At 41.7% G+C, this 60,948-nt stretch overlaps 2 protein-coding genes and 1 long non-coding RNA gene across 3 annotated transcripts; 2 read left to right on the top strand and 1 right to left on the bottom strand.

Annotated features, from left to right (window-relative positions):
• Nucleotides 1–201: 201 nt before the first annotated feature.
• On the bottom strand, nt 202–50,575 carry LOC306986507 (retinoic acid receptor beta-like; the record flags this gene model as incomplete). Its single annotated transcript, XM_079589816.1, has 8 exons — nt 202–1,279; nt 1,962–2,120; nt 3,137–3,341; nt 16,909–17,085; nt 44,266–44,426; nt 47,304–47,352; nt 47,488–47,784; nt 50,492–50,575. 8 exons carry the CDS (start codon nt 50,573–50,575, stop codon nt 1,062–1,064), a joined length of 1,350 nt encoding a protein of 449 aa, XP_079445942.1. The 3' UTR covers nt 202–1,061.
• Nucleotides 24,523–26,465, top strand: LOC306987072. The gene is made up of 3 exons (XR_013795084.1): nt 24,523–24,654; nt 25,849–25,985; nt 26,305–26,465. It is a non-coding gene; the product is annotated as an uncharacterized lncRNA (long non-coding RNA).
• On the top strand, nt 27,360–28,671 carry LOC306986915 (uncharacterized protein; the record flags this gene model as incomplete). The annotated part of the gene is made up of 5 exons (XM_079590728.1): nt 27,360–27,472; nt 27,625–27,802; nt 27,904–28,031; nt 28,351–28,521; nt 28,585–28,671. Exons 1-5 carry the CDS (start codon nt 27,407–27,409, stop codon nt 28,669–28,671), a joined length of 630 nt encoding a protein of 209 aa, XP_079446854.1. The 5' UTR covers nt 27,360–27,406.
• Nucleotides 50,576–60,948: the final 10,373 nt, after the last annotated feature.

The raw sequence follows: 60,948 nt of genomic DNA, 5'->3' as shown, positions 1-60,948 counted from the left end.
AGAGCAATAAACAAACAAAAACAAACCCATTTACTTGAAGAATATAGAACTGGAAGTTCAAAAATGCTAAGTTGTTTTCCGGTTTACGACTCATTACTGCAGCACTCGACTGACATAAAATCAAGTTTGCTTTACTTTTGTGTTAGGAGCAAAACAAAAAAACACTTTATGACATCCAAAGACTTCGAATATTGTGCATGAGATGTTTGAACTGCTTTTGTGAAACTTTAATGGTGTGCTATACACGATATTCAAATTTTTTGAGTTTCACCTGTATATACATACAATATCTTCTCATGTGTGTAAAGATAGTCATATGGTTTTAGAACAACATGAGGGTGAGTATGACTGTTTGTTCTGGTTGAATTAAAATTTGTAATTTGTCTTAGTAGAAATAGTTAAACTGGTAAATGACTGGTTAAACTGGTAAATGACTGGTTAAAGTCAATTACTAAAGATTTCTTCCATATGAAGGTCTCAAATCATGATAAGAGTGCACTAGTGTATATGGGTTCACCACACCTTACAAGTGAACACAGAGCTTTAAAATTCAGAATTGAAACAGCTTTAAATATACTGTACAAACCAATATAACATATTTGAGTTCCCTAATGTCTGTAAGCAAAAACATTCTATATAGGCTAAGTGTAATTTAAAGGTTTTCCGCTCAATCTATCGCATTATCATGTTAGACATTGTAAAAAGCACCAACAAATGTTACAATATGTACAATAAATGGATCAGCCTGAAATGAGAGGACAGAGTAAAAATCACTTAATAAAGGTAACAGCTTATCATGCACATGAAGAAATCCATACAGGAGACCTGAGGTGGGCATCTGGGACACACACATGCACACTGCAGCGTGTGTGTTATTCAGTCCTATGACATTGATGTTATTTGGACTTGATTCTTCAGTCGTGTTTTTGATAATACTCCAGCCATCATCAGTTCTTAAAGCAGAAAACGAGCAGAAATTTACCAGAAATCCAACACACTGGAGAGGTCGGCCTCCAGTCTACCGGCACTGTCCAAAGGAATGTCTTACAGCCGCCTTAGTTCTAGGGCTCCTCGTTGGAGGAAGTGGCCCCAGAATCGTCTGTGGGTTCCGGAAAGGGGGCCGAGGGTTTGGTCTTCGTGGAACTGCTGTTGTTCTTGTCTGTGTTGCTCCGCTCTGAGTTCTGACCGTCCTGACCCTCGGAGTTCTCCAGCATCTCCTGGATGAGGGGAGGCATTGATCCAGGGATCTCCATCTTCAGAGAGATCACACGCTCAGCGCCTACATGAAACAGTCACTGTGAGCTCCAATCATACAGCTGTGGCACCTCATTTGCCTCTTTTTTCTAATTAAAATATATATTTTTTACTTGTTTTTAAAGATATATGAAAAATGTGTTGCTTCACTGAATGTTCAATCTAACTAACACACAAATTTGTGCGTATGCATGCTTGAATACACGCTCGTCCATTGTTCTTAGCACAAAGGGAAAAAAAAAGCCATATTTGCTATAAATTTTCAAAATTGATACTAATGAGTGTAACAGGGTAAGCACAATTTTTTATTTTTAATAAAATAAATTATAGTAATTTATTGCAAGGCACTCCAAAACACACATGTAAATGAGTTCCAAACTTACTATATGTATGTTAACGTTACTATACTGTATGTTAAGGTTAGTAACAAACAACTATTTACAAGACTGTCACCACATATGTTGATGATTGGGGGGTCAAATATTAAGAATCAGCCATTTACCCAAATTTTTATCAACCATTTACCCATATTTTGCAAAACCTTGCCCCGTATGCTGGTCCCCCAACATCTAAGCCAGTTATGGCACGTAAGAGTGTGAGCTGGGAAAATATGATGTCTTAAAAGTTCAGAAGTCACAAAATTCTTACGTTTTCTCCTTGTATGACCACAGTGTTGACCTATATGAAGAATCAGAATTCATGCTGACCTTTAGCACTGATACTGCGCAGGTCTGTGATCTTCATGAGGGTCTTGGGGAACATGTGTGGTTTACTGGGTCTTCGCTTTCTCACATAGATTTTAAGAGCCTCCAGCAGGGGTTCCTGGAGCTCGTCCACTTTTGAAGGCTCTTCCAAATCCTGGCGATCTAGAGAGACAGCAGAGGCATTATAAATTAATAAGATATCACAAACAATCCTTCCCTCAGAGTGTTGTTGAACAGAATATGAACCCTCTAAATGTGCCATGCCGTCCATGAAGGAACTCCCATGACCACTGGAGGGCAGTGTTATCACTCTCACTGAAGTTACTGGCTGTGTTCACAGCTTACTGTAGCTACACAGCATACTGTATATTGGCCACTAGTTTTTAAACCTTTAAAATAGTATGTATACAGTATATCAATATACAATATTGCACACAGCGTGCTTAGCACATTTTGCAGAATGTAGTAGGACATCTGGGTATTCTGAACTACAATGACAGTGAAAATTAAAACTCTTTCTGTTGCGTCTACATTAAAATGTATCAATAAAGCCCAAGACCATTGCAGAAAACCATAAAAATGACTTTGTGCATTTTAAATGTCAATTGTGTTTTTCACTCAAACTAGCTGACAGAGTGCTTCTAGTGCAGGGGTTCGACAACCTATGGCACGTTTGCCAACATTGGCCCGGGATAGGCACACATCTACATTCATTCCTCATAGTCACTGTTTTTTTATGGAGCTACACATACTATTGGCGTTTAAGAATTCAATTGTACAAGTCAACAGAAGTGTGCAGCTCTGACAAATTATGTATTCAACCACTGAGCGGTATGACCGAAAAAAGCAGAAAAAAAGCATTAAAAGCAAAACACAAAAATTAAGTCAGTTTTGTAACAGTCGCACTGTGTGATTTAGTGAATAACAGCACTATCAGTTCTATAAACATTCCACAAATCACAATGACTTTGATGTGCAACATTCATACACACATACAACGGGGTCCCATAGTTTCACATTAGAAATCGTTATTCAATGTCTGAAAACAATGTCTGAAAACAAACTAAATTCAAGGATTTTTGCATAATGGGTACAGTGATTATCTATCAAAATTAAAAATGCCATTTCATGACAAGGTTGCCGATCTCTTTTCTAGTGTGTGTGAAAGTGACGCCCACCTCCAGAAATGAGGCAGATGGCGGACAATAGTCCTGTCTCAGTGTCGTCCATCTCGATGGGCAGAAGTTGGTTCGCGAAGGTGAACACCAGGTCTGTTAGCGGCCCAAAGCCAGCATTGTGCATCTGTGTGCGGTTCAGTGTGAGACCATCAGAAAACGTCATTGTGTCCTGGCCAGGGGTGTAACGTGTGCAGATACGCAGTATCTAGAGAGAAAGCATTACATTACTGTAACAAAAGACCAATTAAATTCAGAATGCTCCATTTATAGGTCAGCTTCACTTCTCTGTATGACATGACTGCCAAATGATTCGGAGGAAACTGGCCCGTGATGAGCATCACCTTTCTGAGACACTGAAAGTTGGACACCCACACATATATAGACATGAGTATAAAAAGCAGAAGTGTATGTAATGAAAAGCAATGGCTTCTGGAAATAGAAATGACAAATGACAGTAGGCTGGGTGAAATGGGTGGAAAATTGTGGAATTTTTAGGTTAAATGGAAATACACAATATATACAGTGCCGTGCAGAAGTCTTAGTATTTTCACACACAGACAAAAAAAAAAAGTTTTTAAGCCAGTTATTCATATCTTTTGCTGTAATGAGTCAGTAGGAAATATCAGTTTACATTTCCAAACTTTCCTTTTGCCATTTTTGTTTAGTGAAAATACTAACGTGGCCAAGACTTTTGCACAGTACTTGCATATCTCTGTATTTTATGTAGTGGGCTAAATGTTTTGTTAATTTTTCACCACACCATGGGTAAATGAAGTTTAATACTTTTAAGTCTTCGCTGCTGGGCTTGAAGCAGCAACACAAAGTTGAACATTCTTTTGCAGTTTTTGGTACTGTTAGAAATGTGGGAAGAGTATGCTTCCACTTTTAATATAAAGCACTTTGTATAGCTATTAAATATTCTGAAAGTAAAGAATGTCTTGTGTTTAGCTCACTCAGTGTTAAAAGCCAAGTTAAGATCAAAGTCTCTTAACATTTAAAGTATATCGATATAAATGGTTTTGTCCCATCCTATCTCACGAGAACATACTGTATATATCTCAATTGAAAACATGTACACTACAAAATGAAAAACCGCTCAGCCCTAATAAGATCTCTTAAATGTCTCAGTTATTCTTCTGAGATACCAAGAAAAATAAAAGGAGAGCAAATTGAGATTTGTGTGTGTGTGTGTGTGTGTGTGTGTGTGTGTGTGTGTGTGTGTGTGTGTGTGTGTGTGTGTGTGAGAGTGTGATAGTACATACTGTGGCTTGCTGACAGTGATTGGCGTCACTGTCAGAGATGAAACAGAATAAAACATGACTGCTACTGACAGCAGGCTGCTCTCTCTCTACACACACACACACACACACACACACACACACACACACACACACACACACACACACACACACACACACACACACACACACACACACACACACACATCAGAGATTTATTTTACATCTTGTGAAAAGGGCATTTTACCACCCCTTTAACTGAAATGCACACACGCTGAAAATGTCCTTTTTTCCCACACATTCGACAATCTAGATTCTTCGCAGGGCATTGGTATTTTGCACGGGAGGGAGATTTACCATATTTTGGACACGAAATGCTTCCAGCCTTTGTTTTGTTTGCTTTAATCATTGCACAATATCATCCGCCTCGTCACCCATGCAATAGACGAGTGTATTCCCCTGACTTCATTCCGTAGACTAATACAGATTACTTGCTTGAAGAAATCATTAAAATCATCGGATCCATCTGGGCCATTCCTGCATTCCTTGGAGAAATCGAAGGGCTCTGGCGGCTGAATGGGCAACGATTAATCGCATCCAAAATAAAAGTTTGTGTTTAAATAATATATGTATGTATACTGTGTATAATTATTTTGTATATATAAATACACACATATGCATATATATATATATATATATATATATATATATATATATATTTAAGAACTATTTGCATGCATATATTTATACATAATTTATATTATATATAAATATAAATATTTCTTAAATATATACATGCATGTGTGTGTATTTATATATACAAAATAATTATACACAGTATACATACATATATTATTTAAACACAAACTTTTATTTTGGATGCGATTAATCGCGATTAATCATTGCCCATCGCTAGGATGAGACAACATTTACCGGATCCTGTCTGTGTATGTACTCATCTTGTGCCTACTTATCCATAGCTAACACTTTTCCTTCGGTTACCACGAGGTTAGTGAAGCACGGAAACTTTTGCACTTATAGTTTAGAAACATCTTCTGCTGGCAGCCGCTATTATAACAAAATATTTTTGACCCTTTTCCTATTTAGCACCAAAACTTTGGAACAGTCTTCCTAACGTTGTCCGGGAAGCAGACACACTCTGTCAGTTCAAAGCTAGACTAAAAACACATCTCTTTGGCCTAGCACATAACACATTATAAACTTCTATAATTCAATGTTAGGCTGCATAGTTTAGAACAGCCGGGACCGGGAACACTTCCCATGAATCCTGATGTACTTGGTACATCATAAGAAGGATGGCGCCTACGCTAATACTAGTCTCTCTGTTTATCCCGAGGTTTACAGCAGTCCGCCGGATCCAGGCTGTATCCAGATCTGATGAAGGACCAGCACCAGTGATGCGCGGGTTGATCCAAAATGTGCGGGTGCCTGCGGTCACCCGCGGTTACGAGTCATCCAAAAATACTTTTAATGATATTCGGGTCGCGGTCGGTCGGGTCGTTTGAAATAAAGATGCCAATTAAACCTTTGTAATTTATATAGTACTAGACACAATTTTATATGAAATACATAGGCCTACACTTTATTGGCTGAATAACTGGCGCGAAGATGGCGCACGTCGCACAAGCTCAGTCTGCAGGTAGAAATGGATGCAGCAAGAGAAAAGGTGAAGACTGGGGAGTGGAAGCTCCGCAAATACACAAATAGAAAGAGCAAAGTATGGGAGACATTTGCCGAAGGCTTTGTCATGTGTACTTCTTGCGATGCGATTTACACATTTGATAGCCACAAAACTGGCACGACCAACATGGCGTGTCACAAGTGCGGCTGCGGGAAGCCATCACAGCCGAATAGAGCAGCGTCAGGCCAACCCAGGCCACAAACTATAGATGCCTTTATGCGCCCTGACCACACGAAAATTCCTCTTCAAGTGAAGAGTAAATTTGTGGATTATTGCGTGGACTTTTGTTGCACAGACCTGCGCCCCTTTGATATTGTTTCGGGGGAAGGTTTTACGAAAGTGGCCCAGGCTCTCATGAACATTGGAGCACGTTATGGCTCAGTCGACGTAAATGGAGTGCTTCCTCATAGGCAGACAGTATGTGATCGAGCTAAAAAACAGGCCATGGTCGAGAAAGAAGCCTTATCCGAGGTTCTGAAGTCAGCGGTGAATGACATTGGAGGCGTTGCAATAACGACTGATATGTGGACTGATGATTTTAACAGAAGGTCCTACACTGTCGTGACGTGCCATTATATCACAGAGGATTGGAAGCTGGCAAGCCGTGTTATGTGCACAGTGAAATTTGATTGCACATTGCCCAAAACAGCAATCAACATCCACGAACCGATTAGTGAGCAGCTGTGTTCTTACGGGATCTCATTTGATCAAGTGGTGCTCGTGAGTGACCAGGGCTCTAACATTAAAGCTGCCCTAAAAAAATATCACTGGATACCATGTGCAGCCCATGTTCTGAACACAATTCTGAAACATACGTTCAGTGGATCTGACATTGAGGAGGTAACGGAGATGATTGACGCGTGCAAGGGCATTGTCAAATATCTTAAAAAATCCAGTGCAAGCACCGCTCTCCCACATGGCTTAGTCCAAGAGTGTGAGACTCGCTGGAATAGCAAAATTGACATGCTCAAATCTGTGAGCAAGCAATACAGGGAAATTAACGAGCTACTCGAAAGCAGAGGGCAGTCAGAGCGCATGGAAGGCATATATCAAAACACGCTCACAACCGTGATAGGTTTCTTGAAGCCTTTCAAGAAAGCATCTGAGGAGTTGCAGGGAGAGGACTACCCGACACTGCATTTAGTGATAATAATAATAATAATTTGTTACATTTATATAGCGCTTTATCTGAGACCTCAAAGCGCTTTACATAGAAGGGGGGGGAATCTCCTCAACCACCACCAATGTGCAGCATCCACTTGGATGATGCGACGGCAGCCATATTGCGCCAGAACGCTCACCACACACCAGCTTACTGGTGGAGAGGAGACAGTGATGAAGCCAATTAGTATATATAGGAGGATGATTAGGAGGCCATGATGGACAGAGGCCAAGGGGCAAATTTGGCCAGGATGCCGGGGTTACACCCCTACTCTTTTTCGAAGGACATCCTGGGATTTTTAACGACCACAGAGAGTCAGGACCTCGGTTTAACGTCTCATCCGAAGGACGGTGCTCTTTGTCAGTATAGTGTCCCCGTCACTACACTGGGGCATTAGGACCCATACAGACCACAGGGTGAGCGCCCCCTGCTGGTCTCACTAACACCTCTACCAGCAGCAACCTGGTTTTTCCCAGGAGGTCTCCCATCCAGGTACTAACCAGGCTCAGCCCCGCTTAGCTTCAGTGGGCAACCAGTCTTGGGCTACAGGGTGATATGGCTGCTGTGATGCTGTGGTTTTACAATCTGAGCGCACACTGCCAACCAGTCTTTGGAGACCCTGAGTACATCGCTTTGCTCCGTACGCACGCACTTGCTCTACTCCATCAAAAGTTAATCCTCACAGACACGCACAAAATCGCCCTCTTCCTCTGCCCCCGCTACAAAAGTCTCAAAATGATGACCGAAACTGAAAGGAAAAATCGTTGGCAACCTCATATACCGTGTGTCTTTTGAAGCCGTGGACTCTCCTGAGACTTCAAGCACTACAGCACCACGGACATCTGTGTCTACATCTAAGTGGCTGCGTAATTAATGATGAATGGGATATTTCAATTTAATGCTGGTAAATGACATTATTCATTATGTTTTACCTTCTTTTTACCTTCCATAGACGTCACTAACGAAAGTCAGAGAGAGAAAAGACCTAGAGTGGACTTCGCTGAATGGGCCGATATGCCGCTGATGTGGGTCTAACGAATGAATTGGAGCGGTACCGTGCTGCACACTTTACGCTGGATGACTGTGACGAGGACCGGTTGCTTGAATTTTGGGAGAGACAGGCACCCACCTTCCCGAGGCTTCGTGCATTGGCAAGGAGGATCCTCTGCGTTCCAGCATCAAGTGCAGCCAGTGAGCGCACATTCAGCACCGCAGGTCGTGTCATAGAGGCGAGCAGAAACCGTCTCAACCCAGGGACGGTTGATTCAATATTATTTCTACACAGCGCGAGGAAAGCTAAAAAATAAGTTGTCTAATCTTCTGTTTTAGGCCACCAACGGCACCTTATAGCCCCTTTAAGCCCAAGTTAGGCTTACTGTATCTGATTTAGGTTCCTGTGTTCGTTTTATGGATATATTTGTGTAGGCTAAACCATGCAGCACATTTTATTTTCTTATACAAATGCATATTTTGCGTTTATCTTGTATTAGGCTACTTTTTTTTTCTTTTTTTTTTTCCAACAAGTGGCACCTGTCAGGATACACACTCGGAGACCAGGTAAGTGAATCCAAACACAGTGTTTATTTACAAAAGGTGCAAGTGGAGTATTCAGGTGAAACAGTGGCAAAGTTGATGACGATCACTCGGTGCGTTGGAGGTGAGCAGGTGAGAATGTCAGCGACACAATTAGTTGTCACACAGTGGACAAATGTGATTAATTCAAAGTCTCCTTCACAGAAATGGGCAGATCGGATGGGCACCGGATCACATTGGAATACACGGAAGTCAGGAGATCACACAGAGAATCCTTTAGCGAATCTGGAAGAGTATTAACAGAGACACAGAGGTTAACAATCTTCAGATAGATATACTTCTCTTCGTGAACTTGGAACAGTCTGGTAACAACAAGGAGACAGGCAGGTAAGTGGTCTTTCCTATTCGAGGCTTGACGCTGGAGTGCTGTTGTGAGATGGGTTTTATAGTGTTGGATAATGAATGTGCTGATTTGGAACAGGTGCTTGTGATCAGTACTCAGGTGAGAGTGAACGCTGAGTGGTGGATGGGAACAAGCTTGATTGATCCCTGACATTACCCTCCCCTCCAGGGTCCGTGCCAACGGACCTAGGACCCCGATGTCGTGGGGGTCTGCCTCGGGGTCGAGGAGCCGGTCTTTGAGGGTGTTGCCTGTGAAACTCAGTCAGTAGATTAGGATCCAGAATATCATTACGAAGTACCCAACACCTTTCCTCTGGTCCGTAATCCTCCCAATCCACTAGGTATTCGAGGCGACCACCCCGACGTCGGGAGTCCAATATCTCCTTGACGGCATAGATGGGGTCAGCTTCGATGGACGGTAGTGAGGGGTTGTCGTCAGAGACCGAATCTGTGGAGGGAACAGGCACAGGTGCGTGGTATGATTTCAAGAGAGATACATGAAATGTGGGGTGTATCCGGTACTGGGCAGGGAGTTGGAGCTTGTAGGTGACTGGATTGATTTGTTCTTGTATCGGAAACGGCCCGATATATCTTTGGCTCAGTTTTCTACAGGGTTGACGCAGGCGAATATCTCGTGTTGAGAGCCATACCAGTTGACCAGGCTGGTAGTCTGGATTCTGTTGTCTGTGGATATCTGCGAACCGTCTTTGTCGATTCCTGGCTTGTTGAAGGTGTTGGTGGGCTTGGTTCCAAACCTCCTCACTTTGCTGAAACCATTGATTTACTGCAGGTACTTCAGAAGGTTCTCCTGACCATGGAAATAATGGGGGTTGGAAGCCTAGAATGCATTGGAATGGTGTGAGGTTAGTGGATACCTGACGAAGCGAATTTTGGGCATATTCTGCCCAGACCAGATATTTGCTCCATGTGCTTTGGTTGCTGTGGCAGAATGTACGTAAGAAACGACTGACTTCTTGGATCTTGCGTTCCGTCTGTCCATTTGTCTGTGGATGGTAACCGGATGTCAGACTCACGGTTACATTCAGGAGTGCGAAGAAAGCTCTCCAGACCCTAGAGATGAACTGTGGTCCTCTGTCAGACACGATGTCCTCCGGGATCCCAAAGTTTCGGAATACGTGTTCGAAGAGTAATTCTGCAGTGTGAAAGGCTGTGGGGAGGCCTTTGAGGGGAATTAGTTTGCAGGCTTTAGAGAATCTATCGATGGTAACGAGGATACACGTATTCCCTTCAGAGGGTGGTAGATCGGTGACGAAGTCTACTCCAAGGTGTGACCAGGGGCGTTGTGGAATGGGTAGTGGTAGCAGTTTTCCTGAGGGTAAATGTCGAGGAACCTTGGTCATGGCGCAGAGTTGGCAACCTTGGATGAACTCTTTAACCTTTTGGTGCATATTTGGCCACCAATACTTCTGCTGAATCGCTGCGCATGTCTTGGTAGTCCCTGGATGGCCAGTCCCTACTGAGGAATGAGCAGAGGAGATTAGAGCCGTGCGGAAGGCTTCGGGAACATACGTCTTCCCCGGAGGACATTCAGGCGGAATAGGTTGGTGTTGTGATGCTTCCTGGAGCTGGTCGTCTAGGTTCCATTGGATGGGATTGACGAATATCTTGGTAGGAAGAATGGTTTCAGGTTTGTCAGTGATTTCTTCTGGGGAATGGAGACATGACAGAGCATCCGCTCTAGTGTTCTTTGACCCGGGACGATAAGAAATCGTAAAATGGAAGCGGGTAAAAAACAAGGCCCATCTGGCCTGACGGGGATTTAGTCTCTTTGCTTCCTTCAGATACTGCAAGTTCTTATGGTCTGTTAACACTACGAATGGGTGTCTGGCCCCCTCCAACCAATGTCTCCACTCTTCAAGTGCAAGTTTGACTGCTAAAAGCTCTCGATTCCCAATGTCGTAATTGCTCTCTGCAGAGGACAATTTCTTCGAAAAGAAAGCACAAGGCATGGGTTTGGTTGAGGTTTCTTGATGTTGTGAGAGAATGGCTCCGACTCCTGTAGTGGACGCATCGACTTCTAGAATGAATCTTCTATCGGGGTTTGGATGACAAAGCAACGGGGCAGTTGTAAAGGCTGTCTTCAAGGCTTGGAATGATTCTTGGGCCTCTGGAGTCCAACTGAGGACCTTAGGTTTTCCTTTTAGGAGAGAGGTCAATGGAGCTGTCATCATACTATACTTATCAATGAATCGACGATAGAAGTTCGCAAAGCCAAGAAACCTCTGTAACTCCTTCACGGATTTGGGAACGGGCCATGTGGTGATTGCATTGATCTTACTATCATTCATTTCCACACCTCTCTTGCTCAGATGATATCCCAGGAAGTCGACAGACTCTTGATGAAAAGTGCACTTCTCCGCCTTGAGGAACAGTGAGAATTCCCGAAGTCGTTGGAGCACCAGGGAGACGTGGTGTTGATGTTCGGAGGGGCTCTTGGAAAAGATGAGTATGTCGTCGATATAGACTAATACGAAATGATTCAAGAAGTCTCGAAGTACCTCATCCATGAAACTCTGGAAGACAGAGGGAGCATTCACCAACCCATAAGGCATAACAAGATATTCGTAGTGCCCTGCTGGTGTTATGAACGCTGTTTTCCACTCATCACCTTCTCGAATTCTGATCAGGTTGTAGGCACTTCTCAAGTCCAGTTTGGTGAACATGGTAGCCTCTCTGAGTTGTTCTAGAGCGGAGGGTACAAGCGGGAGTGGATAGCTGAACTTAACCGTGATCTTATTTAAGGCTCGGTAATCTATACAGGGCCTTAACCCTCCATCTTTCTTAGGGACAAAAAAGAAACTGGCAGCTGCAGGAGAGGTAGAAGGTCGAATGTACCCCTGTTGTAGGGCCTCCTGGACATATTTCTGCATGGCCTCTTGCTCTGGAATGGATAAAGAGTATATTCGGCCTTTGGGAACAGATTCACCCGGCATTAACTCAATGGCACAGTCCCAGGGTCTATGTGGAGGTAGTTTGGAGGCCTCCACAGGGCTAAATACGTCGGCAAAGGAAGAATAACAGGGAGGTGTGGTCACTGAGAGTTTCTCATTGGGACTTTCAATGGAGGTAGAATTCACCTGGACTGGTTTAGAGAATTCGTCTACGATTTGAGGATCGTCACGGAAGCATGTGAAGAAGCACTTATTGCCCCAGCGGATGATTTTACCCGTTTCCCAGTCGATCTCAGGTTGATGCCGAATCAGCCACGGACGACCCAGAATAATGTCTGTCTGACAATTCTCAAGAATAAAAGGATAAAAACATTCTCTGTGGTTTTCCTCGACACACAATGTAACAGGTTTGATCTGGTAATTAACATACCCCTTATTGATGATCTCTCCAGTTACGGCGTGGATGGAGTATGGTTTCGGAGTGTTGATCCTCTTGAGCTTGAGTCTGGAAGATAATTCACCCGAGATGAAGTCTCCTGCAGATCCAGAATCAATAATGGCAGAGACTGAGACGTTAAAACTGGGAGACATTAATGTCACTGAGATCGTGAGAGGGGAAGACACGGAGTGGCTCTTTAAAAGTGAACTCACCATTAAGCGCGGAGGACGAGACGGACATGATCGTAGAATATGGCCTGGATTTCCACAATATAAACATAGCTTGAGTTCGTAGCGACGTCTTCTCTCCGCTTGGGATAATCTGCTGGTTTCTACTTGCATTCTTTCCACCCCGCGTGTTTCCACTTGTTCCGGGAAATTCAGATGGGGGGTGAAAACTTGGTTCGGAATGTCATGGTAACAATTTTGGGATCGTTGATCTACCCGTAGAGAGTGTTGCATGAATTTTTCTAACCCCATGTTGTCATCATAAATGGCCAGCTGAAGGCGGAGTTTGGGATTAAGTCCCTTTCGATACACTGAGATAAGTGCTTTCTCGTTCCACCCACTAGCTGAAGCAAGGGTTCTGAATTTCAATGAATACTCAGACATTGAATCTTTACCCTGTCGAAGTTGCAGGAGCTGATCGCTGACGGAGGAATCTCCTACTGGTCGGCCGAACACTTCTTTAAAATGTGTTATAAAATTCTGTAAAGATGCCGTAACTGGAGTTTCCTGGAACCAGATGGTTTCTGCCCATCTTAGAGCCGGCCCGGATAATTGTTGAATGATAAAAGATATTTTGGATCTTTCTGTGGGATATTGGTGTATTTGTTGTTCCAGAGCCAGCGAACATTGCAGCAGAAACCCATTGCAATCCTCCGCCCTGCCAGAGAAGGGCGCTGGTCTAGAGGCTGGGTTAGAAACGTACATCAGCGAAGGAGTGGATGATGCGGAAGCGCTGGAGTGGCTCGTTGTGTCCAGCGTTGGAGCGGTTTCTGGTTGTGTTGGATCCATGACGGTATTGGTCAAGCCTTCTGTCAGGATACACACTCGGAGACCAGGTAAGTGAATCCAAACACAGTGTTTATTTACAAAAGGTGCAAGTGGAGTATTCAGGTGAAACAGTGGCAAAGTTGATGACGATCACTCGGTGCGTTGGAGGTGAGCAGGTGAGAATGTCAGCGACACAATTAGTTGTCACACAGTGGACAAATGTGATTAATTCAAAGTCTCCTTCACAGAAATGGGCAGATCGGATGGGCACCGGATCACATTGGAATACACGGAAGTCAGGAGATCACACAGAGAATCCTTTAGCGAATCTGGAAGAGTATTAACAGAGACACAGAGGTTAACAATCTTCAGATAGATATACTTCTCTTCGTGAACTTGGAACAGTCTGTAACAACAAGGAGACAGGCAGGTAAGTGGTCTTTCCTATTCGAGGCTTGACGCTGGAGTGCTGTTGTGAGATGGGTTTTATAGTGTTGGATAATGAATGTGCTGATTTGGAACAGGTGCTTGTGATCAGTATTCAGGTGAGAGTGAACACTGAGTGGTGGATGGGAACAAGCTTGATTGATCCCTGACAGCACCCTTTAGCCTTCTTTTTTAGCCCAGCTTAAGTTTAATGTGTGTTTCAGTTTTACTTTCATGGGTATTTGTGAACATTTATTTATGGATATATTGTAGCCTCAGTCTTTGGCTTAGCCTACCTGTTTTTGTTCGTTTAAATGCGTTAATAAAGACTTTATTTACATATTCTATGCCTGCATTTTCTGCTTCTTAGAGCTTTAATTGGGCATAGCCTGCATGTGGCAAAATAGCCTAAGCCTACTAATACTAGTGAGAAATCCTTATTTAACATTTGAATGTTGAGCACGTTATTAACTTTTTGAATGTTGAGCGCGTTATTAACTTTTGAATAAATGGTGATGCGGGACAAATTTCCCGATTTCCCAACATGTTGAACTGAGCAATGCCATTGTACCGTTTTAATAGGGTACTTTTATACGCATATAGTTCAGTAATGTCAGTTTTATGAATTTTTAGGGGGCGGGATTTTTGTTAGGAAAGTCGGGGAGACGCACACTTCGATTAGACTAGATAAACACATGCAGCATCTTAATTGTTAAAAAAATGAAACGAAATAAACGAAATAAAGACAAAAGCCACACACCCCCGCACCCCTATGGCCCAATGACGCTACGATGAGCATTTACTACTTTTAAAAAATGCGGGTCAGGAAGCGGGTCGGGTACAATATTATTTTTATTTGTTTTGCGGTCCGAGTTGCGGGCGGGTTATTGAAAACGTCGGTCGGGTGCGGGTTGTTTATACATTGACCCGCGCATCACTGATCAGCACCTGGACACGACGACAACGCAGCCGTGAAGTGTCAACTAGTCTCTTCCCCTGTTAACGGCCTCCCTTTCCTTCACCTCTGTACAGATAAAACGTTGTTGGGATAATTCCGGTTCACGTGGCTACGGGGAAGCGATAAAACATTCTTTATTATACATTTTTCAAGGCTTGTACCTTGGAACTTACTTCATGGTTTGCGTTCTCGAGGCACCAGGCACTGGTTTGTGCAAATGAGCGGCCGGATCACATTAAGGGTTTTCTGTTAGAACGGTGTCGTGTTAGAACGGTGTCGTGTTAGCGGCCCCAAAGTTAATCATCGCTGTTACTTTAATTTCCTATTATCACTGTGTATATATATTGTTAAAAGTGCTATATAAATGAAGGCGACTTGACTGTTCCCTGATGATGTCGACCTGCTTTCAGATGGCTGAGTTTCGGCACATTTAGAATATTACTATTTTTTATTTTGGTGTGTTTAGTAGCCTAATTCTGAATGGATCCATATATTAGCTATATGCAGTCTATCAATGTGGCTGGTATAGTGGTCTTTTGGCATCTCCATGTGGTCCTGTTTGGTATGTCATCTTGACATATTATTTATATATATATATATATATAAAATCTCTAAACAAATGTAACATTTATTTTTTCCCTCAGTATTTTTTTTTTTATAAATTGAAAACTAAGTTCTGGAATGTTTTCCATGTTCCATTTTTTTTTCTTGAAAGTATATCACACAAAAAGGGCTGTCACTTTGAAAAGTGTGCTAGTGTATTTGAGCTTCTCTTCCTGTAATACTTTGAGTAATTCTGACTCTTTGACAAGAAATCGTTTTTCTCTGCTTTCAAACGAGACCAAGATTATGCATGTAGTCTAGTCAAGTCAAGTCAAGTCATCTTCATTTATATAGCGCTTTTAACAATGTAGATAGTTTCTAAACGGCTTTACAGTAGTAAATGGATAATTTAATGTAATAGAGATTGTTTTGTCTTTATAGAGGTTCTTAAATAAAGATATTTTCCAGCTAAAGTTAGTTTTGATTGATTCACTTCCGTCGCAACGATCATTAGTTATTAAATTAGAGGCCGCTAAGACGACACCGTTCTCTTTACACAGACTTTAAACGCAAACCTGTGAGAAACGCTGATGGCGCTCACATGCGTATTAAGAATTAATTCTATAGCTATGCGCATTTGAATATATGTGCGCACGCAGGTTTGTAATTCCCTACAAACCAAGCCTTAAACTAATTGTCTGGCCTTAAAATTTTTAAACAGAATTTTATCACTTTGGGGTAGATACGCGAAACCGAAGTTATCCTGAAAACGCTTTATCTGTAGAGTGGTAAAGGGATCCTCCATAGGGAGAGGCTAGTTGGCACTTCAGCACTGCGTTGTCATCGGGTCCAGGCGAAGGTCCTTCCTCAGATCTGGATTCGGCCTGGATCCGGCAGGCAGCGGGAAAACCTCAGGATAAACAAAGACACTAAAATTTGCGTAGATGCCATTCTTCTTATGATGTAACGAGTACATGAGGATTTATGGGAAGTGTTCCCAGTTCCGGCTGACCTAATCTATGCAGCCTAACATTGAATTATAGAAGCCTATAATGTATTATGTGAATGCTAGTTCAAAGAGATGTGTCTTTAATCTAGCTTTGAACTGACAGAGTGGACAATGGTAGGAAGACTGTAGACCAAAGGGTTCAAAAGCTGAAGCCATTTCGATGCATCTAATTCTAAATCTATTCTGTTTTGGTAACAGGGTTGAAAAATAGCAAAAATGAAACAGCTTGTATAATATTTAGTTATAAATAATATATTGTACCGGGATATATTCAAAGAGCTATTATAGTATTTAATATAATAAGTATTAAATACTCTATTATATATTATAATATACATATAGTATTTAATACTTATTGTATTTATAATACAGTTAAGTTGTATTTTGTGTCCTTGTATATAATTCAAAAGTGTTGTATAATCATGATAGTAAAGCATACACACATGCACATACCAATATGTCGAGGCAGGCAGCTTTGAGCAGTGTGATCTGATCGGCGATAGTGAGTCCAGTGAAACCAGGAACTCGTTTGGCAAACTCCACGATTTTAATAATGCACTTAGTGGCCAGTTCACTGAACTTATCCCAGAGTCCCAGATCCAAACGCACACGGTGGTCCGCACTTGAGTTCTGTAGATAACACACATAGGAATCGAGTTAAAACACAATATCTTGTCTACACATGCATCATAAAAAAAGAAAACATGTTTCTGGGTTGTGATTTTCAGTCATGGCACACAAAAACACTCCAACTGCTGGTACTGTTCGGCTATTTTTGGCTGAAATTTTGTACAGTATAAGATTTGTCCCATTTGCTATGTGAATGCACAAGAAATTGGGGACATATACAAACTTATACAAATACTTGTCACACTGTTCATGGTCAAAAGTGACTTCCACTTCCACTAACAGGTTAGAATAAAAATATTTGAAAGATTGATTTGGATATAGATAGATCCACCTTTCTACACATCGGTAACCTATACCGACGGCCAGAAGGCAGGAGGATAAAATATTTGTAAAGTGGGTTGTCTGAGTCGTTTAAGATTTTTTTTTGCCTTTCACAACGCGAATGTCGAGACACTATCCGATAAATTAGGGGTAGGGATACCAATAATTTGACTTGCTAAATAAGTTATCTTTAAGAATTTGTTCTTGTTGGTAACTGTTAGCATATGAAAAAAAACAAATGCCACCATAGGTAAGAACTGGCTCAATAATACTGCGATATAAAAGAAGAAGGAGGCGTGGCTGAACAGACAAGTGTCTAAATTTACGAATAGCTGTCAGTCTTTGTTGAGTGTGCTGGTTGAAGTTGAGATTTTGATCCAAAGTAATGCTGAGATATTTGAAATACTCTACCCTTTCAACTATCTCTCCGTTAATGGTAATGCTAGAAGCATGGATCTGTGTTTTTGGGGAGCTAAGGACCTTAGTCTTTGAAATATTGAGGTACAGAAAGTTATTCTCACACCACATACTAAAATGTGCTATAGAACGTTGATAGTCCAAAAAAAAAGAGTCATTGTCCTTATTAAGTAGAGCAAGAAATACTGTAATCATCAAGTCAAGTCACCTTTATTTATATAGTGCTTTTTACAATACAGATTGTATCATAGCAGCTTCACAGTGATAATATGAAAATAATACAACAACGTTTGTTTCTAGAAGAAAATTGCATCATCGTCCACCTTAAGTAAGGCAGATCAATAATATTGTTGAATAATAAATGTCCCCAACTAAGCAAGCCAAAATCCAAGGCCACCAGTAGCAAGGAATCAAAACTCATCAGGTGACAGAATGGAGAAAAAAAACCTTGGGAGAAACCAGGCTCAGTCGGGGGCCAGTTCTCTTCTGGTCAACGAGCGAACATTGTATGATTATGATTCAGGCAGCATTAAAAGCCAGATTGGATCAGAACATTTAGAGTATTTATCCATTTCCATCTGGTTGGAGGTCGGAGTCATCACGCCGGCTGGCACTTCAGGGATGCATCATGGATGAGTCCAGGTGCAGGTCCACCATCTGATCTGGATATGGCCGGGATCCCGTTGACTTCAGTAACAGGGAAGGGACTGGTTGACACTTCAGGACTGCGTTATCATCGTGTCCAGGCGCAGGTCCTTCATCAAATCTGGATACGGCCTGGATCCAGCAGACTGCGCTAAACCTCGGATAAACAGAGAGATTAATATTAGCGTAGACGCTATCCTTCTTATGATGTAACAAGTACATCAGGGAGTGTTCCCGGTTCCTGCTGACCTAAACTATGCAGCCTAAATTAAATTATAGAAGTCTATAATGTGTTATGTGTATGCAAAGAGATGTGTTTTTAGTATAGATTTGAACTGTCTGATGATTCCCGGACAATGGTAGGAAGACTGTTCCAAAGTTGTGGTGCTAATAGGAAAAGGATCTACCGCCAGCAGTTGATTTTGATATTCTAGGTATTATTAACTGGCCGGAATTTTGAGATTGCAATAGATGTAAAGGACAATAATGCGTTAAGAACTCGCTCAAGTACTGCGGAGCTAAACCATTTAGTGCTTTGTAAGTGATCAGCAATATTTTAAAATGTATACGTTGTTTAATAGGGAGCCAATTCAGTGCTGACAGAACGGGGCTAATATGGTCATACTTCCTGGTTCTGGTAAGAACTCGAGCTGCTGTTTTTTGGACCAGCTATAGTTTGTTTATTATGCGTGCAGGGCAACCACGCATAATAGCATTACAATCTAGCCTTGATGTCATGAACGCATGAACTAATTGTTCAGCATTTTTCATTGAGAGCATATGATGCAATTTAGATATATTTTTAAGATGAAAAAAATGCGTTTTTACAGATGCTAGACACGTGACATTCAAATGAAAGGTTGGTATCAAAGAGCACACCCAGGTTCCTAACCGACGACGAAGACTTAACAGAGCAGCCATCAAGTGTTAGACAGTTCCCTTTCAAGGGAACTCGAGCTGCGTCGAGACGCATTGGGAACACCCTGCGTGATTGCGTCGTGAAGCACGTGTAAAATCAGTCCAATGGAAAAAAGGGAGACGTCATAGGTGGGTGACGTCATCGAACAGGAAGCTATAAAGCACCCTTGAGATCAGACTGCGACAGCTTCTGTTGCCTTCAGCAAGCGGTATCTGTATCTCTGTCCTTGTCTATTTACTGTTGTCTGTCCCAGTATCTATCTATATATATATATATATTATGGCGAAACAAGAGTACAAGCATTGTGTTGTTCCCTGCCCACGTTTCATCATGGGTGGGGACTCGCATCAGCTTTGTGTTGCTTGTTTGGGAGTGGAGCATACCCAGTCGGTCCTTGAGGGGGCTAACTGTGAGCATTGCGAGAAGCTGTCCGTGAGGACACTCTGCTCTTGCTGGACGTTCTTCGAGGAGGACACGGGTCCCGCTGCTGTGTCTCACAGCGGCGACGCTCGTCTTGGGGATCGCAGATGGATCTAACGGCGGGGTTTGAGACGGGCCCCGCCCTATCTCTGCCTTCACCTGTTAGATCCAGTGCCTTATCGCAGGGAGAAGCACACGCTGCGGTTTCTTCTCCCTGTGAGGAACCAATGCTGTGGCTATCCAGTTCCGAGGAACCGGACGCTGCTAGTATTGATACAATTGAATATGAGAATTCGCCATATCATACACTTGGAGTAGATGAGGAGCTTATGGAGGTTTTATCTCGTGCTGTTGCTAAATTAAATATTGACTGGCCAGCAGAAGATCACGAAGAGTGCAATAAAAAGAGTTTATTAGATGAGAGATTTTTTGCCATCTAGAGCACTGCCTCCTCGCCGGGGTTTACCATTTTTTTACCGATCTCTACACTGAGGTGTCGAAATCGTGGAATGAACCAGTTTCATTTCGTGTTTTTAATTCCCAAACGTCAAACTATGTTATGGGGATTAAAGACGCGGGTTATATGGCAATGCCTCGGGCTGAAGAGACGCTTGCGAGCTATCTCTCTCCCGAGTCAGCGTCATCATTGAAAGCGTTACCCACCAAGTAGTGTTAATTTTGTCACCTATTTTTTATTAGGGCCCAAGCCCTGAAAGGGCGCAGAGCCCTATTGTTCTTCTAAGGATTTTTTGTTATTAGGGCCCAAGCCCTGAAAGGGCGCAGAGCCCTATTGTTCTTCTAAGGATTTTTTGTTCTTCTTCTTCTTCTTCTTTTTCTTCTTCTTCTTTATAATAAAATTTTTTTCAAGGTTTTTGCCACTTTTGGGGGCCTTAACGTGCTCAAAAACTCTTGAAACTTTGCACAGGGGTCAGAACCCATTAGAGCCGGACTGAAGCTGGTACCCGGGCGTGGCAGGTGGGCTCGACAGCGCCCCCTGGAACGGGGTCCGAAAACTTGGTCCATAAATCAAACACGCTTGCATGAAATAATATGAAACTCGGTACACTTATAGATCTCATCGGTTCATATATCCTTCACGCTCTGACTTTTTACCCCAGCCCAACAGGAAGTCGGCTATTTGGCGTAGTTTAAAAAACACATGCAATGGAATTTAAAATACTCCTCCTAGACGATTCAACCAATCGCCACGAAACTCGGTCAGCATGAAGTCAAGACATTGAGGATGATAAATTGCCAGGGGATTTTTGATATCTCGAACGGTTTGGCCGTGATGAGGAAACAAATTTATGGCGAACATTGGAAACAGGAAGTGTGTTATAACATCCTCATACATTAATTGATCTTGATGAAACTTCAGCAGCGTGTTCGTTGTAAGAAGCCGATCACATGGATGTGACTATTGTGAGTCAAAGTTATAGCGCCACCAACTGGCAGCAGGAAGTGTGTCACTTTCAAAATGCTTTGAATTCACCCTCTTTTTTTTTACCCCATTTGCTTCAAACTTCCTCTGTATAATGTAAACACACGACAGATGTAGACCTATGAAAGGATTATTGATATCTTTAATACTGTCGCCATGGCAACGCTTTAAACTTTTATATTCTTTTTGGATGCATTTGAGGCACTTAACATACTTCAAATTGCATGAAACTCAACATGCATATCACATTTATTGTCTAATAGACATGTGCGAAGTTTCAGAAACGGGCGTGGTAAGGAGCTCAGTAGCGCCACCTTTAGTCAAAAATGGGGTATTAGTTTTACCTACAGTAACCAAACTCGGTACGTATATTCTTCTCTTCGATCCGGACAACTTTCTAATTTACAGTCATTAGCTCCGACCAACAGGAAGTCAGATATTTTGGTTTGAATGTGTACTTTTTGGAGCATTTTCCCTCTGCCCCTCTGTGTGTGTGAGTGTGTGTGAGGAGGGGGGCTAGTTTAGTTTAACCCTTTCTCTGCTGTGTGCAAAATCTCTGGCACTTTTGAGGGCCTTAACGTGCTCGAAAACTCTTGAAATTTTGCACACAGGTCAGAACCCAAGGCCATCAGGGCCAGGCTGAAGCTGGTACCCGGCGTGGCAGGGGGGCTCGACAGCGCCCCCTGGAATGGGATTCGAACACTTGTCCGTATATCAAACACGCTTGCATGAATTAATATGAAACTCGGTACACATATAGATTTAATCGGGCCGAACAACTTTCCCTGGGTCAAGTTTTACGCCAGCCCAACAGGAAGTCGGCTATTACGGGTTGATTGGAGAACGCTTGCTCTCGCATTTGAAACACTTCTCCTAGAGAATTCATCCGATGACTACGAAACTCGGTCAGCATGAAGTCAAGACATGGAAGATGATAAATTGCCAGGGGATTTTTGATATCTCGAACGGTTTGGCCGTGGCGAGGAAACAAATTTATGATTAAAAAAGGATGCATAAAGTGTGTTATAACTTAGTTGTAGTTTTACCTACAGTTACAAAACTCAGCGTGTATATTGATCTTATCAAGCCGAACAACTTTCTAATTTATCATTAGCTCCGACCAACAGAAAGTCAGATATTGTGGTTTGAATGTGGATTGTGTCTCTCTCTGTCTCTCTGTGTGTGTGTGTGTGGTGTGTGTGTGTGTGTGTGTGTGTGTGTGTGTGTGTGTGTGTGTGTGTGTGTGTGTGTGTGCGTGTGTGTGTGTGTGTGTGTGTGTGTGTGTGATATTTTGGTTGGGTGACAGTTGTAGGTTACAGTTTGACAAGAGTTTATAGTTTAACAAAAGCACAATGTTGTGCTTTATTGCGAGTGTACACAAATATAGAGAAACACTTTGAATGATGTCCTGTGTGAACAAAATGACGGAGTATGTTTTTATGTCTCCATTCGATCGAGCCACACACACACACACACACACACACACACACACACACACACACACACACACACACACACACACACACACACACACACACACACACACACACACACACACCACACACACACACACACACACACACACAGCATTCCAATCTTGACATAGCAGCATGTTCATTATAGCCTTAATAAAATTTAATAATAAAATAGTCAACCTAACATAAAAAAATTACACTGCTCTGTTTAAATAGTCAGTTGTACAGTTCGTACCGTTCACAGTAAGCACCGCTCCACTGTGATGTTTCCAAGCATATATATATATATATATATATATATATATATATATATATATATAATATATATATATATATATATATATATATATATATATATATATATATATATATATATATATATTTTAGTCTTAGTCTTTTGCCAAATGTCCTTGTTAGTTTTAGTCATATTTAGTCATTCACATATCTTTTTTGTTAGTGAAGTTTTAGTCGACTAAAAGTCTAGTTTTAGTCAAAAGAGAACTTAAGGTATCTTAGTCACGTTTTAGTCAACTAAAAGTCTTTTCATTTTAGACAAAACGTTTTTGTCTTTTTTTTAAATAACACATTATTACTGAGATTATTTCTGATAAAAATTTCAGTAAAAAAGTGTTTCACATATCTCAAATATTGGATAAATGTCATAATTGACCGTTCGCAAAACCCCGCCCTCGAACGGTTCTCGTCCAATCCTAGCTCAGCAACTGTGACTAAGGAGAAGGACCTCCGTCAAACATTCCGATTTCAGCAAGATAGTGCAACGATGCGCCTATGGCAGTGAGGTCTGCACGGGCTTAAAACTTGCTGTATTTTATGATTGCTTGCAACTATTATAAAAAAATAGGCTAACGTTACATGTACAAACACCGTTTCACTACGGCACTGCGGCCCCCTCATCAGTCAGCAAACAAGAGGGAAAAAAAGAGAAAAGGCACGGACTTACTAATTACGAAACTTTGATGTGGTTGAACAGGTACACAGTCACAAATTCCTCTGGAACTCAAGCATTAAACTTTAAAACAAAGTTCGCGCAGTTGCACAACTATTTACACAAATATATCCTTCTCAGTAGTTTGAGTTATGAATGAAGAGAACAGAATCGAGAGTTAATGGTTCAGCGCGTCCTCTGATTGCAGTGTTGTGACTGAAATAGCGCGCGCGGGAGCACATGCGCAAAACAGTTTTGTAAAATGATATATGATCAAATAAAAATGATTGATAAATAATTTTACAAAACTGTTTAGTGCATGTGATCCCGTGCGCTATTATGTCTATACTTTCTGTCGTGCCCTGGAGGATATGTCTGATGCATTACTCTAAAACCAATCACTTAATGTATGGAGCTCAACCCAGCCATGGCTATGGTTCTCAATTGTTTGACGGGCGTAGTAACAATAACTAAGGGGCGTGGCTTTTGCGAACGGTCAATTACCTGACAAAATACACTTGTTGAATGATTTTTGTTGAATGCAACTGTTAATGTTTAGCCTAATTAATAGTTAATTATCAATATTTGCAATTTAATGTTAATTTGCTGCTAATAATAAAGACCCCCCCCCCCCCCCTGCATTTATTGCATCATATTCAGGGGTGACAGATTGATAAGCAGACATGCTATTTATGAGTGGATGTTAATTTTGATACTTTGCGGTAAAAGTGGCTCTCCTATTGACTTTGTCATTTCAGTGCGGCTCTCATGAAAAAAATTGTGAAGACTACTGCACTTGAGGTAAACTTAAACATACCAAAATTTAATTTCAAAGTGAACTATCCCTTTAACAGGACCTTCCACACCTTCAGTAAGCTTTGAAACAGATACAATGTCACCAAATTCAAGTGAGGACAGTGACCGGACTCCAAAACGATTCAGGAAGTATGTTGAAGAGGCTTCTCACAGCTTAGAGGCCAGAGATGTAAGTCCCAGTAGCCTTACACAGACATTTACTTATTTACTTATCATAACTATGGCTGTCACTTTCCGTTCGAAAATCGATTGCACAATCGATCGGGACCAACCAACACAAGTTTCAAAAACAAATTCTCCCGAGGCCGGAGAGCGTCCAGTTGAATGGAGCATATTGAAGCCTGCCCTTCAGTGATGTTTTTCATTGGTTATAGCAGTCCACTCTGCTTGTTGTTTTTAGAGAATGTTGCACTCCTGTTTGTCATTGTGCACGAAACTTCACGCCAATAAATCATCAGAAATATTTGCTGACTTGTGCATAGTGTCTCAAGCGCCCTCTGGATCCTAATGTCCGTCTTTAGACATGAAAGGTCGATTTTACAATCGATTCAATGAACACTTATGTCTCAAAAATCTAAACTGATTTTTTTCCACAAAAGTGACAGCCCTAATCATAACCTTGAGCTTTACATGCTAAAATGTTAATTCATATATTTTGTTGTTGTTGTAATTTATACATAATAGTAATTGACTTTAAAAGTTTAATCTCAGATCAATACATCTCTGATCAATATTTCATGTCTAATTATTTACTTAAACCGTGTAATAAGTGGAATAATGTACATCCACCCGGTTGTTATCGCAGATTATTACATGGCTTGGTTGAATTCCAATGTAGAATGCGGTCTGTTATTTCTTGATAACACACTGTTATTTCTTGATAACAGACCGCTGCGGAGTATAACAGACCGTTGCCATGAAAAACAGAACGTTGCTATGGACTCACAGGATTTTAACCGTAGACGGAGCGTACTATTTTCTTTAGCGGAAGCAATACAATCGTAAACTATCAATAAACTTCTTTTTTAAATCAATATTTTGTTTCAAAGTAATGATTTATTTGGTAGGTACCCATGTAATAAGCGGGATAATGTATAACGAGTCGGTAGTTATTGAGAATACAACCCCTTCAGGCTGCTCAAGATCCCTCCCCTTCGCGTTGGGCTCCCGATGCAGCCTGTCGGGGTTGTATTCTCAATAACAACCTCCTCGCTATACATTATCCCTTACATAAACCCCTTTAGGCTAATACAATAACCCTCCGCTTCACGTCTTGATCAGCCTGTCAGAGTTTATTCTGCTATAACAACTGGCTGGATGTATGTTATTCTTTACATAATTGGTTATTGTTCCTTTTTTATAGTTGATAAAAGAAATTCTACAGACAAGACCAGGTGGCGCAAATGTGCTCAAGGAGTTTGAAGATACAGGGACAATTAGCGATGACATGAGAAAACTGATGGTGAACATCTTGGTTGCACACATGATTGAGACAGAAGGGTAATTATCAAAATATAATAGTCTTGAGTTATTTAATTTGTTAGTGATTATGATAGTATATCAATTCTGAAGTATATTAGTTGGGTGCTACAAGTGTCACGATACCAAAATTTCAGTATCCAGTACCGATAACAGTGAAAATCCACGGTTCTCAATACCAATTTTGGTACCAAAGCTTAATTTAAATGTAAATATATTAAAGGGATACTCCACTTTAAAATGAAAATCCTGTCATCATATACTCACCCTCATATTGTTTAAAACATTTTTGAACAATTCTCATCAATGTAAAGTAACATTGAGTGTTTACATTTTTCAGGAGAGTCCCACATCGACTTACCAAACAGAAGTATGGTTTGGGAATTATCACCTTGTTTCCCTCACTGAGAGATCCCCAAGGAAGGACTGGATATGTAAGTCATTATGTGAGATCAGAACTTTCAATATTTTTGTGATAATTTAGAAATGTCTTAAAGTAGTTTATTTTTGTTGGAGGGTCACAAGTGGTTAGTTTACGTTTGAAAAATCGATTGCACAATCGATTAGACCAACCAACACAAGTTTCGAAAACAAAAATGAGGGAATTGATTTTAACGTCCTCCTTTCGGAGCGCGTCGAGCTCGGCACAATGCAAACACGCGTTACACAGCAACTGCACACATACGTAGCCTACTTCTGCATAATGTGTCTCTTTTTACAACAAAAATGTGAATTCTGACGGTTTTCAGAATTGAGATACAGATTTGGGCTACAGTTGCCTACGTAGGCAAAATTAGTTTGACATTTCTAATCATTGGCTAAACACAGCCATTTTGAAGCCTGCAGTAATGTTTTTCATAGATGTTATGGCAGTCCACTCTGCTTATTGTTTTTCAAGAATGTTGCACTCTTGTTTGTCATTGTGCACAAAACATTATGCCAATAAATCATCAGAAACATTGCTGACAAGCGCACTCTTTACGTTCGTCGATAATGCCTGTTAGTTGTCCATGGACTACCCCATATTAAGAGTTGAAAATGAAAGCGTCTTTAGACATGGAAAATAGATTTTTACAATCGATTCAATGAACACTTATGTCTCAAAAATTGTGAAGTCTCAAGTGACAGCCCTAGTTACAATTTTGAGTTTTAATTTGTGTCACTTCATCAGGAACATTTTTATGATGGCCAAAAAAACACTGGATTCTTGTCATGGCGCCTCAAGACAGTACAAAGGGGGACAAAACCTTCTGCAAATAAGGATGATCCAAAAAGAGAGGAGAACGGAGGCCTCTTGCTTGACAGACAGCTGTGTCACCATGAAGATCAGCTAGATAATGACCAAAGTGTACAGGCTATCTCCTTGATGAATCATACAAGTGACCGTGAGGTCATCATGCAGAAGATGAGGTTCACGTTTGAATACAGACAGCGCCTTATCCATGATTCAGAGAAATCCACCACCATTCTCTCAGTTTTTCCTCGAATTCCTGGATACTAAAGGATTGGTATGTATTTTGTCTATGCTTTTTTCAAACAAATTGAAATGCAAGTTTCAGAGAATTGTCAAATAGACTAAATTGTTGAATACACATTTATCATGTTGATATATTTATATTTTATGGTAATTTCTTTACATGTTTTCTGCCAAATGCTTCAGATTCATCAGGACTTCACACTCCAATTTGGGTCAGAAACTGCTTCCAGAATTTTTGAAAGATGGCCAACTGTATTCAAAGCAAAGGTTATCAGGCTAGCAGAAACCTTGACTTCCACTCCACTGCTGAAAAGATTACTGTCATCTGCCAAAGAGAACAGGGAGGAACAGGATTCCTCAGGTAGAGCTTTACAGAACTAACTTGCAATGGGTTTGCATTTAAAATCAGCTTATCTTAGTTATTGTAGTGTAGACATTTAACATATGTTTTGTGTTTTTCAGAATGGGACAGTGACCTATCATCCTTCCTTCTACTTCTCCATCTCTTGTCACCCCAGGCTTCAGGAAGAAAGAAAACCCACAAGATCAGCATTTCTCAGGCTGTTGACCACGTGGTGGTATTTCAAAAAGTAGGTAATTGGTGACAAAATACAAGGGTATTATACAAGGGAGTGTTATACTTTGATTTACTTCACTAAAGGGTTAGTTCACTCAAAATTAAAGTTCTGCAAGTAATTACTCACCCTCATGTTCTTCCAACCCCGTAAGTTCATCTGTCTCACTCCTTCATAGGCTTCTACGGGATTGCAACTCACTGAGTGTTCAAGGGTGTTCACTGATATGCTCACACAATAATCGCTGCAAAAGATACTTTCCATCAGGTCTTATCGTAGTTTTCTCTAGTTTTGATCAAATTTGTGTTTTTCTTTGTTTGTTTTCTTCATTCAGGCATGCCGGAGTATACAGGAACATCTTGAGGCAGAAGAGAATCGTCAACTATACATTCTTGCCGTAGGGAGTAGCAAGGAAGCCATCAGTCAGTTCTTCATTGTGGTTGATAAAAAGCTCATCCCCTGTCAAGAATCCTCCTCACTTGCAGCAATTGATGAACTTTTCAAGGTCCGTTTTGTTTTCAGCATCAGTTATGATCTTCCACTTAAAAATATGTACACTTTTCTCCAGACTGCAGTCTACAGAATTGATGTTGGCACCACAAGTGAGAGCCCAAGGGTAAAGGAGCTCAGAGCTAAGTTATTGAATGATGTTTAGATGCTACATCTCTAAAACGCTGCTTGCTACAACAGTACAATTAATTTGCCACTTTAAACTTGTACATGGTTTGTATCCTGGCAAGAAATTTGCGCTGGTTTGTGCTCAGGATGGTTGTTCCTGGCAATTTAAAAGTTATGCAGGGTTTAGAAAACATTTAATTAGATTTCATTGTAGTGATGTAGCATCAAGCAGTGAGAATGTATCACTACAAAATCAACAAGCTCCAAATCCCAGTGAAGCAGCATCACTTGTTGTGTCTAACACAGAGCAAAGTTAAGGTAATGATGCAATGTTCTTCTGTTTCAAGGGATTGTTCCAGGGAAATGTGTGCATCCATAATAGTCAGATTGCAGGGTAACGGTGTTGCAAACAGTGTTCTTATGTCAGTTGTTGAAAGTATGGAAGATTGTGTTACTGATTTCCATACAAGTTTAAGAGAAAACATTTTAAACTTTGTGCCTGTTGAAAGCACAAGTAGAAGTTCAGTTGAAGATGTTTTTAATAGTTTTCGTAATCCATTCTCCGATTTTAATACCGAAACAAAATGGAGAAAATATTTCAGCGAGAAATGGGGGGTTGTTGAACCTACTGAAATACATTTGGGCATCAGATACGATACAAGAAATAATAATATCTCTGGAATGTATGAACAGATTCCAGTTAATGACACTTTCATATATATCCCTCTTCTGAAGACTCTTGAATAAATTTTTAGGAATAATGAAGTCTGTAATTTTTTTCAAGAGAAACGGCAAAGTGACATGTTTCGAGATTTTTGTGACGGACAGTATTTTAAAAACCATTATTTGTACTCCATTCATAGCAATGCACTTCAGATCCAAATTTACTACGATGATTTTGAAACGGCAAACCCATTAGGATCTAAACATGGGATTCATAAACTTGGCTGTTTATATTTTGTGCTTCGTAACCTGCCAGCACAAATAAATTCTTCCTTAATGAACATACATCTAATTTTTTTGTTTCATTCTGAAGATGGAAAAAAGTATGGCATGGACAAAATACCTGGCCCATTGATTGATGATGTGAAAATACTTGAGCAGGAGGGAATGAAGGTGTCATTTTCTGAGGAGCCCATCTTTGGTACCATTGCGCAATTTACTGGTGATAACTTGGGTCTAAATGGTATTCTTGGTTACGTTGAATCTTTTTCTGTGAAACATTACTGCAGACTGTGCCTCACTGACAAGGTGTTAGCACACAAAGTATTTAGTGCGGATGATCCGCAAGTGATATTGCGTAACAGAAACCTAAATGAGGAACATTACAAGTATCTTGCTGACAACCCTAATGAAAACTCCTGTTATGGTGTTAAAATAAATTCTGTACTCAATACCTTGACTTACTTTAATGTATCAGAGAACTTTGTGCTGGATATTATGCATGATATCCTGGAATGAGTTGCACAGTATGAAGTGAAACTGCTTTTTGAATACATGAGTTGCAATCTAATTTCTGGCGATTCCATTTCTCAAAGATTGTATGCCTTTAACTATGGCTATTTAGACAAAAACAACCGCCCAACCGATTCTGTTGAGAGATTCCTTTCTCTCCTGAATGAGCACATGGCTGGTTGTGAGTCAAGGCCTGAACCCGAACGTACAAGAGAAGCCCAAGAGGAGGAAGGGCTTGTGTAGAAGCCATTTAAAGCCTGAGAAAGGTCCCACCTTTCAGGGTTGGCTCAACCAATAAGAAAAGGGGAATTTCTAAGCGGGAGATTCCTCTATTGGGAGGATTTATGGGTCTTTGTTTTAAGCGTGTTCATTTACATGTGGAGCTGGATTGGTTGCTGATGAAGAAACTCTGAAAGATTATTGTAATACTAATATGTTTCACAGCTATCGACATATCATGTACACAATCATTTCGATCTTCAACGTACCAATTTATAGAGACCAAACATGGTATAGGTGAGGTTACATTGACCGTTGGTTCTATTATAAAAATACATGGTATTAAAATTAAAATAATATAAATAAAAGACACTACACAAGACAGTAAATCATTCACACAATGTTCTGGGATGCATGTTCATTTATAGATCAGTTCATCTATGATTAATGCAGAAAAGTATTTTTAAAGGTCTGTTTCTGTCTTTCCTATGGCCTCTGCCTTGACCACATTTCTAACAGCAATAAAAACAACTTATCTGATCATAGTCATGGTAACCAAAATCCTTCTTGCCCTTGTTGGGGGGATGGGACCATAGATTCCAGAGTGAGTTTTAAAGATTGTTACATATAACAAATAATTGTGTCCGATTTGCCTCAGTCGTTACACACATGACAACATCCACATCACTCGTTGGCCAGATGTGTCTTGAACGTATTTCCATAACTTCGATTGGTCAAAATTAACGTGCAGGAAAATTCCAACAGAACTCCCAGAAGTAAACAAAGAGGAGGAAAATTCAGCAGACAACACACCGCTTTTTACTATGGAGAGACGACTGCGTGGGCTGATTGTATCCCTGGTCATAGTTTATTATATAGTTTGTCTACACCACTTTAGGCATTTGAGAATGAAGCGAGGATGCGGCTTGAAAATAATGTTTTAATGCACTGCACGTGGCGAAGGCGCATCGTGCATCGCAAGTCACTTCAGGAGGAGGCGTGCATCAATGTTGCTAAAAAGTGACAATGCAGAGTGCAGCTGACTACGGCAGCTGGCTTAGTCCAAAAATGCAGAGTTCTTTGGCAGTTGGGTCTGTTCGAGGTCGGACTACGTTCTCACCACACACAAACCGCTCCAGAGTTTGTTTGAAAGCGTACCGATACCTCCTCGTACGCTTGTTTGGTGTGATTGATGCATTCACACCTGCCCAAACGAACCGCACCAAGGGGGACAATGAACTCTAGTGCGTTTCAACCACACTAAATGAGGCAGGTGTGAAAGCACCCTCAGATCAGATGATGTTGGTCACTTTTAGTGATTATAAGCATCATGTAGTGTGGCATGATTTATTGATATGACCTGAAGTCCAATATCTGATTAAGTCATTAAATATTAGTTGTTAATTTCACAAGCCAATACTGCTGCAGAAATTCCTGCAGTGGTGTGATATTCTGAAATATTTTATGATGTCATTATACAGAAAATGTTTTGACAGGATCATATAGACTCAAACAGACTCAGAATCAGCTTATGAATCTCAACAATGGTGACAATGAAAAAAAATTCAGATCAACTCTGAACTCTGACCTGTTTTTTCAGTTTATTTAAATTAGAATATTTTACTTTAATTTTACGTTTTTTGTTTGGTAGCTGCCAGTCATTTCACCATTTTCTTACCATTTTTTTTTACAATGAAGTATTTGATCGTGATAATTCAGGAAATACCTGTATAATAACAGTGTTTTTTAGTTTATTTAATTTAGGATGTTTTACTTTAATGTTACAGGTTTTTTTTTGGACTGCCAGTCATTCGACCGTTGTAACATTTAACTGTTTTGTTATTGTTTAATTATAGATTATATTTGTAATTTTACATACGTTTTTATGTAATTTATGGCAAGGGTTTATGGGAAGTGTTCCTGGTTCCGGCAATGGTTGACAATGTTAGGAAGATTGTTCCAAAGTTTTGGTGCTAAATCGGAAAAGGATCTACCGCCAGCAGTCGATTTTGATATTCTAGGTATTATCAACTGGCTGGTTTTTTGAGATCGCAATAGATGTGAAGGACTATAATGCGTTAAGAGCTCGCTCAAGTACTGGGGAGCTAAACCATTTAGTGCTTTGAAAGTAATCAGCAATATTTTAAAATGTATACGATATTTAATAGGGAGCCAATGCAGAGTTGACAGAACCAGGCTAATATGGTCATACTTCCTGGTTCTGGAAAGAACTCTAGCTGCTGCATATACAGATCAACATAAGGAGAAAGGAACGGTGTTCTTTCATTCTGTATGAGCACTTAAACACAATTATTACAATTTTATTACTACTAATACAAGTATTACAGTAATGAGAATCGTGGTGAGAAATGTGTGTAATTTTCTTAATAGTCCTTTTTAGGCTTAAATTTCGAATAAAAAAACAATCAAAATGATGACCATATGCCATGATAAAATGGACCTAAACTAGTTAGATATCCCAAAAAGTTAATTAATGCTGGCCCCAGGTTGTTTCTGTCACTAGCCTTATTCATCAAAAAGAATGGTTTACTGTATTCCGCTCTAGAGTGAGAACTGAAACCTGCAGGCTATTTGACACTCTGCATGGATTCTGGGCAGGCAATCTATTGTCTCAGGCTCAGATCAGTAAATATGATATCTGCTTAAGAGAGAAGCATTAAATCACTCTAAGATTTGTGGCACATTTCACTGAGACCTCACCAATGATTGACAAACTAACCACAGAAAGACAAGCGGCCAGGCTTCAATATTAAACCTACTTGTCTTCTTTCTCCCCAGGGTAAAGACAATGCTGTTTGATTTCCCTTTCCAATCTCAGTCAATTACCACATGGTCATAATTCAATAGAGCCAAACAAAGAAGTGCCCAAGGAATATTAATTTCATTTAGCAACATTTATCTTAACAAATTAGACAACTAGGGACATTAGAAAAAAAGCTGCCAATGTTAGAAGAATGCAATGGCATCAATCACACAAACAGTGCAGGCAGCAAATATGAAAGTGGCTCAGAATAATGTAAAAGAGCACATCGTGCCTATGCAGCTAATATTCAGTAATTTTAAAGTCACCTCCTTGAACCGAAGGCCACATATCAAAGCTGTTTTATTTTATCTTTAAAGCTTCCAGTGTCATTTCTCATAACCATCACTGTCAATAAAGCATTATTCATTGTAGGGTAGAAGCGCAGCTATCTCTTTCACCCGCCTGTGAACTCCTCAATCACTGAAGGATGAGATTTGAATATTTTACAACATAATTGGAGCTTTAACCTAATCTGAAGCAGTGCTGCTTCTTTTCTGTTGCCTAATAAAAGCATGTCGGGAACCGTATGTAATAATGAGGAACTTCTTTCAGAAAAAATTGTGCCAAAAGAAATGACTTCACAAATAATTTCCCAAATCTTTAAAAGTGAAGATTTTGTATAAACAAATATGTATATGCAGCAGTACAGGGTCAGAAATGAATGGGGTAAGGGGGCAAAGTTCCAGGTAAGGTGCCAAATATGGCCCTGTACACTTCAACTAAATTTAGTTGAATTTAGTTGAACTCATGCGATTAAAGTGAAATGTGAAAACAAATGACAAGTGTAGATTGCGGCATTACATTTAGATCTGTGCTCATATTGGTAGCTCATATCTGACTACCACATAGTCAGAAGTATGTGGTAATTCTTTATTAATTACTAATGGGTTCCCTATATTTTCACTTTATAATACTGTTTCAGGTGATAAGTAGCTTAATTCCTGGATAATTTTTCGATAGTTCTTTAGTAATTACTAATGGGTTCCCTATATTTTCACTTTAGAATACTGTTTCAGGTTAGAAATAATTCCTGAAGAATTATCTAATAATTCTTTATTAATTACTAATAAGTTCCCTATATTTTCAGTTCCCCTCAGTCGTTGCCTCAAATACATGTATTTACTCAATGGCATTCTATGCTGAGGAAATCAGACACACACAGTACTTTATATAAGATATAAAAAACTAATCTGAGGTTAGTTTTGTATGACTGTTCATTAGTTACTTCTTAGTTATTTTTCTTGAACCTTAATTAGGTGATAATTAGTAGCAGTTCTTCAGGAGGTGAGAGAATTCATTAGATATTAATTAACTAACTGTTACTTAACACAATCCTAAAATTCTATTACATACTGATTAGTTAACACATCTTTCTTAGTAGTTAACAGTAGTAAAGAAGTAGTTAATAAAGAATTACCTACTAGTTCTTCAATAATTCCTTATTAGTTATGCAGTAAGATACAGTATGTGTACAGCACTTTGTTAAACACCTGTTGTTTGTAAAAAGTGCTATATAAATAAACTTTGACTTTGAATTAAAAACATTATTAAAGACAAGTAGCAGTCAGTAACAAAATTGTCACGATCCACACTCAAGGAGACAAGGGAAGATCCAATAATGCAGTGTTTAATAGGTAATCCGTAATCGTTATCCAGTCCAGGCAGGGTCAAAACCATAAGAGCAATCCAAACAAGAAACGAAACAAGAACAGACAAGAAAGCAGGACTCGGAAGTGGCGTGATAATAGACAAGGACTCCGTGACAAACATTGAAACAACAAGGGTATATATACACACACAGAACTAACAATGAAACAGGGAACAGCTGGGAACAATGACGGGAACAATGACGAGAACAGCTGAGTGCAATGAACAGATAAGTGCAGACAAGGATTGTGGGGAATGTAGTTAACAATGACAGACACCGTGGGGAACGAGGACCTCCAGTGTACACCCGGGGAAACACAACCAGACACCGTGACATAACCCTCCTCCTACGGAGCGGCTACCAGACGCTTCAAGACATAACAGACAACACAAGAGTCCAGGTAGAAGGTGAAATGGTGGAGGATCAGAGACGGGACGGGGGGCCAGGTCCATGGAGGGGAACAGGAACAAGGGTTGATGACTTAGCCGGCGACCCGGGCGAAACCGACAGTCCATCAAGCGGCCAGGGCGGAGACGTCAGTCCATTGGGCGGCCAGGGTGGAGCAGACAGTCCATCGGGCGGCCAGGGCGGAGCAGACAGTCCATCGGGCGGCCAGGGCGGAGACGACCCTTCGGGCGCCCAGAACAGAGCAGACAGTCCATCGGGCGCCCAGAACAGAGCAGACAGTCCATGGAGCGGCCAGAGCGGAGACGACCACGGCTCAGGAACTGGAACAGACACCAGACACCACCGGCTCAGGAACTGGAACAGACACCACCGGCTCAGGAACTGGAACAGACACCACCGGCTCAGGAACTGGAACAGACACCACCGGCTCAGGAACTGGAACAGACACCACCGGCTCAGGAACTGGAACAGACACCACCGGCTCAGGAACTGGAACAGACACCACCGGCTCAGGAACTGGAACAGACACCACCGGCTCAGGAACTGGAACAGACACCACCGGCTCAGGAACTGGAACAGACACCACCGGCTCAGGAACTGGAACAGACACCACCGGCTCAGGAACTGGAACAGACACCACCGGCTCAGGAACAGGAACGATGTGAACAGTCTCTGGGTCGGCAGACGTGACGTGAACAGTCTCTGGGTCGGCAGACGTGTGCTTCCTCCATGCATGCAGAACCGCCAACGCATAAAAAAGGAAGACAGCTCTCTTGGCCGTGGCAGGACTGATGGTGGGATCGTCCGGGGTGACCTCCAGGACGACAGCAGGCTGCACGGGCACGGCCTCCGGGACGACAGCGGGCTGCACGGGCACGGCCTCCGGGACGACAGCGGGCTGCACGGGCACGGCCTCCGGGACGACAGCGGGCTGCACGGGCACGGCCTCCGGGACGACAGCGGGCTGCACGGGCACGGCCTCCGGGACGACAGCGGGCTGCACGGGCACGGCCTCCGGGACGACAGCGAGCTGCACGGGCACGGCCTCCGGGACGACAGCGGGCTGCACGGGCACGGCCTCCGGGACGACAGCGGGCTGCACGAGTACGGCCTCCGGGACGACAGCGGGCTGCACAGGCACGGCCTCCGGGACGACAGCGGGCTGCACGGGCACGGCCTCCGGGACGACAGCGGGCTGCACGGGCACGGCCTCCGGGATGGCCTCTGGTTCATTGGGGAGGCAGGAAGTCTTCCTCCTCCTCCGCCGTTTCTTATGGCGAGGTGCAGGCTCCGGGCTGGACAGGACCAGCGGTGAGGTGAGCTCTGAGTTGGACATCCCCGGCCCAGGGTTGAAGAGAGACCGAGGCGGAGAGTGATGCCGGGACTCACCTCTAGCACCTCCTCCCCTGCGGCCTCCACGGGTCCCAGAAAACCTGGCCAGACGGGTTCCCTCAAACGATTGTCCGTGCCTGATGGAAGGGGGCTCGGGGGAATTGACCGCCATGGTCTCTTCAGTGATTCAAGCCCACAACGCAAAGCACTGAAAAATGTTCATACGAGGCAGAACCTCTCCAGCTTGCAAATTCCCCCCCTGCTGCCTCCTCTCCCTCTCGGTAAAACCCATACCGCTGGATCTATGCATGACGGATTCCTTCTGTCACGATCCACACTCAAGGAGACAAGGGAAGATCCAATAATGCAGTGTTTAATAGGTAATCCGTAATCGTTATCCAGTCCAGGCAGGGGTCAAAACCATAAGAGCAATCCAAACAAGAAACGAAACAAAACAAAACAAGAACAGACAAGAAAGCAGGACTCAGAAGTGGCGTGATAATAGACAAGGACTCCGTGACAAACATTGAAACAACCAGGGTATATAGACCCTTTTACAAGCCCACGTGATCAAATAGTTGCGCGCGCATTTTGGCAACGGAAGTGGTGTTGTTTCCCACTGGCTCTAATGTGTTAGCAACTCCAAAAGTTTATCAAAACGGTTTCCCCGCATCAAAATGTCTGGTTGTTGCGTTTACGGTTGCACTAATCAATATTCCACCAAGGGGCTTAAGTTTTATAGGATTCCGACAGGATCACGACCGTTTCAGAAGAACCGGCAGCGCCTGTGGCTGCTGGCGATTAAACGTGTTGATTGGAGCGAGGACTTGACACTCTGCTGATTCTCGCCATACTTCCGTTGCCAATATGCGTGCGCATACGTTGCTACGTCATCATTGTGTACAAACAGTAAAAGGGTCTATATACACACACAGAACTAACAATGAAACAGGGAACAGCTGGGAACAATGACGGGAACAATGACGAGAACAGCTGAGTGCAATGAACAGATAAGTGCAGACAAGGATTGTGGGGAATTAGTTAACAATGACAGACACCGTGGGGAACGAGGACCTCCAGTGTACACCCGGGGAAACACAACCAGACACCGTGACACAAAATAAGAACAAATAATCGAATTTCAAATAAATACAATAGAACAAAGGCAGTCTACAAATGAATTAAACAGTGTTTTTAGAGTTTTTTCGGGTAGATATAACAGGTACAGAAATTTTAATAAAGTAATCAATCGTGAAAAAATTGCATATTCATTACTGTATAAATTATATATAGATGTATATTTTTGTAAAGTTGAAAAGGGTAGCCTAGTTAGTCAAGAGCAGTGAGTAATTTATTTGACGTTTGTTTGTGAACATTAAAACACAGCAGCAGGTTTATTAAACTGCTACCCCTTTAAGACAGAACACACGGACCCCATTTGAACATGGCTACGTTCACTTGATATAACCGACTTTGTTTTCGAGGATACTCACCAAGACGGGCGTTTTTACATAATTTTGAGTGAATTCGTCTGTACAAGTGCAAGACGTGAAAGACAATTTAATTTAGTATTTGACCGCTGAGACACTGGTTTGGGTTTGACTTTGGATTTTTGCGTTCATGGAACCAAACGTCCAGTAATAATGTAGGAAACCACTTGATATACATAAATCAGGTAACAGTTTTTTTTTTTTTACTTTAGTTACATATACGATTTAGTTTTCATCCATATAACACGTGCTGAGTGTCAGCAATCAAGAGCATTCAACAGAATTGTGCGCGCGGATTCTCTCTCTCGTCAGTTAACGTTAATAATAATTTACATGGCTCGTTTTGATGTCTGTGGGATGAGCTCGACCCTCTCGCGCATCTGTTCCGTGGCACGCTTAATCCACGGCATGGTTTTCTCTTATCAGCTCGCGCACCACAGCTATCTGTTACTACACACGCTGCATGGTAGTAGGTAGGCCTATCGGTTGTTGGTATCGGAGCTTTTTTACGAGTGCGAGTACATGAGCTCGGTATCGATGCATCCCTGTTTTTAATAATTCAAGCACTTTTCAAGTACCTCTTAAAAAATATGGCTGTTTTCAAGGGTTTTCCAGGACTTAAATTTCAAAAAGTCAAATTTAAGTAGCCTACTTCAAGCACTTTAAGCACCTTGTACGAACCCTTGCACTCATTGACTTTGGCTACGTTTCGCGCTGCCAGTGTGGGAAACACATTCGTAGTGTATGGGAAACACAAAACAAATTCGCACGTGGAGTGACTGCTGAATTAATGGGATTGGCCAAAATCAACCCCTACCCTATTACCGATTGATTGAAGTAAGCTTACTGGTGTGTTTTACTGAAAGCGCCTCTCAGATCTTGGGAATTGTCAGACCACACGAACCTGAACCTGATTTTTTTTTTTTTTTTTTTTTTTTTTTTTTTTTTCGCAGACAGGTCTGTACGCCGGAGCGCTATCAGGCCTGTGTGTATGAGAGCCCTGTAATGGACTGGCCATCTGTCCAGGGTGCTTTCCCCTCTGGCCTAAAGAAACTGGGATAGGCTCCAGCACTATGACCCTAGAAGGCTGTATAAGGAAATAGATAGACTGAATAGGTATGTACTGTACAGACAATTTTTTTTATAGTGGACTTTATGGAATTGATCTCCTCTATATCAGCTGTGAATAAAGGTTTACAGCATAGGAGCTAAACATTTTTTTTTAACCTTTATTTTACCAGGAAAAAGCACATTGAGATTAAGAATCTCTTTTACAAGAGCGTCCTGGCCAAGACTGACAGACACAACACGTTTGAGTTTAACATCCAACAACATATACATACACAAACAAATTCAGTCAGATTTCAATATCGATAAATAACTAGTTAAAACATCTACAGCCCAATGTCTCATTCTCCAAATAATTTAAGAATACTTTAAAAGTGTCAAACGGAACCAGTTCACTCAGTTTCAGAGTATTTTGTAAACAATTCCAGGCAGAGGGAGCAGCAAATTTAAATGCCTTTTTACCAAATTCTGTGCGTACCACTGGAACAGACAGTGAGAATAGTTCTTGTGATCGGAGGCTATAGTTACAGGTATGCTTTTTGCAGATGTATGTACAAAGATATGTTGGAAGTAAACCCAGGATAGATTTATAAATAAAAACATGCCAGTGTTTTTGTCTTCGGATGGACAACGCTGACCAGCCAACCCGAGCATACAATAAACAATGATGAGTGAGTGTTTTAAGATTAGTTATGAACCTCAGTGCACCATGATAAACAGTATCCAAAGCATGTAAAGATTGTGAAGATGCATGCATATGTCACAGGTCAGGTGGGCCAAGCTAGACTGCACCCACCCCTGAACCAGGACCACCTCGAGGAACGTGTCAGAGGGAAGAGTCAGAGAATAAAATTAAGTTTTATTTTGAAGTAAAAGCAAATTGGAAACCCTAATCTAAAATCTTCTCCCTTGTTGCCCTCAGGGATCGGGGGTGGACGGTGCAGCGACTGGGGACTCTCCCGCCCTCTTCCCCAGTACAGACCCTGCAGCAGATGACCAGCGCACAGGTGGGGGCGGTGGGCAAACGAACGGTCCGGTAAGTCTCCTCTGGTAAGTAGGTAATTCCAACCTTCATTCCTTCTTTCACAGGTAGGGGTGCCGTCAACGAACAAGCAGTCCAGTAAGTCTCCTCTGGTAAGCAGATAATTCCAACCTTCCTTCACAGGTGGGGGCGTGCGGTCAACGAACAAGCAGTCCAGTAAGTCTTCTCTGGTAAGCAGATAATTCCAATCTTCCTTCACAGGTGGGGGCGTAGTCGACGAACGAACAGTCCGGTAAGTCTCCTCTGGTAAGTAGATAATTTCAACCTTCCCTCCTTCACAGGTATGGGCCTTGGGGCAGAGGGATATCAGTCAAGTACGTGTCCGGAGGGGACCCGGTCTTACGGGGGGTGGCTAGGAGAGTCTTCTGCGGACGTTGCTCCAGAGCGAGGGGGTTTCAAAGTGGTCACGGACTCAACGCCGACAGCTAAACGGGGCTTCTGACACAGACAGGGTGGGTATTCTAGACAGAGTGTGCCAACCTCGCGTTCGTGACAGAAGGACAGCCGCTTCTCCCAGCACAGGTGATACGGATGCAGCAGGCTCGAAGGCGACAGGCTGCACGAGGCTTCTACTGGGACAGACAGAATAGGTGCTTCAGGCAAAGCATACAGTACACATGCGTTGGAGGGAACGAACACTGCTCACAACACAGATGAGTTGCAGGGGTACGGCAGACTCGAAGTCAACGGGCTGGACGGGGCTTCTTCCGACACAGACAGAATTGGTGTTCCAGACAGAGCGCGTCAACTTTACGTCCGTGACAGAGGGACAGTCACTTCTCCCAGTACGGGTGGGCTACGAGGATACAGCAGACTCGAAGTCGACAGGCTGCACGGGGCTTCTACTGAGACACACAGAATAGACGCTTCAGACAAAGTACACAGTTCACATGCGTTGGAAGGAACGGACACTTCTCATAATGCAGATGGGCTGCGGGGATACCGCAGACTCAAGTCAAACAGGCTAAACAGGTCTTTTTCTGACACAGACAAAGTAAATATTTCAGACAAGGCGGGCCAACCTCACATTTAGGGCAGGGGGACAGTCACTTCTCCCAGTAACGCTGGGCTACGAGGATACAGCAGACTCCAAGTTGACAGGCTGCACAAGCTTTTACTGAGACAGGCAGTGAACATTACAACAGGGCATCTCCTCTCCTATCAGCGCACACAGAGGGGTCAATTCAAATCCAAGATGATAATTCTTCAACATCCAACAGTTAGAATAGATTAATGTCACCGAACTCTCACTTTTGACAGTAGACCAGCATAACACAGGGAGAGTGCACGGCAAAAAGGGAATGTATCTTCCACACACAGCAATTCCACTTCAAGCATATAAGGTGGGGGAAACGTCAATCTTAGGCACTGCAAACTCACTTCACAAGGTGCAATTTAAAGCCAGCACTCACCCTTGGGTCTCTGTGCGAGGGGACCGTGATCATCAATACTGCAGATAATATTTGGGAGGTGTTTCTTCACATACACGGGCAGAGTTCACATCACCATTTCTCAATGGAGGGAGAGATAAGAGATCGGTAATGAATCAATACAATCCACTCAGTGACATTTATGATCGTGATCCAACACTCCAAGCCACATCCAATTCAGAGTCAAATGCATGCAATTACGAGACTCAGTTCTCAGTTACTTAGCGCCTCTCCAGTGCAAACGGGATATTTCACTCTTCCTCTGTTGTCCTCAAGTCCCTCATTAAGCCAGTACTCTCCTGTTCATTCACCAGTATTCCAATAACTGCAACCGCCCAATAAAACGACTCCTCACGGGGGAGAAAGAACAGCCTTACTGACTCTGTCTCGTGCTTTTTATCCTCTCAAATGCTGACGGGGCTCCTTCCAAACTCTCAGAGTAAATTCCCCACACCTGTCGCCAATCTGTCATTTGGGGTTGTCATGGCAACAGACGCATCCACAGACCTGGGGATGGAGTTTCACCCAAAAGTGTCCCACCGGAAACACTACTTCGGCGGAATTAAGTTCCATATGCTTTGTCACCTCGTGACACATATAAATAACATCACCGTAATCCAGTACAGACATAAAAGTGGCTGCAACAAGCCTCTTTTTTGCTTCAAAGGAAAGACATAATTTGATTCTAAAATAAAAACCCAGTTTCACTTTCAATCTTTTCACCAGTTGCTGAGCATGAGGGCCAAAGGAGAGAGCGTCATCAATTAAAATCCCCAGATACCTATACTGAGACACAAACTCGATTTCTGAACCTTGAGATGTAGTAATAGGCATAAGGTTACTCTGAGAAATTGATTTGGATTTGGAAAACAACATGTATTTTGTTTTATCAGTATTTAAAACTAGTTTTAATTCAAATAAATTACTCTGAACAATATCAAATGCAAGCTGTAACTGAGAGAGAGCCAGATTGGGTGTGGATACTGAACTATATATAACTGTATCATCAGCGTAATAATTTGATAATCCACTAATTCTGTAGCTCAAACTAAAATCAAACATACTTTTTCATTAAATATACAAGTCATCAGCTTTTTTGTCTTTAGAGCCGCTTGTTTGTTTACGTGTAAAGGTGAATATTGGAAAGCACTCTGCCAAGTATTTCAAGAAGTTTGTCTCCGTGTCAGAGATACTTGACACCTGAGGACACACACGACTTGTGCATTATGTGCATGGTTGAGGGGCATGTGCATGGTTGAGGAGCATGTGCATTCAGTTCTTGAGAAAGCTGAATGCGCTCATTGTGAGAATTTCTCCATGAAGCTCAGAAGCATGTCACTATTCGGGACCTGCAATGGCTGAGGCAAATAGGAGATCTGAGTGTGTGATGATTTGCAGGTCAAGTTGTCTGAGAAATTCGAGCAAGGTATGTCCCTCTCGCATTCTTCTGTTGTTAACTCAAGCGATCTGCTGGATCAGGACGTTTTTTCTCTCGAATCTTCAGATCCAGCAGATATTGCTTTATTGGCATCTAGTCAGGAAGAGCTGGATGAGGCTGAGGTGAGTGAAGATGTTATCTGTGAGCCCTCCCAGCCTGCCAGCCTGCCATATGAGGAGCTGTTGGAGGTTATGGCCAACGCCACAGAAAGATTAGATCTTGCTCGGTGGCTTGACAGATGGGAGATCACTCAATGCAGACTTAACAAGCAATTCCTGTCCATCCTGCTCCCGTGAACTTTCCGTCTACGCTCAGGTAGAGAGATCATGGGGGAAACCATCTTCGACCCACATTCATACTTCCCATCATGTGAATTACGCAAATGTGGAGGGATTGCTTTAGTATGGATGTGCCAATGCCTCCCATTGAAGAAATGCTCACAAGCTATCTCTCAGTGGGTGAGGTGTCTTCTTTGAAGGCTCTGACAGGTTCCTCCGCTCCCCGTAAGAGCGTTCTGTATGATCTTTTAGTATTGAGTAGTTGCAGATAGCTCTTTGCGAGCTCCCCTTGATAAGCGAGTCTTCAAGGTTGAGTGCAGAGGAACCCTCCCCCGTGGTTAGGGTCTTAAAGTAGGGTCCTAGCTCTTTGCATGGTCCCCTTGGTAAGTAAGTCTTTAGGGTTGAGTGTAAAGGAACCCTCCCCACCACTGAGGGTCTAATAGCAGGGTCCTCCGCTCCCCAGGGAGTTTACCCATCTCTTAGAATCCAATGAGAAGTGGGTTCTTGCCTGGAATCGTCGGGAGTGCAAAATTCTTAAGATTCTGGACATAGCCAGATGTCATGAGCACTTTCTATAGAGGAAGCAAAGCTGAAGCTCCCTTGCGGTGTCCTAGGTAGAGTTTAGAAGATCTCTTGCTCCCCCTAGAGGTAGTGAAAGGCTAAGGGAACTCAATTGTTATGCAACCTTAGATGGTTATGCTGTTAAAAGTGTATTTATTTTGTTGTGGTCAACAAAGTTAACGCTGAGTCTGAGCATTTGTAAATGTTTTTTTTTTTGTAAATATTTGTTGACAGTGTTTTTTCTCCATACATATTTGTATTTTATTTGTACTTTTATGTAAATTCAAGCACCCCATTTCCAGGACACAATGCTAATTAGTGCCAGTTTAGCAAACCCTAGCTAGCCAGCATGATTTTTTTTCTGATGCTGATGTGACTTTAGTGCAGAAATACTTTTTGGGGCCACTGTATACACTTTTTTAAAAGTGAGTGGCTTACCGTGGTGTACTTGCCCAGCTGACAGAGTGAAGGAAAAGTTTCTTGATGAGCTTTCCGTATCTTCTCAATGATGGTCTCTATTTCCGCTGTCAGGTCATAACTTTCGGCCAGCTCCTCCTTTAGAATATCCTTTTTCTTCTTATTCCTGTCATTTCGGACAGCTAAGAAAAAGAAAAAAAATTAAGTGAGGTCAAATATACTTTCTGGTCTGTTTAAATTTAAGTGTCATTGTTCACACACATATATTTTTATTTTATTTTTTTTTAATGAAAAAGTATTATTGAATCGTAGCGGTGTGTGCAAAATAATAAATCCCCAGAACGTCATGATTTCTTTGAATTTGGCCACAAATTTGAATTTCCCTAAAAGGCAAAATAATATTTTTCAACAGTCTTAAAAAAAAAAAAAAAACAGTTAACAAAAATGTTGTCTAGGAAATCAGCTTGCTAGATTTTCGAAAAGAGCTAAAATGAATAAATATGATGCACAGTTCAAAAACCATTTTATTAATATTCCTCACCTTTAGAGCCTTAAAAATGGAGATTTTAAAACAGATGCAATGAAAATCAACACCTACTTGGGAAATTTCATTATATGAAACATCTCTGAGAATTACAGGAAAAAGTAATGTGCAGCTCTGTACTAAATTTCAATGCGAATGGTTTCATTATTGAGACATATATTTAAAAAAGTGGTTACACTTTACATTAGATGTATTGCTCCACTATTGTTATACTGTCTGCACACAGTCACACACTAGCAATGCAAAATTCTTGCAGATTCAAACAGAAATGGTTTGTCAATGAAAGTCCAGCATTTGGTCCCGTCACATCATATTAGAGGCATGTTATAAGACAGCCTTTATCTAGCTGAGGTGTTACAGACACTAAGCTTCTGTCTGTTAACAGACATTTACAAAAAAGTAATTTCATGTCAGGTCTTGAGTCAGTAACATTCCTATACCACAGTACTCCAATGCAGACTTTTCTGTTGAAAAACCTGTATCCTTTTGCAGAGAGAAAACTGACTGTAGTCTATCCCTTTAACTGCACTTTCATGTTTCAACACTAGAGGGCACATGTCTTTCACCTTACTGATAACCATATAACGCCACCTTTAAGACCATGTGCTTTATACACGGCACACGCTGGGTCACGATGAGCATGTAGACTTCAAAGCTGTGTGCGTTCATACAGAAAAGTGAGTTTATTTCTTATTTTCATGTAGAAACGTGCACTTCAATAATGTTGTTGATATTATTTTGATGGTGTATTAATCTTGTGAGTTTGTATGTGCACCAGATAATGTTATCTGATAATCTATGTCAAAAAGCTAATGTCACAAGGTGACAAAGTGAAGGCGGAACTAAGTCCTGTGGAATTTGTGTTCCCCTCGGGATGGTGTCACTGTAACACCGGCCCGGTCTCGGTTGTGGATCTGTCACCATAACAACGCTAATGACAGATCAACATCAGGTGCGGGGGATTTACGCTGGGATCTGCGATAGGGCTGTGGAGGCAGACGGACCACATAAAAGGGAAGTGCAGAGGCAGTGAAGTGTTGTTCTTCCCGGGGTTGGTCTCCCCGTGTTGTCTTTCCTTTGGAGTGTTCCCCCGAGAGAAGTCGGTTTCTTTGGCGGTGTTGCTGATGTGTGGAGGTATCTGAAGAGTGTTTCGGGGGCTCGGCTGTGTGAAGGGTGCAACGGCAATCAAGTAAACACGAGTGAAGACGTCAAGGGATGGAAAGAGAGTGAGTTATGGGAATCGAGTGAAGACTGGAGAACGCCATCATCATTGGAAGGGAGATAAGTAGTATGATCTTGGATCTTATTGAATGTATGCACCTGCACCGAGACGGATGTAAAGTTGTGAAGTGTATTTGATCACGAGTGTCGTGTCACTTGAGCGTGGGTGGATTGAGTGGTCATTGAACTCCTGTTCTCTTCTTCCGATTGTGGGCGAGAAACGCTCTGTCCCCCGTGCCAGTAAGGAGGCACCCAAATCTCCTCGCTATTGGATGAGACTCGATTCAGCTTGACAGTGGAAGGAACGATCGTTGGGTGAGTGCTGGCCTTATTGCACTGAGAGAGAAAGAGTGGATATGCAGTGCCTGAATTGATGTGTTTGCACAGTATTGGCTTGAAGTGAGGTTGCAGTGTGTGGGGAATATATATATACTGACCGCCGTGTACTCACCATCTCGAAATTTCATCGCTGTCACTGAAGAAGGACTCCAGGTGTCTAATGTGAAAATTATCCTTACATGTTGGAAGACTGCGTATACTCGTATAACTTACTCTGTCTGTGCAAATAGAAGAATCCCTCCGACCAGGTTCCTTTATGTGACGTCTGCTGGAAGGAGAGATGGATATTAGAAGTGCCCTCTCGTCGGCTTGCCCGAAGCACCCCACAGCCGTAAGCTCTCGTTACTTCATTGAAGAGAATATGCATGCCATTGAATTGTTCACTCCGTCTGTGTAGTAGGAGCTGTCCCCCGCCGAGGTCCTGTATGGGAGGTCTGCTTGAATTAAGACCCTCCGTGCTTAAGTAAAGGCATACGTGCTTGGATATTCACCTGTCTGGTAGAAGATTCTTTCTGGCCATCCGCTCCCGCACCGGCCACGTCCTAATCGTTCGACGGTCCAAGAAGGTTGGCTTACCTGATGCTTACCTGTCCGCCCAGCGCAAGATCGTCTGTGACCACGAGACCCTGTCCCGCTCTGCGCCCAACCCGAGGTATACACGCTTGGATATTCACCTGTCTGGTGGAAGATTCTTTCTGGCCATCAGCTCCCGCACCGGCCACGTCCTGATCGTTCGACGGTCCAAGAAGGTTGGCTTACCTGGATGCTTACCTGTCCGCCCAGCGCAAGATCCTCTGTGACCACGAGACCCTATCCCGCTCTGCGCCCAACCAAAGGTATACACGCTTGGATATTCACCTGTCTGGTAGAAGATTCTTTCTGGCCATCAGCTCCCGCACCGGCCACGTCCTGATCGTTCGACGGTCCAAGAAGGTTGGTTTACCTGGATGCTTACCTGTCCGCCCCGTGCAAGATCCTCTGTGACCACGAGACACTGTCCCGCTCTGCGCCCACACAAAGGTACACATGCTTGGATATTCACCTGTCTGGTAGAAGATTCTTTCTGGCCATCAGCTCCCGCACCGGCCACGTCCTGATCGTTCGACGGTCCAAGAAGGTTGGCTTACCTGGATACTTACCCGTCTGTCCAGCGCAGGACCCCCCCGCGACCACGAGACTCTGTCCCGCTCTGCGCCCCACCCAAAGGTATACATGCTTGGATGCACACCTGTCTGGTAGAAGGTTCCCTTGGTCACCAGCTCCCGCACCGGCCACGTCCTGATCGTTCGACGGCCCAAGAAGGTTGGCTCACCTGGATACTTAACTGTTCGTCGGGCCGGTGGCCGACTTCCTCCTCTCCTAGTTGTCACGTCCGGGCACGAGCTGCCGTGAAGAAGACTCCACGCCTTCCCGGGGGTCCAAGGTCTGGTCCCGCTCTGGTTTGGGGACACAGAAGCATAATCAAGACTTTTTCATTAATTTTATTCAATAAACCTTGTTAACTTTTACTTATTTGTCTGCTTGGTCTTTGGCACGCTCCTCGAGGTGGTCCTGGGTTTCAGGGGTGGGTGCAGTCTGGCTTGACCCCCCCGACCTGTGACACTAACGTGCTAGTTCCTCAGACACATGTTATAATGTGTCATATTAACATTTAAATGTTGATCTGTTTACCATTTTACGGTTATTTGACATGATACACTATTATAATTGTGTAATTTCTAGTGAATTGTTGATTGTTTACCTTATGTTCAGTATGAGAATGCATAATATCTGTAGCAATTTAACAATGACTGTAATATTATTTTATGTCTAAAATTGTATTTGATCTATTATCCTTTGTTTAACACACACACACACACACACACACACACACACACACACACACACACACACACACACACAATTTATGTGCCCAACATATTTTGATCATACTATCTGAACAATCCATCTCTACAAATGGTTCTTCGAGCCAGAGGATAGCAACCTTGAAGAAAACATGCAGTCAGAGCAGGTCACAGAACCAATTGTGCATCCTCATACTCAGTGGGAGAGACATCCACCAGCCTACTTAGATGATTATGACGTTGGGTATCAACTAAGCCAAATTACAGATTTTAGTGCCGATGGCAACCAGTCGCTACCATTTCAGATGCACAATCAGACCATATGACTGTGTCTAATAGACCATCTTCAGCATGTTCATCTGCTTGTTCACATCACAGCCAATCAAGAACAAAGACCAGCAGAAGCTCTGGATCCAGCCGGACAACAGCTTCACAACTGACTGATCTACAGACAGCTATTGTAGAGGAGGGATTGAAGAGCATGGAGCTTGCAGAGATTCATTGACAGTGGAAGAGAGCAAAGCTGAAGAACAGTATGATTTCCTGGATCAACAAGCAGGGCATGCGCTATTTGAAAGAAGATTTACTCAGAGAGCAGCAAAGAAGTCGGCAGTTGGATGAAGAGGTCTCGTGCAGTGCACAAGACCAAGGAACTGATCACAAAGCATCTTGAAAGACAGCGCCGCTTTAAGCAGAAGGAGATGGAGCCTGAGATAGCACGTCTCATCGCATTACTTCTTTGAGAATCAGAGACTGAATATGCAACAGCTGTTGCACAAACCAAAAGTGAACTTGACCCAGGGCAGGTACAGACTGATATACTCTGTTCACAGAATGTAGAAGTTGCTCCTCACACTCAAAATCAGTTATCTGATAATCCACAGCACTCAACACCTTACATGCTGTACATCAGAGTAATTATGTTAACCCTCAGCCCTTAACTTCACACTCTGTTCCTGAGCACATTACACCTATCTTGAACCTGTAATTGTTGTCCCTTCTCTTATCTATACTGTAGCATCGCCAAGCGTGCCCCCCCAACAGGTAAAATTGTCTAGTGCAGATGTTTACCCTCCTACAACAGTGCAGCACTCCTTGTCTTTTGATAGACAAACCTATAGACAGTCAGGTGCCAACCCAACCTTTCTGCCTAGACCATATACAGTCATGGTCAGAATTAATGGCACCCCTGGTAAATATGATCAAAACTGGCTGTAAAAAATAAATCTGCATTGTTTATACTTTTGATCTTTCATTCAAAAAATTGCCAAAATTCTAACCTTTCATTTAGAATTGAAACAGAATTGAAAGTGGTGCTAAATCACATTATGAAATAAATGTTTTTCTCCAAAACACGTTGGCCACAATTATTGGCACCCTTTTATTGAATACTTTTTGCAACCTCCTTTTGCCAAGATAACAGCTCTGAGTTTTCTCCTACAATGCCTGATGAGTTTGGAGAACACCTGACAAGAGATCAGAGACCATTCCTCCATACAGAATCTCTCCAGATCCTTCAGATTCCCAGATCCATGTTGGTGCTTCTTCTCTTCAGTTCAGCCCACTCATTTTCTATAGGGTTCCGGCCAGGGACTGGGATGGCCATTGCAGATCTTGGTTTTGTGCTCAGTGACCCATTTTTGTTTTGATTTTGATATTTGTTTTTGGATCACTGTCCTGTTGGAAGATCCAAACATGGCCCGTTATAAGATTTCTAGCACAGTCTGTTAGGTTTCGATTTTTTATCTGTTGGTATTTGCTGTTGGTACCCATCTTAAGTGTTTGCTGTCAAAAAAGCTATTTTTTTGGTTCCTCTGTCCATAGAACGTTTGAAAAGTACCGGACACTACTGGCACTTCAAACGGGACGGGTTCTATGGACAGAGGAACCAAAAAAAGGCTTTTTTGGCAGCAAACACTTAAGATGGGTTTGGTGCACACAGGGATAAAAAAGTACCCCATGTGTAAAATGAAATACTCTGCTGTATATTTAATGCTGTGGGCCTAATTTTCTGCCTGAGGTCCTGGACATCTTGTTCAGATACATGGCATCATGGATTGGATCAAATACCAACAGATAAAAAATCGAAACCTAACAGACTGTGCTAGAAATCTTATAACGGGCCATGTTTGGATCTTCCAACAGGACAGTGATCCAAAAACAAATATCAAAATCAAAACAAAAAAAGGTTAGAATTTTGGCAATTTTTTTGAATAAAAGATCAAAAGGATAAACAATGTAGATTTATTTTTTACAGCCAGTTTTGATCATATTTACCAGGGGTGCCATTAATTCTGACCATGACTGTATGTCGCAGGATTCCACAGGGATCAGCTATGCCCAGCCAGTTACTTTTGCAGACCCAGTCCAGCCTCAACCTCATCCTCCAACAGGTCAGTTACATCAACCTGTTAGGCAACTGCAGTTTAACCCACAGCCATTTTCAGGGCCTAGTTTTCCATGTGGACAGGCACCGCCACAAGCCCAAGACAATATGATGGACATGTTGATTGCCAGCTCATATGGTATACCCAAACCAGCCCAGCCTAAATTTGATAGTGGTAAAGAGTCTGACTTTACTTTACTCAAAATGGCTCTAGACAATCCCTTAGGTGGCCATGCTCATCTCAGAGAGCAGTTTAAGTACGAAGGTCTTCTAGACAGATTAAAACTGCTAAATGCCTACAAATTAGCACAAGCTTACATGCATGACCCTACTCCATACTCGACTGCGTTCCAAGCCCTCCAAGACAAATATGGGCAAGCCCACCAACTTGTACAGAGTGAACTTGGTGCTATATTGAACTCTCCACCTGTTAGAGTAGGGTATGCTGAAGTATTTGAGTACATGCTGTCAGTACATGGTCTTGTGGGCAGGCTTCGTTCCTTAGAGGGTGAGAATGGCTATGAACTGAAATGTGGCTCACATGTAGACAGAATTTTAGCCAAACTGCATGCCAGCTACCGTGATGGTTTGTAGAGCATTGTTTAAATCGTGGTATACTAATTACAGGGACAAACAAAACATACACTCTGCTGGACCTATCAGAATGGCTTCAGCTAAAATCACAGGCGAAGCGCATCTCTAGCAGAGCTGTGGACATGTTTCAAGAGCAGATGAAGCCTCAGAAGAAAGGGATGAGTCAGAGTCAGCCATCATCTTCGGTGTACTACAATACCAGTAGTAGTCCAGATAAATGACCACTTACCTCTCAGACACACCGTACATTCTCGCTAAAGCTTAAATCTTATTGCCCATATTGTGACACACGTAAGCAATATCTCAGCCTGTGTTCAGAATTCACTAACAACTCACTAACAACTACCCAAACCGCAGAGTGGCTTAAAGACAAAAGCTGTTGGTGCTGCGGACGCAATCACAAATCACAGGCTTGTACCCTCAAGAAGCCCAGTAAAATATGTCAAAAGCAGCATCTCACTGTGCTACATGATGCAACCATACAGGAGCCCAACCAGGTCCTCATGGTTAGTACCCCTCCAGACACCATTTATCTTGACCGTCCCAACCGACCTCAACAGGTCATGTTAAAGGTAGTCAAAGTACTTCTGCATAATGCTGAACACTCACTAGAGGTATACGCTTTGTTGGATGATGGTTCTGAGCGGACTATTCTCCTTTCTTCCGCTGCACTATGTCTCAAGCTACAGAAAGAACCAGAAACACTCTCACTGAGAACCGTACGATATGAGGTCCTTCACCTGAAAGGGGCGTCCGTTTCTTTTGAAATTTTCCCAGCTGACAACTCTAGACGGAGATACAAAATCCATCATGCATTCACTGCTGATGAACAGAGTCTTTCCGAGGCATAGCTACCCAGTTAAAGTACTGATGAAGAAGTACAGGCACCTACAGGGGCTGCCAATCCCAGCAATTGACAAAGTGAAGCCTGTACTGTTGATTGGTTCCGACTTTCCACATTTGCTCATCCCTACCCAGCCTGTTCGGGTTGGCCCTTCTGGGGGACCTGTAGCAATATGTACTTCCCTGGGTTGGACACTTCAAGGTCCTGCCAGCTTGGTCCATCTTGCTTTGAAGAGCAGCACTGTTTCTTTACATCAGTCAGGTCTAACCACTTTGATCTCCAAACGCATGTGGAGAAACTGTGGCAAATTGATACTTTACCCTATATCAGTGAGAAAGCAGCCACCAGATACAAGCTTGACCAGCAAGCACTTGAGATGCTTGAGAAGCGCACTGTAAGGATGAATGTAGGTGGCATATTGAGATATGCTACACCACTTCTCAGACGGAAGGACATTCCGTGTCTACAAGTGCCCAAATCTGCTTGTCTTTCACTACTTAGAAGTACAGAATGACAGATCGCTAACAACATCAATCAAACCATGACCCATTGTCAAGCATTGTCAAAAGCTTGAAATTGCTGGCTATGTGAAGAGATTGACACCTGAGGTTGTAGATTCCTCTACTGAGTCATGGTAACTCCCTCATCACTTAGTCCATCACAACAACAAAGCAAGGCTTGTTTTCAATTGCTCATATCAATACAGGGGTCAAGCGCTAAATGATCACCTTCTTCCGGGTCCCATCCTGGGCCCTTCCTTGCTTGGTGTCCTCCTTCGGTTTTGTGAGCACGCGGTGGCTATCAGTGGAGATATTAAAGCAATGTTCCACCAGATCCGACTTCTGCCAGAAGACCGCTCATTGTTACGCTTCATCTGGAGAGACATGAAGATGGACGAAGAACCAATTGTCTTTTAACCCTCTGGGGACCAAAAACGCGCCGGCGCGTTTTGCTCGTTTTTTTTTTTTTTACACAGCAGCAAAATAGACATAAAATACTCTGTCATTTTTGGTCATAAGAAATATGAAAAAATAAGCTGTTAAATGTCTACTTTTTTTATGTGTCCACTTACAATCGAAATAAAACATTGTGCTTTTGTAAAATAAAGAAAGTATACAGGGTGTGCTTTCTGCCTCTCCGTGAACTTTTTTTCTAAAGCACGTCTCTAAACTCAAACAAAACTCAGAGAATACTATTCACTCAGACATGAGCAATATATCTTTATAATCATTTAAGTGTGTAGTTTTAAATTATCTAATTCAAAACTAAAACAAATATTCTCTGTTTATGTAATCTATATAAAAAGAGCGAGTTCTCATTTCAGCTCATTATACCTCCTTATCTTTTAATGTGACCACGCCCACGCAGAGCGCGCGCTATTCAAATGCAAATTATCTGAGGCAATACATGCAAACCGGCCACATCAGCTCGATAAAACACACCAAGTTTAATCAGATGAATGTACTGTCATCTTGCGAGGCTGTTAGGAATAATCCTGGGAAACTTACCTCAGAAGTGCTGGTTTCACTTTGAGGAGCAATGGATTCAGTTGAGGATTAGTAGTAAGTTTTTTATTCTTATATGCTTTGTTGTAATCGCGATATGGAATAGTGTCTGTAAACCGCAAAAAGACTGTTTAAATATGAATCGCGTTTGTGTGTGTGATGAATGAACGGCATATATGCGCGCTGTTGCTAACGTTACTAGTTGTGGATAGACTATAAAGTTTTTACTGTAAAATAGACATCAAATAAGCTTTTGTTAGCCAGTTTCTGCTCATATGTTAAATATATATTATGTTTTGTCAAAAATAAACTCATAAACTATAGATGTTATAGTGTTTGTTCCAATGTAACGTTAGGCTATATCAAACTAATGAATCCTTAACTTTGAAATATGTATGATACTTTAAAAAAAGAAAGATTACACTTGAAATATTGTTAAAATTGTAATTGTTGATTTACAAGTGAACACTTTTTAATAAAATAGCAAAAATATATTTACAAGGTAGATGTAAAATAATCTTTATAGGTCAATATAAGCCTTCTCATTAAATTATTTATTGTTTTTTATTAGTGACACATTTGGGCAAAGGATGTATTCCAAAACTTTCTGAAAATACAGTTACTAGAAATGTTTACCTTGGATATTATACAATTTGCATATATAAAAAAAATTGTGAAAAAAAAAAACAAGTTTCCAAATCCAACTATGAACTCATATAGCCTATTTGAACAGGATTGGTTTCCAGGTATGACTATGTACTAAAAATTTGCTTTTGACTTTAATTTATATTTGGATGATACTTTATCATCCAAATATATATATATATATAAATATATATATATAAATATATATATATTGTCCTCACATTCCTTCTTGTGTGACACACCTGAATGGCTCATTATGCAAGCTCATTATGCGGGGGGCATTGTCTTCTCAGGTGTGAACCACTTACTATTCATCATGGTGTTGGATCATCGACGCCCCTGCGCATATTGCCTTCCCAAACAAAAAGTGTTTTACAAAATGTAAATCAATGTATTGTTTTATGTGAATGATTAGGCAGGATGTTTTCACATCATTTTGAAGCCAGAACTCGAAGCGACAACATCCATTAGTCAAAAGTCTTCGGAACACATATTTAGTATGCGTTTTGTGGTCTCATTTCAGCAACTTTAATTTTAATTTTATTCAATAACCACGCATAAACATTATTCTCTTAAAAATACAAAATGTACATACATGTTGCTCACATATTATGGTAGCCCCGTTTGTGCTATATAGAGTGAACTTACACCTTTGCCATTAACATGTTTATAAATAACTGAAAAAAGCACAAATGTCAGGGCATTTCAAAACATCCCAAGGGCCCCAAAAACACCTTGGTCCCCAGAGGGTTAATGGCAGGTTCTTCCATTTGGGACCACCTGCAGTCCTTGTTGTGCACGGCACAACGGTTAAAATGTTCATTGTCTCCAAATTGACCGTTCGCAAAGACCCGCCCCTTTAGTTACTGCTGCTATGTCCAACAAGCTACGCCGCTCTCACGCCACACGGTTCTCACGCAGTGAAAAACACATCGCGGAGCAGAGAGGAGACTGTCAACGCGTGGACAGACAGGACAGAACAGGTTACTTTAGATGTGAAACAAAGTCTCAACTTTCAAATTTAGCAATTTTGTCAAGAAATGTAAACAATAAATACCGTTTTGTGGCTCTTTAATGTGTCTGACAGATCGCTGTAGAGCCTCAGTTAAAGCTGCTCGTGAACCGATCATCTCTTCCTTCTAGTTCATTTAGCATCAAATAAACATTAATGAACTTAAGAAGTAATCTTCTTTTAATCGCGGAAAGACGTCAATACACTCCGTTTCTCAAGTTCAAATCCTCCAACGTTAATCTCTTGTTAAAGTTAACTCTCCTGACTGCTTTATCGGACAAAAACGGCGGATTCGGCGAATGGAGTTATTATGTGCAAACAGCTGGAAACTATATTTGTGGCGTGTGCGCATGTCAAAATATCTATTCTGATTGATTTGAAGCTTATGACATAAACGCGCACAACAACCCAATCACGTGTTTAGCGTTCATGTAAACACTACATTCAGATTCATCAATCAAAATGAATTCAGGGTGTCATCAACACTCAAAATGTCCCTCAGCAAAAAAAATTTTGGTTTGTTTTCTGCAGGAACTCTGAGCACTTTTCATAATCTTTATCCTGGCTGAAGCACTTTTTTAAGAATAATATAATCAACCTAAGTTAGCCTATAGCTTAAAGTTAAAGATATTAATAAGTTGACTTATTAACTTATGTTGACAGTGATTTCACATTTTTTAGAAGTTTGTAGATACAGACATTAGTTGTAGGCGTTCTTGGCAGTTTTTCCTGAGGCTTTTATATTGTTCATATCGATATCGGAATTATATCGTATCGACCGAAATTAAGAAATATATCATGATATAAATTTTGGCCATATCGTCCAGCCCTAAGCCAGAGCAGCCAGCACTGAACTTTGGCTTTCCGAGCATAGTACAGACCCACAAGAGCCAGCTTCATCTTCAATTGTCTCACTGACCACCTTGGATATCTTATACCCTTCACCACCAAAGCAAAAATGCTAATTCAAGATATCTGGAAACTCAAGATTGGTTGGGATGACATCATCCACCCTGAAAGCCTGTTAGTACAATGGCAAGCCTGGTAGGCTGAACTGGCCAATTTGCACACTGTGGAAATACCCAGAGCATACATCCCATCATATGCTGACACAGAAGGCACCCAGAGAACCATCCATATTTTTTGTGATGCATCCGAACGGGCATATGGGTCGGTCGCTTACCTCAACACTCGAGATCATCAGAAACAGATCCATGTGGCCTTTGTGATGGCAAGGTCCAGAGTATTTCCTCGCAAGCAAACCTCAATTCCCCACTTAGAGCTTTGTGCAGCTCTCACAGGAGCGCAGCTGGCGAAGTTGCTCAGTAAAGAGCTTTCTGTTCCTTCAGAGGATATAATTATGTGGACCGATTCAACAACAGTCCTAAATTGGCTAAGATCAGACTCTTGCCGCTACAAAGTCTTTGTCGGGACACGCATCGCTGAAATCCAGGATGTGACTTAGATGTCAAATTGAAGGTATGTCAATACCGCGGATAACCCAGTGGATGACCTAACTATGGGCAAGACTTTGTTAGAGTTGAGGAAAGCTCAGCGCTGGAGTCAAGGACCAAGGTTCCTTCGCCAACATCCCAACACCTGGCCATCTCTGCCAAAATTAACAGCTCCTGATGACAGTGATGAGCTAAAGAAGCAATCATTCTGTGGTAATTCATGTCTTGCCAAGCTTCAACCTAACATCTCCAGTAGTAGGAGTTGGAATGAACTTTTGAAAGCAACTAACCAGTCCCTTCACGGGGCAGCTGCTATCATGACTGCCGCAGATACCAGATCAGCTGAACTACACCTGTTAAGACAAGCCCAGAGTGACAGCTTCCCAGGAGAAGTGGACGCGCTGATCAAAGGTAAAGCCATATCCATTCAGATTCGTCTTGCTTCACTTTCCCCTGAGTACGATCAAACACTTTACATTTCTATTATCACTGTAAAGCTGCTTTGAAACAATCCATGAAGGTGACGACTTGACTTGACTCGAATGCCCCACACTTTGGAGGTACCTGGGAGCGAGAGATACGATCAGTTAAAACTGCTCTCCAGGTAGTCTTGCGAACAGTAACTGAAGCAGTCTTGCGTACAGTGCTAGTGGAAGTTGAGGGAATTATCAACTCTAAGCCACTCGGATACGTTTCATCAGATGTTGCGGATCCAGACCCAGTCACACCAAATCAATTGCTAATGGGTCGTCGTGATGCATCACTCCCACAAGCAATCTACTCATCTGGTGATCTGTTAGGGAGATGACGATGTCAACAAATTCTTGCTGATCACTTTTGGGTTAACTTCATTTGGCATTATTTACCAAGCCTACAGCCCCAGCAAAAATAGCAGAAGGACAATGTCAATCTAAGTAAAGGTCATATCATCATGATAGTTGATCTACAATTGCCCAGAGCCTTGTGGCCTATAGGCAGAGTGACTAAAACCTATGCAGGAGTACGCACAGCAGAAGTGCAAGTGAAAGGGCGAACTTGTCTCCGACCTGTTGCCCGTTTAGTTAAGCTGCCATCATGGGAAGATGAGGAAGAAAATAGTAACGGACATTGAGACTTTCCTAACTAATTACAAATTTAGATACACAATTTGGGGGCGGCAATGTAGAAAAGTCTATCCCTTTAACTGCACTTTCACGTTTCAACATTAGAGGGCACATGTCTTTCACCTTACTGATAACCATATAACGTCACCTTTAAGACCATGCACTTTATACACCGCATGCACTGGGTCACAATGAGCATGTAGACTTCAAAACTGTGTGCATTCGTGCAGAAAAGTGAGTTTTTTTCTTATTTTCATGAAGAAAATGAGCACGTTAATAATGTTGTTGATATTATTTTGATGGTGTATTAATCTTGTGAGTTTCTATGTGCACCAGATAACGTTATCTGATAATCTATGTCAGAAAGCTAACATGCTAGTTCCTCAGATACATGTTATAATGTGTCATATTAACATCTAAATGTTGATCTGTTTGCCATTTTACGGTTAGCCTATTTGACATGCTACACTATTATAATTGTGGAATTTCAAGTAAATTGTTGATTGTTTATCTTATGTTCAGTCTGAGAATGCATAATATATGTAGCAATTTAACAATGACTATAATAATATTTTGTGTCTAATTTGTACTATTATTCTTTGTTACACACACACACACACACACACACACACACACACACACGTTATTTATGTGCCCAACACGTGTGTGTGTGTGTGTGTGTATGTGTGTGCGTGTGTGTGTGTGTGTGTGTGTGTGTGTGTGTGTGTGTGTGTGTGTGTGTGTGTGTGTGTGTGCGTGTGTGTAACAAAGAATAATAGTACAAATGAGACATAAAATAATATTACAGTCATTGTTAAATTTGTATAAGGCAAATATTTTATTTGCATGTCCTCGAACATCTCTAATGTTGTATTTTTCTTCTCCATGAAACAAAAGACTCCTACAGTACCATGCACATTTTTTGCAAATGTATGGGAAAATGTTGCAAATGTATGGGAACATAACGAATACTGTGGCTTCCATCTTGTCGGCACTGCATCTGCACTGAAACTGTGGACATATGTCAAGGTAGATGAAGTACACTGCTCTATTATTCAACTACAAGCTGGAGCCCAGCCATCGCCAGCATTATTAATACAGGAGAGGCTGATGAAGCTTGCATTGCTTTATGAGATCATTAAGGAGAGAACACCTGGTGTTGTGGAGGGCCGTCTGGGGACCATCCTATTTCATTAAGCCTGGGAGAGGCTCATCTTTGAAGCTGCTTTCTGCAGGAGAGGAGTCTCAGACAATAGCCCCAAACAAGACAAGGATCTTATATTACAACAGATATATTTATAATGGCTCTAACAAATACTGACCTATTACAACAAATAATACATTTAAGGTTTTTGCATTGTTAAAGGGCACCTATTATGGAATTTTGAAATTTACCTTTCATGTAGTGTGTAACATAGATCTAAGTGAACAAAAACATCCTGCAAAGTTTGAAATATGAAAGTGCACCGTATATAAAGTTATTGTCTTTCAAAAGTAAGAGTCGACTCGGAGTCATTTTTATGAATCGTTAGAAGACCGAAGTTTTTTCTATGACTAGATGACGTCAACTTGTCAAGTTATTTGAATACGATACACCCACTTATTGCGCTCCAAGGCTTGAAAACATCAGGGCGACGAGACGCTGTGTTCGGAAGTGCGGCTCAAAAGCTAACTTTTTTTCATCTGCCCAAGGAGGAGCATTTGAAGACTAAGTGGCTACAATTCATATAACTATACCACAGAAGTATAGTCCGAGCCTTGTGCTTTGTTCGCGCCATTTTGAAGACGATTGCTTTTTAAATGCAATCAAACTTGGATTCGCGAGCCGGTTCATTTCTAAGTGGATTTGCATCAGCTTCCTCCTCCGTATCACAACCTGTAAGTGTTATTAATAATTGTTGCTTTTATGTTTTATGTAGCATGCTTAATTAATATTTTGTTTGTTGTGTAAGTACCGTTTAGCTTCTAGGTCTTCAATGGCAATTGTATTGAGATGTGAAGTGTTTGTCGTTGTTTTCGGAGTTGTCTTAAAGAATAGAGTAATACCTCGTAGTAACGTAACTGCATTTTTTGTAAAAACGTTATGTTTATGCATCGGGCTAATGCAAACAAAGACTGATTGTGCTTTTACAATATGAACTCTGGGCTATGCTCGCTAACATAACATTAAATTCTTTATCTTATTTTTAGTTTTTTACTACAAACTACAAAGCAGTGGACTATAATTATTATTATAACACGATTTAATTGATAAAAGCATCATTGTACTCCGTGTTAAACAATAAGTATTATCTCTGTAAACACTGCTGGGTCATCTGACCAATCAACGCAGATTAGCGTCGCGCAAAGGAGGGGTTTGGAAAAATGAGTCGTTGAACGAATCATTTGGGAGTCGGTGAGCAAATCAGGTAAAAATAAATGCATATTATACGAAAACAAAAGTGTTTTTTGACATTGCATGCACGTAAAACTGTTGTTGGGGACTCCCTAAACAACATTAGGAACATTTTAAATGTCATAATAGGTGCTCTTTAAAACTAGAAAAAAAAAATAGAATTAGCCAAAAAATAACCTCAATTTGAATAACTAACATGAAATATTAATCAATGTGCAGCTTGTCCAGTATTTATAGCATATCAGACACAAATTATGCTTTCAATTGATGATTATTCAAATTGCAGCTTTAAGGTTTTCCTTCTTTTAATTCAGCTAAAGGCTGCATGGGACACACCAAGCTGACAGTTGGCCATCTGGCAATGTCAAGCTGTTTTTGAGTGTCGGTCGGCTTAATTTCTTTTAATGTATTCCGCACCGTTGTCTCTAGTCGGACGGCATTGGGTTTTTTGGGCCGATTCAGCATGTTGAATCGGCACTTGGCCGAGGGGGAGAGAGAAAACTCTGATTGGCTTAGCAAACAAGGCAGTGCATGCATGGGAATAAAAGTGAAAGGGCTGAAAGCGGGAATGAAGAAAAGTGATCAGTATGATTGAATTGAATTGAATTCACATTTATTTGTATAGCGCTTTTTATAATACATGGAAGGAGAGCTCGATTGCTTACAGAGAGGCTTTAAAAGCTGCTAGATCTGCTTATTTTTCAACCCTATTAGAAGAAAATAAACATAATCCTATAGGTATTTATTTGAAACAGTGGCTAAACTAACGAAAAAGAAAGCTTGAAGCCCAGAAGTTTCCAAGCAACACAGCAGTAATG

The sequence above is a fragment of the Phoxinus phoxinus genome (genome assembly GCF_949152265.1).
Source record: "Phoxinus phoxinus genome assembly, chromosome: 19".
In the NCBI taxonomy this organism is placed as follows: Eukaryota; Metazoa; Chordata; class Actinopteri; order Cypriniformes; family Leuciscidae; genus Phoxinus; species Phoxinus phoxinus.
This window is presented reverse-complemented; position numbering and strand designations above follow the sequence as displayed.